This window comes from Falco biarmicus, chromosome 12 (assembly GCF_023638135.1).
Source record: "Falco biarmicus isolate bFalBia1 chromosome 12, bFalBia1.pri, whole genome shotgun sequence".
NCBI classification, from domain to species: domain Eukaryota; kingdom Metazoa; phylum Chordata; class Aves; order Falconiformes; family Falconidae; genus Falco; species Falco biarmicus.
The window spans coordinates 26,386,342-26,453,431 of NC_079299.1; the positions used below are offsets into that span (position 1 = coordinate 26,386,342).

At 44.2% G+C, this 67,090-nt stretch overlaps 1 protein-coding gene and 1 long non-coding RNA gene across 3 annotated transcripts; both read right to left on the bottom strand.

Moving 5' to 3' along the window:
* Positions 1-2,904: 2,904 nt before the first annotated feature.
* On the bottom strand, positions 2,905-46,123 carry ISM1 (isthmin 1). The gene is made up of 7 exons (XM_056357714.1): positions 45,201-46,123; positions 44,036-44,550; positions 22,735-22,968; positions 13,861-14,128; positions 10,650-10,793; positions 7,835-7,924; positions 2,905-6,145 (listed from the first exon to the last, which is right to left on the bottom strand). The coding sequence occupies exons 1-7, from the start codon at positions 45,208-45,210 to the stop codon at positions 5,628-5,630; spliced, it is 1,779 nt and encodes a 592-aa protein (XP_056213689.1). The 5' UTR covers positions 45,211-46,123; the 3' UTR covers positions 2,905-5,627.
* Positions 46,124-46,432: 309 nt separating this feature from the next.
* Positions 46,433-52,593, bottom strand: LOC130157808 (uncharacterized). 2 transcript variants are annotated; one of them, XR_008825048.1, is made up of 4 exons: positions 51,761-52,593; positions 50,442-50,679; positions 48,548-48,623; positions 46,433-48,225 (listed from the first exon to the last, which is right to left on the bottom strand). It is a non-coding gene; the product is annotated as an uncharacterized LOC130157808 (long non-coding RNA). The 2 variants fall into 2 exon arrangements; XR_008825047.1 differs by having other exon boundaries at positions 50,442-52,593.
* Between the last annotated feature and the right edge of the window lie 14,497 nt (positions 52,594-67,090).

The following is a 67,090-nucleotide window of genomic DNA, read 5'->3' on the forward strand; positions in this document are numbered from 1 at the left end:
GCAGGAGCCAGCCCGGAAGATGGTGCTTGGAGTGGGAGCTGGTTCCCAAGCCTCCTCTGCTCCCCAGAATTTCTGATGCACATCCTGCATCTACCACCATGGTGTGCAGGTGCTGACCCTTGCTTCAGGCATGTTTTGGAGTCATACCAGACCTCTCTTGAAATCCATAGAGTGAAGCACTGTTCCACTCTAAGCAAAGCATTGGTCAGGCCTGTAATAAACAGCAAATGCTGACATTTAACATATGTAATGATGTTTGCCTAGTTTTAAAAAGGAAATATTATCTAAGTGTGTCTTTGAAAACTAGAGCCACCCACACTTCGTTTTGTTAGGTTTGCCCAGTTTGACCTGTGTAATAGTACCAGCACTTCCAGAATATAACATTCTGAATCTCTTATAAATTGTGCATTTTAATGAATGAAAAGCTTCTATGTGTTTAGAAGTTACCCGCCCTCCCTGATCCTTCTTGTGATAGAGAATAAGGAAAAAAATTTATAACTCCCTAAACTGATAGAAAATTAGCACAGTCATAAAAGGCATGTGTGGCTTTAGCAATGCAGCTGAAAAGGAAAAATGAATAAACCTGCCACTCAGAAAGTAGAAGGCAGAGCCAAAGAATGACTGCTGCAGTTTCAGCTTCCCAGCCCTTTTCCTCCCCATGCAAGTGCAAAAATAGCTTCGTCCCCCTGTGGAGGCCAAAAGGAAGTGCTCTTCTGTAGCGCCGTTCCTGCAGACCCTACACTCGGCAATGTACTGCTATGAAGTGCACGACTAGAGGATATCCTAAATTAATTTACATAGATCTATAAATATATGCATGTGTGTGTATTTGGTATGAAATATGAAACCAGTCCTTTCTTAGCCAACCCCTTAATTTGTCTGAAGCAGTGCAGGCATAATGGAAACTGCCCACACATTTTTCCATTAAAAGTTACAAAGGCAAGGGTGGGGGGAACTGGTGACAGAAAAACACATGCGCTCTCAGCTGTCACATACGTGCCAGGCAGCAACACACACTCACACGAGTTTGCTAGAAGAAGTGTCATCTTTACGCTGATGCTTATTGCCGGTCAACTTCCTGCTCATGCCCTCCCTCCTAAGCAGTCTGGGCTCAGTGTGTATGGAGAGGAGGGACATGGCCGTGCCTGCGCCTGTTCAGGTGCATGCAGTGAGCAGCGTGAGCGATGAGCTTGTCCATCTCTGTTTTGCAGGCTTCCTCTTCTGGATTAACAAGTGAGAGCCTTGCCATGCCATTGCCCCTCGTGTGGTGTCAGATGATTGTACAGGTGACTGTATGGAGCCTGCGGAGTAACTTTGTCTGCATGGGTTACAAACAGGCTCCCCACCCTGCCAGCTTCTTGACCCTGCTAGGAATGGCGCTCGCCAGGTTCCTGTGTAGCCTGCCCAGCCTGAACATGAGTAATTTTCTCCAGGGATGGATGGATGTGTGATTGTGCTGCTGAGCATGAGCCAAGGCAGTGCTGCAGCAGCAGGCACCCAGTGTGGCGAGCCATGCTGGCTGCTGGGCGACTCCAGGGGCCCCTTGATGGAGAGAGCAGGCAGGGGAGCACCGGTGCGTCCTCAGCCTCAGGCAGCTCCCCAGGCCACCACCAGGAAGTGCAGGTGCTCCCTCGCTGCCTTCCTGCTGCCAGCCAGGGAGACGGCCACAGGTAGGGGACAGCGGCATTAGGGCTCAGTGTGGTCTGGCAGGCATCCCCTTGCTAAATGGCTCATGTATATACTGCAAGCCCCTGCCACCAAGCAGCAGATTCTTCATCTGGGAAAGGTTACTACTTCCCCCCCCCCCCATCTTCAACTCGCCTGACCCCACTGAATTGAAAGTGTCAGGTGCATCAGTTATTCATTGCAACCAACCCTACATCTCAGTGAAAATGCTATATATGGAAAAGGCAGTCCTATGAACTCACTAGCATTTTTTTAAAGAATGTGTTGTGTTGACAGTGCTAACCATTTTGCACAACGGGGGGTGGGGGTTGGGGGGGGTGGGGGGAATGCAGCTGGTAACTAATGCAGGACTGTGGGGATTCGTGAATATATGTATGTTTTTGTTTTTCACTATATTGTCCTATAACCCATATGCATCACTGCGGGTTATGTTAGTGGAATTTTGCTGCTCAGCAGCTGTCCCGGCAATGTGAAGCCAGGCCCACTCATCCTTTTAACCATCAAAGGTACGCATTCAATCCATTTATGGATGCCTCAGGGCACTCTAGCAGTGCCAGCTTAAGGCGTTCTTGCCAACTCAACTCTAAATCCGTGCGGTAACCGGTATCTGTCGATTGATTGGAGTTAAAAACAACTTGGATGACTTGACTGGTTCCTTTTGCTGCACAAACAGCTGTGCTTGCCTAAAAGAAGGGTAGTGCAGAGGAACCGGAGGCCAGGAGATGAAAACATGCACTCTGGCTTTGCTGATGAGAAATAGGTACACGGAACTGCTCAGATACGGAGAGGGTGCTGTGAAGTCTGTTTCAAGTTTCCTTCTGGGAGGCAGGATGGCTACCAGTGAGGGACTCGCTGAGGATTGCTCAGTGTTGAGACCATGAGCCCTGTTTAGTTCTGCTTGTTTCAATGCCCCTCGTATCTTTGCTTGGGTCTTCCAATCTGCACAGTCTGTGGTAACTTAAAAATGTAGCAACAGCTTCTTCCACCTACCAACCTGTGCCTAGGAACCCAAGACTACAAACACTTCCTCAGGTCTTATTCTAATATAGAGAGCTCTGTATTTAGGAGACTGAGCCCAATTTGGCTGTGGCAAACTCCAGGACCTTGCTAAGGACTACTACACACAGTCATTCCAGGTACAATTTTAGTTGTTGTAAAGGAGATAAGGAAAACAGAATAGAAAAAAAGCAGACTGGCCCTGAATGGATCATAATTTATTTTAAAATAGGACTGACTTTGTTTTTAATAAGGACCGTTGCTTAAGATTGCAGAAGTGTGAATGCTGTCTTCATCTGTGCTCCAGGACTTGTCCTATGAAAAACCTGGTAGGTCCTCACCAGTGGTTATTACGCTGCCTCAGTTTCTAGCCTTGGCAAATTATGAGTGGTAAGACTTGAAACTTTGTGCATTATTTCATTTATTAGAATATTTTTTCTTCTTCCCTGACACTTTATTTCTCATGTTCAGTATTAATGGTGTAGTAGCATTTCTCGATAGCACCGTAATTTACTAATCCATAAACTGCAGGGATGTGTTTTATATTTCGGGAATTGTGACCGCCCTCTCATTGCCTTCCCAGAGAAACCTGAGACGGTTGTTCCCCCCACATTGCTAAGTGAAGTAAAAAGCAGAGCTTTCTCCACCATGTTGCAGAAAATACCTGTCTTCCCTATTAAGTGACTGATCCTGAAGTTGCTTATGCCTTTCATCCATCTGCTGTCAATTTAACTGGCTCGGCTAGCTAGTGGTTCCTTCTTATGACCCTGCAAGGATTTACAAAACCTGGTTTCTATAAAAATTAAGGGGCGATCCCCATGTTTACCCTCTTGCTCAACTAACCATGTTTTGTTACTACCAGCTAGTGCTAGGGTATATCCACGTCTCCCCCAACCCCTGGCTCAAGCCAGCATCTGGGAAAATCCGATGACATGGCCAAGATTTCCAGCTGCTGAAGTTACCTCAGTAGATCAGTTGCGGTTGCATACGTGCCCGGACTGCTGTATTTCTGGAAGCCCAGAGCAGAAGTACAGTGCTGAGCACTGCAGCCTGTCAGGCTAGGGCTGGCAGAGCCTGGGAGAGCCTTTGCAGCCTATGCACCACATCTGGCCAGCGTGGGTGTCCAAGGCCCAGGCTGCTTATTAATCCCCTGATTTGCACCACCTGGGCAGACCAATGCAAGCCTGACACTTTGCAGATGCAGCGGACTTATTATGCATATGTTAATGCTGGGGACACCATGCACTCATCTGGCCAGTAAGTCGCAATCAACCAGCACCTGAAAGGCCAACAGAGCTAGAGAAGAAAAGATTTACAGTATATATGTGTGCCTGCGTACGGCAGAAGGAATTGTCTTTCATGGCTGTCTTGCATCTTTCAGCTAGGACTGACTGCAACACAAGATTGCTTTTACCACTGTGTGAGGTTCCACATGCAGTACACATATGTGTATCAGAAGACATCATCCAAAAATAGGCATTTCTCTAGTAACACTTAGCCTTGGTTTTCCAAATGAAGACATTGACTTGCAGCAAGACAGCCTTTTACAGGATGGAACTGTAAGTATTTATTTACCCATGGTGTAATTTTTATCTTTCATAGGAATGCAGGTATCAGCTGCTTAATTACAGGATTATGTATGTAAACTTGCACTTTATAAAAATTTGGAAGTAAAGCCTTTGCCTAACAACAGTCTTGTTCTTGGTAATCAAGTTCCATCTATAGGAGCCTTTCATGTTAGAGACACAGCCCACTTGTGAGTTATTGTTACAATTCAATAAATACTTTACAAAAATAATGCTAGCTTTTCAAAAAAATTAAGACAATTTTAACTCACCAATAGTTCCTCCCAGACAGCTTCCTTAAAGAATAGCTTCTTCTGTAGGACACTGTGTACTCAGCATATGATAAATGGGGGAAAAGGGCTGGTTGCATGCTTTATCTCAGGGAACTTGGAAATGTGTATTCCACTTTTCCTGTTCTTTCAAAAAAATAAACTTCTTTCTTTTCTTAAAAGAAAGAAACAAGCAGATCTAAACGCTCTTCATATTAAAAATTAGGGGGTACCTGATTTTTGGTTTTTGGTTTTTTTGCCTTTGACATGGTTTCCTGCTCTGGCCTCGCTCCTCCAAAGACTTATGGCATACTTAGTTTACAGGTAGCTGCTCTGCAGATCTACCCCCCAGCATACGATGTGAGTCCTGACAGCTGTAGCTCCGTATCTGAGATGTTTCCAGGAGTCGGCTGTTTGTAACTCTTGCAGAACCACTGCATCGAGACTTTTCCTGGTCCACAGGAAAACCACGGCTAGTCTCCCTGCAAGCCTACCCCAGATGGACTGCAGAGACCTGAGCTAGAAGGTAACAGGAAGAATTCCAAGAAAAAAATTGCTAGTAACTGTTGATACTCACTTTTGAGTGTTACCGTTAAAAAAAAATATCTTTTCTTAGACCTGACTAGTCATGAAATCAATTATAGAGAGAACTGGTGCTGTAGGTGCATTAATCTTGTAAACCATTCCCATATGGAAGAGTGCATTCTTCAATCCTATTGTTTATAACAACTTTTAAATATGTGCCCTCCTCAGCTGGGACCTTGGGCCTGATGGTGATGGCAGCTGCCCCCCCCCCCCCCCACCTCACACTTACGTTACAGTTGGGGAATAAAATTAAATGTGTATTATTAAACGATTGAAGTATAAAATCCTACCAGGACAAGTTTTATGTATGTCTGTATGTAGAAATAGGTGTGTGTGAGATAGAGAGATATGTGTTTATAAATTACACACACTATGAAAAATACTTATGTATTATATTACAACTATATACATTCATTAGAAAGGAACTGATCAACCCCTGTCAAGGAGACAATGCAGCAGCCATTACCAGTTCTTTGGCATCCAGGAAACAAATGCTATTTTGTGTCTGAAGAGGAGGAAAATCCTCTCAGTATTCCCTTGCTTCTTGAAATTGCTTGTAGTAGTCTTCGTCTGAAGGGTTTTCTGTACATTTCTGCCCATTGTTTGGAGGCCGTGCTTCATTGTATCGGCTCCAGTCACCTTTGCATATAATCCAAGGCAGAATGTCCACTTTGTAATGGAGTTCTGCTGAGAATTCAATGCTGATCAGGTTTGGTGTACCTGCCCCTTTCCCTCTGGTAATCAGCTGCATATTATCATCATAGCAGCAGTGCTGTGCTGCAAGTGTGGTGCTTTCCAAAGAGAGCATGGAGCGGATGCAGTATCGTGCGGTGGGCTTATAGATCTCCAGTTTCTCCTTTGGACCACTTGCATCTTTCCAGCGGAAGTTTTTCCTCTTAATTCGATCATAGATTTCAGCAGTGCTGTATGCGACTTCTCTGGGGTAGGAGCACGGGCAGCTGGGAAGATCATTGACCACTTTGTGCATGTATTTCTTCAAGAACTCACTTTTGCAGCTCATCCATCTTTCACAGCTATCGGTATCTGTTCAAGGGCAGGAAATGGAAGCTTAAGATACATTATGCAGCATCCCAGTTTGTATGATCAGTGATATCAAATGAGTAAAGCCTAACTGTTCAGCACCAGTGCTTTGCTTAAGAAAGAAAAAGCTTGCCTCCCTACCTGCAATGTGTTAATGTGCTGTCTTGTCAAATAATCACGTGTGACTGGCTTCAGGGCCTCAGGCAGTGCTAGTCTGAATTGTAGTGCAGCACCATGCCAGTAAGAATCATTTGGCATTTTCTTCTACCTGGCAGATTCCAGTTAAGCTGCCAGTATCCCCACGCAGCACAAGAGACACTGTCATGGGTTTACAGGTGACAGAACTGAACGGGGAAATCACAGTGATTTGATGACAGTCTCCAGTTAGTTTGAACCCCTTGTCTGCGCACTCACCTTGTAACAACAGCAGATTCAGATGTTGAAGGATTAAGTTTCTCATGATGCTAGAAATACAAAGATGGCAAGCAAGGCCTGGATTACTTTTCCTGAAGTTCATTATTAAGCCCTAATTCAGTCTTTCTTTCAACTAACAAATACCTTTTTCTGTTTGGTCTCCATCTTCCCAAAGGGGTATTTCAAGCAGCTGTAGTTCAAACAAGGAGACCGACATCTTAGCTGGCAAATGCAGCCAAAAGTGATTCAGATTCTAAAGGGGCATATGTGACATAATATCAGAGTGTCTGTACATTAGGAGGATTTAACGGCACCGGAGTCATGATTTATAGCTAGGATTAAAGAGATTTATAGACTAGTAGCGTATTTAATACTGGCACTTTATTATTTTGCGAGGGTCTTGGGAGAATCCAGTTAAACGTCTCCTTCCTAAAACATTATTTAAGGTGTCTGTATCATGCTACCAGCTTTCAAAAAAAACCCCCCAAAAACCCTGCACATCTTGCCCCACACTTACTTAACAGGACTCTGGAGTAAGGCAAAGACTGGGACCTAAAACTCTCACAGCAAACATTTGCGCAAAATATTTACTTAGTGATGTGTCCTGTTTTTCTATCTCCTTAAAGAGTCCTATCCCGGCTATCATTAACTGTTGTGCTCTACCACCATAGGCGGGGGATGCTGGATTACTTGATTTATCCAATTAGTTCAGCACCCAGTGTCTAAGATAGGCCACGCTATGGTTTCATTGGAGGATTGAAATCAGAACATTATAGAGGTTGGGCTGAGTTTTAGCTAGGGCAGTCTTGAGTCATGCCCTGTAAAATCTCACTGACTAGCCCCACTGCAGCACACATAGTTGTAAAAGCCATGCATGCTTGTAAAAGTCATTGTCTTTTTATTTTTAACGTTACAGCTGTACCTAAAATGCTTTTACAGTATCTTCCATTTGAGGCTGTTTTAGCAAAATGCTGAACAGCATTTGATTTTTCCCCACTCTGCATTAATGTGGAGCCTTACAGCTCTTTTCTGAGCTAGGACAGAGAATCATTTTATAATGAAAGCAGCACAGAAATTTGCTAAGACTTAAGAGGAGAAAGATTCAGTGAGAGAAGCAAGCTAAGGTTCAGATCATAAACTTAAGCAAAATAATAAATGGCCATTATTACTGACATTTTTAATGGTAAACTCAAGATCTTGGACCTGCAGCAAGAGTTCAACCAGGAAAATCTAAGTAAGTCTCTTACCTGTTGCTGAAAGATTGACTAGGCTACTTACCAACTTCAAACAGTTTGGTAGCGTTGAAGTCTTCACTTCCTGCAAGTAAGCTCACTTCTGTGGCAGCTGTCCGGAAGGTATCTTCGATCCCTAAGACAAACACGTGTTAGTGGTGGTGGTGCTTTCCCATTAAAACACTGTGCAATCAACTGCTTCCCTGCCATTCCTTCCTTCCCCAGTTCTGCAAGGTGCTTTTGTTTGGCAGGGAAGCCACCTGAAGTTGCTGCTGGAGGGAATGTTCATTTAAAAGTATAATGACCAAGGAATCTGTGGTGTTAGGAAGATAAAGCAGTAGTTTAGCCCAAAGGTCTAAAGTTTTCAAGTTTTAGAGCTTAAATATAAGCAACAAACTGGTCAGTTATGAACCCAGTGCAGGGACAGCAGTGAGGGAACAGATTTAATTCCTCCTCTTTCGGATGCAAGGCTTGCCAGCATCTCCCAGTAATTCAGGTAGGAGCTTTGCAAAAACTTCACCAACAGCCACTTGGTCAGCTTTATGTGACCAGCATCTTCTCCAGAGCATGTATCACAAGGGACCGACAAGATAAAAACAAACGTCCTAATGGAAACTCTAAAGCCCTGGGTAAAATATCATGTCTAAAGGAGACAGCCTTTGTGCCACTTTCTCAAAAAGAGCAACATGCCTGAAGACAGGTGAATAAGTTCACATCTGCCTATGGAAAACCATTTTTCAGGAATTACGAGGAAGAATGACGCTGTTGCAAGAAGACTGGTGCTTGCTGGTCTCTGCCTGTGCTAGGGAGTTAAAAGGTGTGAGTAGGTGAGAGATAAATAACCTCTCCCATCAATCCCATCCCCCTGCAGCTACGGCAATCAAATAAAAATATCTGGATCTTCCAACAACCTGCAATTTAAGTGTTTGCTATCAGTAGAGAGAAACACAGATTGTCAGAAAATGTATTAATTGATCTTGCCAAAGTAAACATCCTTTCATTGCTGCTTTAGTTTGGCCTACCTACCAGCCTCATGTTTCCCTTATGTTGCTGTGCCATGTGGCCTTAAAACAAACATCTCTTCAAAGAAGCATTTAAACAGGTTTGAGGGTTTTTTCCCTCGCCATTGAATTAAAGACCTTCAAGAAAGAGCAGAAAGCTCTTTAATATGTGATAACTATATGGTTAATAATGAAGTCTGTTCACCATCCATCTTCTTGCCAGTGAACTTTCTCCTGATCTCCTGAACTGGGGCATAATAGTGGCTTGCAAGCTTCAAAACAGCCTCAGGCTGCTTTTCAATAAAATTATCATAGTTTTGCCTTAACTCCAGCAGTAGATGCAGAATAATAGATACCCAAGAACCCATTACGGGGCAGTAATTCACTGCCAGAATTATACACAGCAGAAGCTGAGCTTTGCCCTTGTAATTTTAAAAATGTCAGCACAGCCTCAAAGAGTGAATATGTTTTGCCTGCTGATCGCTGGGGGTCTGTTATATGATATATTCTTTCAAGTTTGCCACTGTTTGATGCTAGCCGGTAATAAATACTGGAGAATGTAACTGGGGGCTACATACTTTCATCTGGAATTAACCCTTTATTATTGACCATCCAGAAACACCTTCCCCCTGAACAGCCTAGCAGCCATTACCTTGCAATGGATGCGCGCATCTATCTGTGAGTGAGTAATTTCTCTCCACCTCTCTCACTGAGACCCCAAAGTCTTCTCTGCAGTGCTGCTAACATTTCACTTCCCAACAAAAAAACCTGACCCCTAGTTTAAGCATTTCTGCCTTTCTGAGTCATTAAGTAGACTCAGTGAAATGCGTACCACCATGGCATGTGTTTCTACTTCTCTCCAATCTTGGGAAGTACTGAAATGGCACATATCCCATGCATTGTGGCAACTACTGCATCACTGCATTACAAACGTGGCTAAATCCAAACACACAGCAGCATTTAAAGAACATCACGGGAAAGTTTTCCATAGCAGCTTTAAATTTTTACAATGTAGGTCTGAGTGCTCAGCCCTGCTGTCACCAAAGCAAAAATTGCCTGATAGTAAGGACACCTCTGTTACTGGCATTTAGATGTCAATGCCTGTAGATGAGTCAGAGCTAAGGTAAGGCTTCTTGGCCATATTTTCTGAATACATTCAAGCCAAAACTAGACACTCCCTCATCCCACTCTGCACAATTGCTGCAGAACCAGACTTGTTGGTTTATAATTCTCCAATTATCAAGCAGGGTGTAAACGAAAGAGACGACATTTCCACCTTAACATTGACTTTCTAGGACAAGAAATATCCAATGAACCCAAAATCTCTGGAGTGAAATGCAAAGTAGGTATTTAAAGTATTTTTTTAATATTAGTACACATGGAGTCCTAAAGCAACTCTGTATACGTTAAGCACAAAACTTAAAAGCCATATAACTGGTATGGAGCCATTTGTTCACAGCACAGGCATGCCCATTCACTGCACAGCAAAATAGGAGCTCGCTGAGGTAAAAGTCAACACAGCTGTTTTGAAATTCTAAAATGAATACAGATTTGTTTCAAGAGAGTAGATTGCATCCTTTGGAATACAAAATGTACTGTCCACAAAAACGCCTGCTGTAACCTAAAAAACGCCCGTATTTGCCTTTTGAGTCCCTGGGAACAGTAGACTGCATCTATCAGCGTATTATTACGAGCAAAGAACCTGCTGTTTCATAAATGGCCTTGCAAACCAGCGTGCGCCTGCCCACCGGAGCCCTTCCCCAGTGAGGGGACAAACGGGCCCTGGGCTCTGTGCACAGGAGGGCTCTGCCCCCCATATCCCCCCCCCCCTGCCTGCAGTTCCCAGGAACATGCTCACACCTGGGCAGTTGGGCCTGTCGCAGGTCCGTGACTCGGTGGCAGTGCAGGCGTACCCACAGGACCTCGTCCGCTTCTGATTGCCACTCCCGCAGGTGACGCTACAAAGGGACCACGGGCTCCAATCTCCCTCACCGTCAATATAATCTGTGAAAGAACAAAGATGAGGAAGGAAATGAAGAAACAAAACTCCTACTACCCAAAACTACTGTGTAGTGTTTTTTATTAAGAAGGCAAAACAAGAATGGAATCCAGATGTCTCTACCTGAAGCTTGGGCTAAGTGCCAGGCATAAGCCTGCTGTTTAAATGGTATTCACACTTGATGCTCCTCAGGGAAACGCATGCAACATAATTTGAAAAAATATTTCCTTTCTCTTTTGACCTTTTGGCAGCTGAGAATCCTCAGCTGCAAAGCTGGGTCATGAACTAACAGTACACGTCTATCCACATAATTTCCCTGTATATAGGAATATGTTTTCTGACCACAGACTAATCAGGCACAGGATAAATTAAGTTTTCTTTTTCATCTTTTCAAAAGACACAGCAATTGCACAACAATACTCAACTAATTTTTAGGGCACAATGAATGTTGCACTATGGGAGGCTGAGGGTCATGCATGAAAATTGCGATTTTGTTTTTCGGTCCCTTGAACAGGAAACAGATATTACAGGAATACTGCCATGGATATAGGGAACCACATATGCATCTTGCACCCAGAACAACATGCAATTTGTAGCGTTTCATGTGAATTATTAAATAACATCAAACCTGACGGTTTACTAGCAGGAACTTCCTGAAAACAAAACACAACTTTATTCTCTTCTGGGACAAAGCCAAGGGCAAATGATGCCAAGTCTGCACCACCATGGCTCGGTACCACTCTAAGTATCTAATCCCTTTTAGAGCCAGTCTCCTTTGTTTGCTGTGTGAACATGGTGGCACATGCCACCTTCTGAAGGCCACCAAATGTCGTGCATGAACCAAACCCGTTTGCTCACCTTCCCAGCCGAGAGTTGGCTCTCGCTAGGGAACATCTGGCTTAATGGATTTCTCTGCAACCTACAGGAGATACTTAACTGACCCTGAGGTCACAGCTTGCAGCCTTTGCTCATTTGGGTTAAACCAGCACTGGCAGCAAAGCAAAATAGGGTTTAGCAACTCTGAGCCAGGCCTACTCTATAGCTATAGGCTGAATATGTATGTAATTGCAAGACACAGGGACAGATCCCTGCCTGCACTGGCCTCTGTGCTACATGCGATTCCCACTCCCCCGCCCACTGCCATGCTGTCTGTGGGCTTCCTGAGCTGGTTACTAGAACACGTAACTTGATTTGTACCATATGTAATGACTGACGACAACTCTGTGGGGTGCTATTAAACATTTATTGCCAGGAGTTATGGGAAGGTTATATATCTCACTCGTAGCAAGCTGCCTAGATGCGAGTTCCTCGTGGCAGGGACCTTATATGCTTTTCCTCCTTTTCATACACCGCTGCCAATGAGGAAGCCACCACACCCGAGTCAGGTGCCCATGGTGTGATGTGGGGGGCACATGGCTACCGCCTGTGTGCAAAGACCCACGATTCCAGGATTTGCCAACAGGTGGGCACTGCAGCAGTCTGAAGAGGCATAAGATGCCTTAAGAAAATGTGCTCTGCCCTTTCTGCCTGGCCCCGCTCTCCTTCCCGGCCCTTTTCCAACTCTGAATTTTTTTTTTCCACGTGGCTGGCAAGGAAGAGGGAGGGTGAGCAAGTGCAACGCTGTCAAAGGGCCCAGACTGGAAGGCCCAGGAAGGGCAGGCAAAGCCATGCGGTGCCTTTTGGCAGGGGCAGGAGGAGGGAGATAAGAGCCATGAGACATGAGAACAGGTCAGCGGGTGGAACTAGCACAAGAGCCCCATACAGGCAGGATCTGCAGCTACATCCCCCTGGCCAGGGGCACGGCATCCCAGGTTAGTCGTAAGGCCAGGAGCCTTTCCCAATCAGCAGGGTGCTCTGCTGCACAGCGGAGAGCTCTAGCATAATTTTCAGGCCTACCTACCTAGTGTTTATACCGCACTATGAAGCGCACAGTATCTACTATTAAATACACCATGTGTGTATTTTCAGCTGGAGCTTAACCTGTTCTTCCTATTTTTGCATTTGTAATTCTTCTTTTCTTTTTTTTTCTACCATGATTATTTGTGAACACGATTTTATTTTACCTAAATGAATAGCTACCTAATACGTGAATTCTTGGCAATAGTGCGTGTCCACAAATAAAGGCAGGTGCAAAAAGAAGGGATAGACTTCAATCTTCTGGCCACAAAATTTAATACATATGTATGTATTTAAATATTTAAATTCCACGAAAAGTCTCCCTCAATTGTTAAGGCTTTAGGACTCAAAGTTAACCAAAACGGGGAAAATAAGACTGAATCAGCGCATGACAGGCACTCTGCAGTATCTAGGGAATGCAATGGAAGTGCCAGGGTAAAAGCACTGTGGCTTTGAGACCCTGCTGTAACCAAAAAATCTTCTGTATTTACACACAACTTAAATCCGAGAGGCTCTGAGCTATACCCATGAGCACATACTAGTTCACCTCCCTTGAGTCATGCCCATGTGGATAGTCACAGCCCGCTGGGGCAGTGAATAACTAGCTCCTCTGTTTCTGGTTTCTGCAACTGTTTCATACAAGCTGAAAACAATTGTTTTCGCCGTGACACATCTGGAAGAGAATTACACACGCAAATACACAATGTTCCTGCTGCACATGCCACTCCCCACACATGCACCAACATAATTCATCATATTTGTGTATCCACCAAATACTACCACGTTTTAGATCTTGCTTATTTATCCAATAATCATATTTTGGTTCCCAAACCACTGCACGTTTCTAAATTTGTACTTATCCTTACTCTAAAAATAAATATGAAACCTTGTTTCCTTTGTTTTTAAAAAAAGTACACTTAGGGCTAAAAAAAGGTCCTCTTATGGGCTAACTGGTATGATTTTCAAGATTATAGACTTACTAGTGGAATGCAGCTACCACAGTACAGCTTGTGCATCTGCACAGATTTGTATTTAAAAGCTGATGAACAAAAGCCACATGTTGAAAAATTCTATTTTGTTTGGCCTACTTTCAGCGATGCCTCACCATTCTCATTTCCCCCAAACTCATTTTTACAATCCCAAGATGCCCGTAAGAGGCCTGGAACGCAAGCTTACCATACTCTGGCTGCTCCTTGGATTCAAATCTCCGGTGACTGGGTGCATGGCTATCCCACCCACCGAGAGGGTTGAGGAAGTTGCTGTCCTCAGTGGTGCTGTCATACTTGTAGTCCTGGTCACCGCTGCTCATGCGAGTCAAGGTGGAGGACCTCTGCCACCAGTTTCTCCAGTCTGGTGACGGGACTGGCCAGCTAGGCTTGCCGCTCTCCTTCTGCAGATCCTTGTCTGTCTCGGTGTCGGGGCCATCCACCACTTCAATGGTAACCTATGGGAGGCAGAACAGAGCGGGCTGGCTGTCAGTGCCTCCTCCTCGTCCGTGGGAAACTTCCTACGCAGCGAAGACAAATGACTGGTGTTCCCTTGCGGAGGGGCTGTGTAATACTGTAGGGTTCGCATGGTGCAAGCCACATGCAGGTTACTGAGCCCAGAGATACGCAGCAGCTGAGTGATTCCTTCTGCTACCTTTGCTGAATCAGACCTTGGAACAAAGGCTAGGAAAAATCCCCCACAAAATAACAACCCATGCTGTGCCTAAAAGCTTTGCAGCAGAATTTTCTGCCTTGTGGGGAAAGATGTTTAAACCTGAACATACATGACCAGGAAAAAGAAAACCAGATCTGTTACTCTAATTACACTGAGGCTGAATTTGAGGCAAGCATGGAGCACACCAACGCGCAGAGCCCGTTGCAAGGACTTGGACTGACTTGAGCCAGGGCCAAGTGAGTCTGTGAGTGGGAAGATGGAAGATGCAGAGGCCAGGGTCTCTGCCAGGTCTGCACCTGCCTTGCCCTCTGGCAACAGCTCAGCCCAGCCCCCGGCACAGCCCTCCCTGCAGCACCAGCACCTCCATCACACAGCGGCGTGGGCTGTCACCGCTATGTGAAACCGCACTCTGCTGTGGTGAGAGCCAGCAGTTCTTTCAACTGTTGCCGAGTAAGTCACTTGCTGCTAAGCCCTCTGAAGTAAGTCCTCTTTCTGTGCTGGAGAGTGGAATGATACACAACCCGTTCACGGTTTCTGCAGAAGCCCAGAGCCAAGATTCAAAGTTCGCTGCGGACATCATGAATGTAAATACAATTCTGCATAGGAACAGCCCTTGATTACTCCTTTTCTATGCTGAACAATGTGTAATTATGAAAACTTTGGACAAATACTGTGCGTGCATGTTGGAGGCTATTTAGAAATAGGAACTGGACATCAGAAACCCTGGCGCTATGAGTCATGCAAGCACAGCGTGGCCACAGGTAAAACATAAAATGCTCTGATGTTTCATGCTAATGTGGTTCAGTGATTACACTGGACTGGCTAAACAACTATGATACAGAAGGGACTATCAGATATATCTGAAAGGTTTAATAGGTACGGAGGTTTTCTTCATGTTTTATAGATTTACAAAGCTGTCTTTCAAGACAGCACCCCATGAAAATCGAGTTATGCAAACCCAGGAAAAACAGAATAATGTACTATTATGCTAAAAGGCTTTTACATGGCTCCATGGATTTGTACTTTGGATAAAAGGTTCAGTTTTATACGATGATCTTAATGGTCTTTTCTGTCCTAAATGATTCTATGATTCTACGATAATTGTTATGAGGAAAATCACAAGAGAAAGAAAGGAAAGAGTGTCCGTGTTTCTTCAGTTACCTGTGATCCAGAGAGTAGTGTGACATAGGAAGTGAAACAGAACTGCTGCCATAGCTTCGTAGCTGCGGACACAGCTGCACAGACAATGCCTACACATCGTTTTTTTGGAGAAAGGAGATTTTGCACCTATTGCATGCTTTGCATTTGACCAGAGACCAAACCATTGAAGTGAAACAACTTTGAGGCTACTAAGAAGTTCCACTGGGAGAAAGAACAAGAGTGAAAGAAAGTGCAGTTGTCAGCCTAATAGCATCTTTACACAAGAGATATTTTACTCCCAGGCTAAATATGGAATTGGAATGATTACTTCATTAAACCTCAGTTTCTACAGACCAAGAATTACAATGGATTTCATAAGTTTTAAAACATCAGGGTTAGTTCAGGGATTCAAAATTGTTACATCTATCCAAGCAAAACAGAGTTTTCACAATAAGTGAAAGGAAATAGTGTTACCGAGTGGCTAACACTGTGCACTGTTGGCCAGTTGCAGGCCTTTAGTACTGCCCATGTGAAAATTAGTATGACTTTAGTACTTCAGTAGCAAGTCTTTTTAAGACCACATTAACTCTATAAGCAATGACTCAGCAAAGTGAAAAAAAACCAAAACCTAAACCAAAACAAGCAAAGCAAACCAAACCCTCTCATAAAAAAAGGCAGGGGGCACTTGATAATGATTCTATCTGCTTTGGTAATGGTTGTTATATGACAGTCAATCAGCATGAACTCATTATTTCAGCCAGGTACAGTCTGAAGAACCATAGGGATTTGCTTTAAATTACTTTTTCAGGATGCCAAGTCACTTTATGCAAAAGCGGGTTTGTAGGGACAGAAATTTCTGTTGAGCTATGTGCTGTGCTGGGGAAGACAGGCAGGTGTAATGCACAAGCTTCCAGCATCATAAGACCTCACCAGACTTCCAACGTGCCACTGACTTCCGTGACATGTCTGTGCAATAAGATATCCCTCTGCAGTCTGTTTTTACTATCAAGTAGGCTTATTAGAAAAGGTCTTTAAAATTAATTTTCCAACACACAGCCTATTTTAAAAAATGAACATACCAAAAGCAAAATCCAGTGTGGTACTGTGACACACAGCTATATTCCTCTCTCTGCTGCTTAAAGCTTTGATTACCATGTTGTTTGTTTAACGTGGCAAAAAACCCCACATAGAGTGAAAGAAATTCTATAAAGAATCCTGTGACTGTCTGAACTGCCACTCTTGGAAATTAAAAAAAAGAAGATAGCTTCAGTCGGCTCCAGTACTGTTTGTTTTCAGGGGCTCTGCTGTGCTCTACCCAGCCCCATTTAAATCTAATGGACCTTCCAGAGGCAGGGAGGAAATCAGTGAGTAAACCTAATAATTCCTCCATGGTATGACCCAAAAGTTAGGGCAGAGGTGTGAGAACAGGCTGCTGCTTCAGGCGACCGATTGCTTCCTTATCCCAGTGTAAAAATTTTGAAAAATCAGCATTCGCTGAGTTCTTCCCAGTACTTACAGATAGACTTAACATTAGCCCATGACTATGCATATACATGATACACAAAGACGTATCTTGTTTCATCAGTTTCTATACAGGAGGTTGTTTATAAAAGAAAAAAGAAATCAGATCTAGAATGAGAGTCATTAGAAATGGGCATTTAAAGTGGCTCTGAAAAAGCTTTCATGCTGTATAACTACTCCAACAAAAACATGTTCTCTCAAAAATTAAAAAAATAGACCCGGTTTAGTATTTCTGTCTTGGAGACTGTTTTAAAGACTTCATTTTCTCAGATTTCTTCTTCCAGAGATTATGAAAACTGTAAAGATTATTTATTTTTTTCTCAAGCTTTCTAAAATGTCTGTGGTAACATGGTTCTTATATAAATCCACAATCATGTCCAGAAGTATTCAAACCTAAAATGAAGCCACTTCTTTTATGGTTGTGTGAGCTACAAATAAGGATGTTCCTCTTAAACTTGTTAAAAACACTTGGCATAGGTACACTAAAACAACAGATTTGCAGTCGATTTCTAATGAAACAAAGGTATCAGGCACAGATGTTTCCAGACACCAACATCCAATTTTCTCCTGGCTAAAAATATACAGAAGATAAATATTATCCCCGCCTGTTGGAGTGCACAAAAAGTTCTGTGTACTTCATCCTGTTTACTGAAACAATGTTTCTGAATTCGCTTTAATCGCGTAAACAATGCCCTAAGCAAGGAGAAGATGGTTTCAGGAAGAGCTACATTTGCAACATTGTGCAAGCAGTGGATTCTAGCCATAGCTATCCTCTGTTCCCTTCCTGCAACTGATGCAAATTTCCAATGCAGAACTTGCCGCTCCCTGAAGTGGAGGATGAGCGCAAATCAGTGAGGTAACTAACAGCAGAACAGAAATGAGCTCATTGTAAGATACTGAAATGGGAAATTTTACCCCACGTAACAACTCCAGTTAAATGATACCAGCAGTGACACCGATTTACTTCTGGTTATGTCACGACAGCTCCTCAGAACAGTTTTCTGAACTTGATAAAAAGTGAAGGACCCTCAAAATTTGCTGGGAGCAAAGAAGACAGTGTGACTTGAAACCCGAAATTTGCATTTAATGTTGTCAATCCTATCTGCACTCTCTGACGGGCCCAACTGAGCCCCACAATTAGCAATCCACTCTAAAGCCCAAGTCCAATTTTTTCTCTCTGCAGTGAGCTCTTGTTACACCGTGACGTTAGGAAACCTGCACAGAGGCAGTAACAGCTCTGGTACTGGAAGTGGTTTAACCATGGCCCTCGGGCACCCGGCTCTGCCTAGACTAGTCACTCCAGCTTTGCTAAGAGGACTAGCTAGTTCCTGGGAAGGCTGCACCATGCTCCCAGTGCTGCAGCTAGGGACAACTGCTTTGCTGCTGCCTTAAACTATGAAGCCTTACAGTAATTACAAGAAACAAGCACTACTGGAGCCCTCCAGTTCTTACTGTGCTAGATCAGAGATGGGCCGTACTGGTCAGAGCTCAGTATTACAGATACCGCTGAGTCTTCTGTAACAACATCAAGGTGGTGTTGCTTTCCAACGCAGTGAAACCAGCAGCTTCAGATGACAAATGTAAGTGATACCTAAAAAATCCATCTAATAAAATGTGTTAAAAGGGACATGTGATACAGACGGAGGTGAGGGAAATGGCCAGGGATGAACCCAGAGAAAAGCTGGTTGGAAGTCTGCAGTTCTTTTTAAAAAGATCATACAGCCTTGGTTTTCTGTAGCTGGGTATGTTCTTAGAGTGGGTGGTTCTTTGTAGATTTTTTTTAAATTGAAGGTAGAAACTGAATAGATATCAAAGAGAATAAATAAAAGTAACACAGAAGCACTGGAGTGGTGTGACTGGTGGATATGGCCTCACACAAAACGATAAAGACAATTGCCAAGCAGGCAGCATTACCTTCTCCTGGTTTAAAATCACTCCTATCAATTACTACCAATCCTGCAACTCAAAATGAGCATAATAATCACAACAGATTTGATCATACACTGATTTACTTCAGTTTTCCAGGGCAAATCAACATGTTTTTAGGACGGGAATCCTACCTAACTCTGCACAGTTTCTACTTGGAATCTGTCACCTGTTAATGCATCCATTGCAACTGGAACTCACCCACCTGTGTTTCAGGTATACTGGTTGTGAAGCCTGATCAAGATTCAAGCTCTCTGAAGAGCATTAGCATCAACAAAATGCCCTTGCCTGACAAACAGTAAGGAGTCTTCCCTTGTCTGCCGTGGTGTTGAGCACTGCTAGGAAAGCAGCAAAGCAGTGGGACAACAGAGAGCAGTGCACTGCCTGTTATGGTACCCAAGCCTGGGAAACCAGGAGTAAAATGAAAAGGGGAGAGACAAGAGCAAGAGTTCAATTGCAAGTTGAAGCACCCGGCTGCAAACAGAGGATCAGCTGCAGAGGAGAGTGGAGAGGTTGTAGAAGGCTGGTTGGGACAGACAAGAAAAACCCTTTGGAAATGGAAAATAAGCAGGTTCCTCTGAAGTCATACCTCCTGTGTGACTTCATTCTGTTACTCGGGTAAGAACAATTCTGTCATACTGTCAATAATAACGCTGCCCAATTACAGCCCGCATTGGCATCCCTCGGCTAGCTCATCAAACGAGTGCAAACCTACACAAAAGGGATTTTCCACTTGTGAAAGGAAAACCAAAGATCAGGTTTTGTGATCAGTTTTTGCAATCATCCGGAAGTCTTCCAGGCATTGACAGAATTGTTAAAATAAAAAAAAAAAAAAAAAAAGAAAACAAAACGCCCCAAACCAAACAGCCAGCCTTTGCTCCACAGCAGCTACTGCAGTTACTCTTAAACAACCAGCACGGAAGCAATGCTAAAGCATCAAAGGCCACTTGAAATGATGGGAGATTTTACAAGGCTAGAATGCCACAGAAAGAACAGTAAGCGTCACCCTGGTCTTGCATGCAAAGAGGCAAATTGCATTTGGATTACTGCAGCTCCAACTGTTGTTTCTGAGGTTTTTCTAGAAGACAGTCCAGTATAGTTATATTTGATTATCGCCTGATAAATACAGTTGTACCTGGGGACATGTTAATTTTCTGAACTCCTGTGATGGTGTCCTGACATCTACCACTTCCTCCCTGAAAGAGCACACAACCAGGGCATGATACAGCAACTGCCATCTCACAGGAAACCAGAGAAGGAATGGCTGTAAAGAGAACTCACTGGAGTATCTTTTCGACCTGCTTTTTCAGGCTGAGTTTTATGTCTGCTTATCAAGTTTTTAAAATTTCCAGGTATAATTTCCCTTTAAAATGTTATTTTTGCTCTGCAGCTTTGTACTAGTAGAAGGGAAAAGAAGTTGTGGGTCTCTGAGAAGTAAATGTGGCCATTGTGCTAGATTAATACACACAGGCTTTTTTTTCCCCTTTCCAACCTTGCTGTCCCAGGAGGATTTTTAAATTAACACCCCCAGGATTGTAACTTACAGAGCCCGAAGCCACGGTGTGAAAAGAAAAATGAGCATCGATTCTGCCAAACAGCCGATGAGAAATTTCCAAGTCAATTATTGCCATTCAGGTCAGTACAGTACTGCTTAATGAGCCAGAATTCACTATAATCCTGTTTTCCCCAAAAGAGTAGGCCACCTTTCACAACTTTGAACAAAGAAATAAACTTTCATTGACTCTGTAATGAATTAATGGGAGCTTTATCTCCAAGAGGCCTGACCTGCTGCAGGACTGTCAACCAGGAACTTAAAGCAGCTTTGTATATCCCTATTTACATGCCTAAGTAAGCAGAGTAAAGACAATGCAGAACTTAGGGAACCTGTTTCTGGAAGAGCTGATCCTTGTGCACAAGAGCACTGGGATTAATGTTGCCCAATGTTTTCTAGTTTACAGGACTAGGCTTCCCGGTTCTCAGAGTCCAGCAAAACTGCTGACATAGTTGGCCAACACGTTTCCAAGATCAGGTGGTGGAGAAACAGGTCAGAGCAGAAACAGTTACTATAAAGACAAGCCAGGAAAATGTTTCCATCTCATTTATCTAGTCCCTGAGTCTAAACATTAAATGCTGTTACCAATCAGAGAAGGTTTTTGTTGCCTCCTGTCCTCCTCTGCAGTTTACATACCGTTCAAACAATGACGTTACACGCTTTACCTCATGCCACAATCTGGGGCCCCTATAGCTTCCCTACCTTCCCTTCCTAAGGCTTTCTGGAAGGCTTCTCCTAGCATGAGGGATGTGTACAGTCACCACATGTTGAACATGTTTGCTGCCTTGGACTGTCAAATACTGGACCTGCACTTACTACAAATCTGTTAGGCTTCTTAACGTTGCGAGCCATCTAAGCTGTAATGGAGCGTCAACTTGGAGAAGGCTTGTTCTCGCCCGATCACAGACTCATAGAATGGTTTGCGTTGGAAGGGACCTTAAAGACCAACTGGTTCCAGCCCCCCTGCCACGGGCAGGGACACCCCCCACCAGCCCAGGCTGCTCCCAGCCCCATCCAGCCTGGCCTTGAACGCTGCCAGGGATGGGGCAGCCACAGCTTCTCTGGGCAGCCTGTGCCGGTGCCTCGCCACCCTCACAGTACAGAATTTCTTCCTAACATCTAATATAACCCTACCCTCTTTCAGCTTAAAGCCGTTCCCCCTTGTCCTATCGCTTACAGGCCCTTATAAAAAGTCCCTCTCCGCTTTCCTGCAGGCCCCTTCAGGTACTGGAAGCTGCTCTAAGGTCTGCGCGGAGCCTTCTCCAGGCTGAACCACCCCAGCTCTCCCAGCCTGTCTTCAGAGGAGAGGTGCTCCAGCCTGCTGATCATGTTGGTCTCTCACTATCAGAGCTATTTTACCTTTACATACATACTTCTTAGACATATCAAAAGGATGGTAATTTTGTGGGCTGGAGGACTGTAAGAAGCCAGGAATTGATTTAACCAGAAAACCAGTTCTATTAGTGCATTGTTTTTATAAGCACATCTTAGGCAGAACGACATTTCACGTTATTGTTTTGGTTAAAAAAGACTGCTTATTAATGCCAATTTTGCTTTAAGGCTCTGAATTAAAAACAAATCACTCATTTTTTCCTCTTTCTAATTCATGAAGTTTCAAGATGCAAGCGGCTTGTAAGTGGCCATTCCAAACCCAAGAATAGTTTGAGGAATAATGTATAGAAAAGTTTCTTGCAGACAACATTTTTCACTCCAGGCAGCTGCTACAGAAATTAACTTTATGTCTTGTTTCCATACAGAGGACCACATTTTGAGCTGAAACTTAAAGACTCGTTCTCTTATAAGCTTTGGGGATGATTGCATTTTACAACAGCATACCGAAAGAGAACCGGTTCACAAACAAATTTTGCAACAGAGAATCGAAAAGAGAATTTTAAATACCCATTTAATATTCAGTGGATATATTATGTTCCAAAATGGCAATAGCAAAGATGGCTTTAGTATCATAAATAGGTCTGTACTGATACCCACATTTATGAAACTAACGCTATCCAAAGAGAAATGTAGAAAAAAGTTGAAATAGTGCATTCGCTTAAGACAAAAAGTATATTTTGTATTATATATGTATTTATATATATATAATATTACATTATATACATCCTCTTTTGGTGCTATTGGTAGAGACACTGTGTTCTAACTGCATGTCGTGGAAGCCAGGCTGAAAGTTGTCTTGGTTCAGTAAAATAATTTTGTGCAGCTCATAAAAAACTCACGTTAACATAAATTTGTACCTGAATGTTGGGATTCTGCCCATTGATATCTGCTTTTGACAGGTCAGGGAAGTTTGGAAGATCCAGGAGGAAAGATCTGGGTCCATCTCTTTGCAAGGACGTATGCCCGTTTTCCTGCCTGAATCGCTGCTTAGGGAACGGCCGGTGGGCAGCCTGGAGATCAGGGTATTCTCTTCTGTCCTCAGGGTTCAGGGTGAAGCCGTCTTCAGAACGGTCATCTGCAGTGAATGTGCTCTGGGGAAAAAAGCAACGCACTGTAACACCAACTGAGAGAGCGTGGAGTCCTGCCAGTGCGGGCCCGCAGAGCACGTACCCAAAGCCTTGCAGCACCCCCCCGCAGCTCGCTGCTGAAACACACAGCACCGATGAGGGGTATCTTCTAGGGTGCTCATGCGTTTGGCACCTGACTCTCGCTGAAATACACTTAGTTACAGTGGTGCAAATCTGTAACTATCTGACACAAGATAAAAGCGGGTCAGACTTAAGTGCTTAGCTCTTTCGGGTTCCTGTAACGTTCCAGCTTTGCAGTGGGCACCTACACATTGACACAAGCATCTAACTTAAAGCAGTTCTGGAATCATGAAGCTCTGAAGCAGCCCCTGGGAAATCAAATTCTATCACGTGAAATGTGTCCCTAAAATGGTAAAAGGTATCTTTATTATAAATAATTTTGGTTTGCTTTGCTCCAAAGCGGAGCAAAAACACTAACTGCTGAGTGCATGTTGAAATGTACGGTATTAAAAGATCCTACTGCTGAACTGGCAGCCTCTCTCCCCCCAGTCTGCAACAACTTCCATCTTGTTTCCTGTGCTCCTCACCCAATTTCTCTGGTCTTGAACATCTGAACCTTCCTTCCTCCGGGATCTCATTTTCATGTTTGCCTAATGGTGGGATTGAATTTCACCGAGCTGTGGGTCAGCAGTTAATGCTTTTGTTATTGTTGAGCGTACTTTCGGGTTTTGTAGTATATTACAGCAAGCTGCCTTCGAACCAGTAGCACTGCTGCCACTGCCTTTGACCTCACCAAGGAGATACATTTAGTATCAAAACACTGGCTGCCTGGGTTAGCACTGGCCTGGGGACTTGGGGAAAAAAAAACCAGCAGAGAAGTCCAGTCTTCTTATGGCTACAAAAAATGCATGGGGCAGATTCAGCACAGGTTTTGCTTTTGACTCAGCTGAAAAATTTTAGGCTTGAGGTCTTAGTATGACTGCCTGGGGAGCTTTTATTTTCAGTTCATAAAGAGACAGCAAGCATGGAGAGGGTAAACGTTAAAGACCTATCTTTTAAAACAAGCACAATTAAAGTGGAATGGCCACATGTGGTTCTGGCTCTACTGAAGCATATTTTTGCCAGCATTTCTGGTTAAATGCAATCTCCATCCAGCTCCCCTGGCTCAAATTAAGCTAACATACCTTTTGTTGAGCGCTCAGACAGATAACAGTTCCAATGCCTTTTCTTTTATTTCGTGTTTATTTGCTTAGAAGGTTCTAAATTGACCCTTGAAGAGATTTTACAATATAATCTGTCCACTTTACAGGAAAATACTCAGTGAGTTAAATAAACCAAGATTTAAGAGTTAATCTGGGACTAAGTGAAATTGTCTCAAGCAAAAAGTAACATGGTTCTCCTCTCCCCTTCTCGCTGCACTGTACTTGCAAAGAGCAAAATCAGATTTAGCAGAATTAATGTTGTCTTGGTATTTTCATGATCAGAATGGGTACATGTCGGTAGTGCCAAAAGGGCACTGTCAGACGTCTAACTAGAGCACAGACACAAGAAGTTCATTCTGAATTAGTGCACGTGCGTGTGCGCTCCTGACAGCCTGTATCGCTGGAAGGCTAAACCAAGAATGCTCCTCTTTGCTGAAGGCCAGGTAGGCCGTTCGGTTGCCTTCGGCAGGCCACCCATTAACACAGCCCTTATTTGATATAAAGCAGAAAGCAAATCACACAGCGGCAGGCTCTGGGAAACAAAACCGAGGGCCACTTAGCTAACTTTTAGGTTCCTTACCCATATGCTAATGCTTAAACGTCACACTTATCAAACAGAATTTAGCTGCAAACTTCTCGGGGCATGAGGATTAAATGGCTTCTCAGTTAGGTCTGAGTAACAACAAGGTGTAATTGTGCTGTTATTAAATTACTTCAGACAGGAACCAAAAAAAAAAATGTGGTACTTAACTACTTTTTTCTGGGGTCTCATGCCTATAATCTTACCTTTATTAAAAGTAAAGTGAGATTTTATTAAAAAATAATAAAATTCTCACATACAATTTCATACCTTCCCTATCTGCTTGCCACTTCAGGAGCATCCTGATTCTCCACATTAACATACCATATAGCTAGAGCTGGCCAAGGACTTTAGAGACCTACATTTAATTCTCTGATAAGACTCCCTGTGTGATCTTGGCAGGTCATGGTCTGTCTGTGCCTTGGTGGGGATAACAGCACTTCCCTTCCTCACTGTGATGTTTGTGGGGAGCTCAGCAACTACAATAATAAGGGCTATATAAAAAGTTTTTAATAGTGTCAGACAGATGGAATATCACATGGAGTTAGTTAGAAAATTGTCATGGTGAAGTAATGACATCAGGCTGATCAGGCCCACTACCAAGCTGCTTGGGGCAGGGACTGTCATTAATTACAGGCTGAATGAGTTGGGGTTGTTTAACGTTAAAAACGAAAATGGAGAGGAGACATGACAACTGCCCTACGCCAAAGGCTGCTGCAGCGAGGAAGGGGATGGACCACTCTGCTTGCGCAGGGCGGACATGATCCGGAGAGCTGGGTTTAGCGGTTTAACGCTAGGTACGCGTTTCTAATGGCAGCGACAGCCAAGCTCGAGAGCAGACTTTGGAGGGGGTAACGTGGAGTTTGTCTTTAAGAGCAGGGTTGACTAATGCCTGGCAGGAACGACACAGGTTAAAGCGTGTGTCCTCTGCCTAAAAGCGGTGTTAACTCTGGCAGTCCCTTTCACCCTAGGAAAAGCCCATGCTGTGCCTCCTTGGGGCTGCCATGCCATACTGCCACACAAGCAAACAGAAATGCTCAACGGGCATGATCATTTAGTTACCTGCTACATAGTACCATGAGTATTATTAGAAATGTGTATTTCTGGTAAAAAGGTAAAAGAGGCTGCCATCAGAAAAAGTGAGCTCAAACTGCATGTGAAAAGAATATGGGCTCGCTCTGTTCTACTGCATTAACTCAGGCAAAGCCTCTTCCCAGGCCAATCTAGCAGGAAGAAGGGTCTGTACTGCAATGGCAGCACCCTTTCCAAAGAAAACAGGGTTTGTGTTCCAAAGCTAACAGATGAAATTGAATTTCTTTTTTTTTTTGCAGGGGGGAAATATTCTTCTTTTCTTATTTTTATGTTATTTCATATGTTTACACTTCGCACTGTCTAGCTTTAGGTGTACAAAATTTGTATTCCCAATTGCTTCTGGGAAAGCAGTGTTGCTTGTCTTCCTTTAAAAGCTGTGTCACTTCATTCTGAACTACTGACTCAGTTTCTTTGAAGTTACAACATTTCTACTTCAGGCACATTGGTTTCTTACTCAAATGATGCATCTGCTCTAAATATTTTAAGGTAAAACATTTTTCTTCCTTCATTTAACAACATTATTCACAACTTTTCAACTACCCATCACGATGATTTTAAGGGGTTACTCACGCCTGCTGTCAGCTACACTTCTGCTGCCCCATGGGATCAGATATTTATAGAAGTTCCCAATACAAAACCAGCTTAGGATTTCTGGGTCTTCTAAGCGTGGACAGTCTATCAGGGCAGGAACACATTGTTCATAGCTGTGAGTGCCTTGTCAGGCAACAAAATAAACCCTAGAGACTCTGCCATTCCGTTTGCATTACAGAGCAACACACCTCGCCACACCCAACACCGAAACAGGGAGAGCAACAGTTCTGTACATACCAATGGCTTTGCGTCCATCTATAAACCAGGGAAGAAGAGCAATCCACAGCGATTTGGTGAGGCTAACTTTAACTGTTGGTGATCCGGGCGGGACCTGCACCACCGCAGGGTTTAAGGCACCAAGAGACAGCCCTGCATGCAGGAAAAAATTCCTACCTCATACTGCAGCTTAACTTTTCAATACTCAAATGGGTATTTTAACTCCATCCATTTCCTTCCTATTTTGTTTCTCCCTCTGTCACGTTAGACATCAGCTCCAGGGACGCGTAGAGTTTCTCTTCCCCACAAAGAGGTCAAACAGAAATGGGAACTTGTAAAAATACCAAACTATGGAAAAAGGGAATTTCTTTGCATTTTTTTAGCAAGTGAGGAATCCATCTCCCTCCTCTCTTCCTTATTTTAATCCCATTTCCAGTTCTGGAAAAACAACCAAGACAGAGAATAAGTGAGGAATGACTGGAGCTACAGAAAACATTCTGGAGCAGCTGCTCTTTCTCTGTCTTTCGTATTTCTTACCTTCCTTCATTCCCTCTCCACTTGCCAAACTAAGGCCACATTTGCAAGCACTGCTAATTATGGAGTTGAAAGAATTGGGGAAAACTGATGCAACTTATATCCCTAACAGCTCCCAGACAGCAAGGGCATCTATTACTAAATACCTGCCACAGCTACATTGCTTTTTTATTTCTTGTATATTCCTTTGAAATATCTTGTAAAATGATCTTGACAAGAGGTCTTGAATTGAAAACCGACAGTCTGTCAATGCACTTTCATGATGCACCTGTACAGCATCTTCAACCACCAGGAACAAGGAACATTTATTTATTAGGAAACTTCACAGACGCTATAAAAGATTATATTGCTATCAGAGACAAAATGAGGCCTGGGGCCTTCACAGAAAACCATTATAGCCATTAGGACTGTTTTCATTTCCCACCTGCCTAAACAGATTGTTTTGATTTCGAAGGCTGTCATGTGTTTCCAGGTTAGTGCTAAATGATCACTTTAAAATTAACCGGTCTGGGGAGGCTGAGTAACACACCGGGATACTACATGAGACTTTCACCTCTGCAGATCCAAGATCTGTAATGAACTTGGGTGATCTAATTCCCAGGCTTTGTCATGAGTATAAGCAGCACAGGACCTAGCAGGAAGAGGTATGAGGACAGCGTTAGATAAGCAGACGGTGAGGTTGGCAGCTGAAAAGCATTATCAGAGATACAAGGAGAAAAATGTCTTTTATGATTAATGCCACACACAGTCCAGGCAGTCAGAAGACCTTTGTTCTGTTCTTAGCTCTGTCTTGGCTTTCTCATTTAACAGGCAAATCACTTGTGCTCATGCTTAATTTCTGTGTGAGTAGCTGAAAGCATGTGGTGGTACCGAGCCCCACAGCTCTGGTTCACTCTAAGGAGTCACTGACGGTTCCTGTCGCCACAAGAAATCAGACCAGAGGGGTGTCCTGTCAACCACTCAGCTACTGAGACACTCCATTTTTTCTTGAAATGTGCTTGTCCCTCACGTTCACATGTATCAATGAAGTGAAAGGCCTTACTTATCTTTAGAAAGCTGCACAAATTAATTGTTGCAATATCTAATAGCACGTTTTAGATAATCACTGTTTGTAAATCCTTTAAAATAGACTACATTGGCTCACATGTACACAATTGCTTTCACAAAGAGCTCCAAAATATAGCATCTCCCTTAAACACCGTGTAAATAGAAGCTGAATCGCTAATTACAGTGGGTAATAAAAAAAATAAAAAATTTCTGTTTATCAGGGTCTATTTTTTAATAATTCTCTATTTAGTCCAGCAAAATTAGTAAAATGACATTGTATTCAGCTCCTTCTAACTTGCAGTACATCTGCATATGTGACTAAGTGGCTATGCAAAGCCAGCCCAGCCACCCCACAGGGTACTGCTGCGGGACACGTTAGCTTCAGGGGCCATACAGCTCTCAAAGTGATTTTGTTTCTGTGGAGAATAGGATGGAGTTGCAAATACTGTCGCAATTGGGACAGCAGAAGTTCAGAGTAGCCACATCGATCCGCAGTCACTGCTGGAGCAGAGGGTCTCCCGTACGTCAGGTGCCAGTGGCAGCACAGTTAGGCGGTGAGGTGCTTCGGATGCCCAAGTATATACCCAGCCCCCCAGCTCAGTTTCTGCTGAATGCTGAAATAGCTCACAGAAGCTGCACACAGCAGAAGCAGAATCTCAAAGCATTTGGGCACATTTGTCTCAGAACCACAGCTTTTGAGTTTGAGGAATTAGATCACCCAAGTTCATTACAGATGTTGGATCTTTTTTTACGCTAAAATTTTCCAGCCCTGTTAGTTACACAGAACATCTTGAGAACTGAACACATAACCAGGACTTAAGTTACAACTGCAGAGATCCTAGGGCAGTAGTGCTGAGGTCCCCTTCATACCTAAGGCTAGTAATTCCCAAACTACCCTTTCAAGGCACATGGCCAGCACTACGACAGGACCCTCCACAGTGGAGGAAAAGGCTGTGGCCTTGTTGAACCGTCTGAACGTCCCCGAGTGCCAGAGCAGCGCTACCGCCATTCCTCCCCTATTGAGCCTGTTTATTTGCCTGCAGTCATCACGCTTTGGGTCCATCCTTCTTTCAGTCTCTGCCTGGGAGTTGCCCTCCCCAAGCTCCCCGTCTCTTCCGTGCTGTTAGTAAACAGCGGGTCCACATCTGAACTGCTCTGGCAGACAGAACTTAAGGAGAAAACCGACCATATCATACTCGGACCTGGCCACCTTTTGCTACATGTTGTGGACGCACATTTCACAGCACAGCTATGTTTTATGCTCTGTTGTTTGCTTGTATTTCATGTTTTTCTTCAGCTGGAAAACACAAACAGTATGGTTCAGCTTGGAGGTGAAGAACTGCCAGTTTGCATAAACACTTTGATAATAAAAAGGACTTGGCGGTGATTAAAGCTCAATGTCTGCTGGAAAAACAGAGGCCCTTAGCAAATTTTCTAGCATAGTATACACTGGTGCTTTGTTCTTCTGCAGATACTCAGCCACCCATGGGTCAGTCAAGCACACAGAATTAAAACTGGGCAGGGCTTTGACAGATGTTCACTGCCAAGTTTTGCTCGCAGTGCACAGATATTTTCAGTTGCCCAAGCTGGTGGTAAGCATTCAGTTGTTCTTCATGACTCAGAAGGCCTTCCCTGTAATCACTGCCCAGCTGGAGCTCTCCGCACAGGACACGTTGATCCAGTGGCTGAACAGGCAGAGGTACAACCGACAAGTAGCCCAGCCCAACTATTCCACTCCAATAACTTGTGGTGCCAAAATGCAAATTCTTGGAAAGTTCCAATTCTTCTTAGGCTTTATTAAATACCTGCATAAAATCAGTAGTATAATAAAGCTTTAAATAGAATCCATTTATACCATGGCTAAATTTAACTGAATGAGTCTAATCTCACCCATCATTTGAAATCTGCATCACAATTTACACCTCAAGTTCCAAGAGAATGGGAAAACCTGCCTTAAACTGCAATCAAAACCCCAAAAGTAAAGGAAATCCAGAATAGTAATACTTTTTGTACACACAAATTTTTGGTCAGGCTTTGCAGGCCAGCACACACAAAGTCAGTGTAAATGAAAGAGAACAAACTTACATCTGAAATTATTTTCATGGGTTTTAAACTAGGTCCTTTTGCAAGTTTATTCCACTAAATCACTACGGCTAGGATTTCACTAGGTGAGCCGACTTTAATAAACGAAGTTTTCGTCTCTCCTCAGCCAGAAGAGTAACCTTACTTGAAACCTTTTCAATTTCCAAAGTTGCCTTCAGCTGTCAGTTTCCAAGAAACAGCTATTCCCAGCCTCTGTGTCTCCCTCTCATATGCCACTGCATATCCACCCTATGCTTTCAAAAGCATCTAGGGCTCTGGCTGCGTTAGCTGGCAGATGTTTTTAGAGACTAGAAAGTGTTTAGTCCCTGTGGACTAAAAGTTACATGATGACTTCATCACATAAGCAAAAGCTAATAACGGGAAAGCAAGAAAGCAGACAAGTGTTATATTCCAAAAACATGATGTTTCCTGTGCTTCTGGCAATACTACTTCTGCGCCTGAAAAAAGGCAAATCACTTGAGTCTTGATACTCAAAACATACACACCATCGAATTACTGCAAGTTAATTTACTCCACCCTCCCTTAGCTGCTTTCCCCACCAACACTGGTTTTTCTTTTGATGGAGGTTTGAGGGTGAAGGCAGAGGAAAGGCAGTGATTGTTTACATTCAGTATCTACGCACCAACTCCATCCCTCACAACACTCTCTGGTAAGGGGTTGTTACTACACCCAGGAGTTTACAGTAAAACAGCAGCGGAAAGCTGAGCGGCTGCCTCAGGACACGCACCTCTGCTCCTGCAGTGCGGTATTCTTTCAAGCCCGAGTGTATGGTTTTACCCTCGACATTTAGAAAACTTTGGAGACTGACACACGAGCAACTGGAAGTCATTAGCATAAATGGCATCTGTACACAGAGTGCAACAGCAGCCTTAGCTGTGTATGAAGACATCGGCAGTGGACATTATGCCCTCTCTCTACATCTCCGTGAAGTGCCCTAATGACAGAACAAGAGGAAGCAGATACACAAGAGAAAGGCCTCCCTCCAGTGACATTACCGGCAAGAAGAGGAAGCGAGTAGATGGCGCAGTACACCGTGACAAGACAGCGTGAAGACCCTTCTCTGTTTAAGAGGGGAGAGAGAGAAAGGATTTGCCCTGGAGAGCAGTGTGGGCTTTTTGTATTATGAATTCTATGCATGTATATATAAATTTTCTCAGAACAGTAAGGGAGGGGGGCTATTTCCTAGAGCTGATTAAAGAAGCATGACTCGATTTTCAATTTCAAACGACTCGGGGGGCATTCCAATCGACTGCAGACAGGAAATGAATACCATACAGGCACTGAACAAGGCAGATGCTTTTCAATCTGACACTTACGTGAAAAGAAAATATCTTCATTTCTGTCTCCCCTCCACCCCATGATCACTAGTTAGTTCTGAGCTATTTTTAGGATAAACGGTTTTATTTTTCAAACTTGTTATAATCTTAGCATGTGCCTGAAGCCACCCAGACGCCACTGACAATAAACTGTATGGAGCAGGCCAAATGCATCTTTAGATTAGCCCCAGCTGCCAGACGCAGCAGCAAGGTAGAAGAGGAAAGACAAGCAGTTCAGGTTTGAGATACCCTGATGTCCTCTGTTGAGGAACAGAGACGGGACCCTAGCTGATACACCAGATCCCATGGAGGGAGAGCTGCTTCCGTACAGAGAGATTCCAAAGCGTACACAGCAGGCACACTGCAGAGCAGGTTGGAAGAGCATTTCCTGGTAGGCTGTGGCACAGAACTCACTTCCAGCTACTTAACAGTGCTAAAGAGATAAATATACCTCTTTTCTCCTCATACACCTCTTACAAGTAAACTGCAACAACTGTCATGGGAGTATTATGGGGTTTATAACTGGACTGCAATGTAATTGTGGCTCCTTTTATCAATGGCAGCAGTGCGTATTGGGTAACTGGCATATACAGCTCTTAGTCCATATGTGTGCAAACACACGATTTCAGCTGCAAGCTCCTCTTGTGCTTTATTGTGGGAAGACTTAAATGGGATAAAGAAAAATAAATAATCAGAGAGGTGGTATTAATCTTGCTCTTACTTGACGTTATGCAAATAATCAGCTCATTTTATTTTAATGTTAAGACTGCCATAGTGATATTCTTAAGAACACAAGAAAATGATCCTCTTAGGAGAGAGACAGGAGAAGAAGAAAGAGGGATGGGTAGGTGAGAAAGGCACCTCTGATTTACATTACTCGAAAAGCTGTGAATGCTAGATCAAAGAAGAGCAGGAATCAAATTCAGTACCACTAAGGATTTCAGCAGCTTTTTCAGAGCTATTGCTGCCTCAAGGGCAAACTCTTTCAAACACTAGGTGATGCCTCTAACCAGCCACAACTCCCACCTTATACCGCTAAGCCTCACATAGTTTCCTTTCATCAGCTGGCATACTGGGGAAAGCACAGACAGCTAAGACATTGCTGTATCTGGGCCCGATGAAGGAGACATACAGCAGAGCGCAGAAATAGCATGTGTGCATTTTCTGCACCAGATGTTGCCTTGTTAAAGGCCATCGTGGTAGATGTTAAATAATAGAACAGATTCTTCACTGAAGAGCTGTGTGTTTGGCGACTGCTGATACCGTGGAGCGCTCTGTCCAAGGACAGAATGCAGTCACCCTGGTGAGAGCCTTGGGCAGGGTTTGTTTGCTCAGCACTGACTTACTGATAAATATAAAACCACCTCATATTTTATTGTGGAATGAAGGCAGGATAAGACATTTAAGGAGCTACTGCAGCTCAGCTGGCAAGTGGTAACTTGTCCGTGAGTTTGGACTCACAGGTCTAATTCGAACACCTAGAAGGCACAGGATCCAACCCTAAATCAAATCCTGAACTGTCAAATGCACTTACAGATTGGCATCTTTCTGCCCCCTCCTGCCCTTCTTTGGGTCAGGTGTCCTTGGAGTCTGGTAGAGAAGCTTCCAGGTGTTCTGCTTTGTCAGGACACTTCAGGATCATGCCTCAAGCAAAAGCCACCGGAATTGGCTGCAGTAAAGCAATTCCACCTGGTGCATCCCCAGATGGTTTCCTAAGAACTGCCTTTGGGCTTCTGATACTGATCCACTTGCAGCAGGCTCATTGCTGCTGCCATCTTCATGTCCCTGGGAATGCTCCATTCATCCCGCCTTTCACATCTGCTATGTTACACACATGGCTACACCAGTGCATTACAGATTATTCAGCTCCTTCCAAGCTCTTTTTCAACATTTTAACAAGCATAATTCAACATTTACCTAGTTCCACCAGCACTTAGTGCAAACTGGTACCTTACACATTTTCATGAAACAGGCAACCCTTTTTCTTCTGTGTGTTTTGATCAAGAGCTAGCGCTACTACCATTTAAATGCATATCAAAAGCTCCAGGACTCTATCCAGCTAAGCAGTTCATTTGAAACCTTTGGCACTATTGTTCCAGTACGCCTGAAGACACAGGCATAGTGTGGCTGCCCTAGGTTCCCTTTTGATATATATTTTCACAAATGTTAGACATATACATATCAACCCCTCTATTCTTTCCTAATAAAAGCTTGGACTCTAAAGCACAAGATGAGGAATAGATACTCTACTGGCCAGCTGCAGCAAGCCTTTCATAAATAACACGACAGTCAACCTCTGTAAAGGAAAATGATACTCCAGAAGCTTGATCCTGACATACATCTGTTTTCCTATTGTAGGAAGGAATAAGAAGATAGAAAAAGTTAAATGCTGAACACCTAAACAAACTCTTGATTAAGAAGAGATGGTAGTAGTTATGACAGATGAATTGTAAACCACCTGCAAATGTTAAGATTGCTGCAGTCTTCTGCAGACCATTGAGTCTATACCGCAAACGCCCAATAGACAGGGACTGCGCTCTATAAAAATCACGATGAATGCAGGCTTGTTTTTATATTATGGAGGTCCTAATCCTCCTCCTCCTCTGCCTTTGCTCTATTGTTACAACATCAAAGACCAACTGCTGGCCGAGATACAGTCAATATGAAAAGGGCGACCAGCAAATTTACTGCTTGACTTCATTCCCTTTAAATGGAATAGGCACCATGGCCCTTTTTCAAAGTCCAGTCACAGACATATATCTTTTTTATTGGACATCATGTACAATAAAGTGAAGCTGTAAGTTGGAAAAAAAAATAGAACACCTTAAAAAATCCCATGAGGTGAACATTCCTTTATAAAAATATCACTGTGGTTACGTGTTTTGAAAAACTCTGGGCACTCTGCAGGGCAAAAGGCATGGGCTGGCTAGGTTATAGTTTAGCTAAGATGCATACCCATGCCTAATACCTAGTTGGTTTTAAAAAAAACACCACCACCACAAAACCAAAAAACCACCCCACTAATAAAAAGCCATATATTTAAGACAGAATGCCAGTGTCATTCAAATAAACTGAAATGGCAGCATTCATGTCACAAGAATCATTAACTGCTTTGTTATAGCCTGCTCTGTGCAGTGAACCTTTACAGACTTCTTGAGTCCAGAGAGCCTTAAAATCAGTCGCACGAAATGCCAATATATACACTGCATCTGAAACAACTCCCATCTGATTACTGAGGTAATTTCAAGAGACACTTTCAGAGGGAGTCGTGTCTGTAGACATTAAAGACAGGGACAGTTTTATTGTTGTTGTGTTGCTAAATAGAGGCTAAATAATTTCCTGCTATGAAATTATATAGCATATGAGCAACTTATATGATGTAAGTCAATATACCAGGGTGTTACAGAATCCACACTAGTTAGCTACCATTTTTACTTTTTAATACATGATATGCCAATATTGTGAGGAGTTTTTGTTTTCAACTATTTAAGCTATTAAACCTTTTTGTTTGTTTGGGTAACTGGTGCAAACAGACACTAAGTAGTACATATCTGATTACTAGTGTTCTATCTGGCTCAAGTCCATATTGATTTTAAAACCCTGTACTGACAAATGTGGCAGATAAAACCAAGCAAATTCTCGTTTTGTTACACCTATAGTAATCTTCGGCAGCTGCTTCCAGCAGAGTAATTATGGCCTCCTCACGGTAAAATCTGCTGCTGCTGCATTACTTCTACGGCAAGAAAGTACCAAAGCTACGCAACTAATGCATTTGAAGCACTAGCTTCAAAAAACAGCTGTCTCATTGCTAGGTCCTTTTCACCACTCTTTGAGTTACATTATGTTCTGCTGTCAGTCGCCTCCTCTCTCCATTGCATCCCACAGCACAGTTCTTCCCGCGCAAGGACCTCATCTCCTACTCAGACTTCCTGGGCATGTACAAGACAAGCGGTTCCAATGACAGTGTTCTATCGTTCAATACCCGAATGCCCAACTCAATGGGAATGCAAAGGCAAGACACCTGAAGGAAGCTTTCTGGAAGTCAAAACCTGGCCCACGGACAACACTGACTCAGTAAACTGTTCCTTAGAAGGGGAGGAATCCACTTTTTTTTAGAGCAGTCCTGTAAACAGTGGCAGAAAAAGATGGGGCACATTATTTGGGTGGTTTTTACAGATACTTCCACTATACTCACAACGGTATTGTCACAAGTACTGATCTCAACAGCCATGCAGGCAAAGAGGAAATTTTGATCTTCCCGAGGAAGAAGAGCTACCGTGGAACAAAACAGTCCAGGATTTTTCAGCATGTACGAAACTAACAATGAAACACAACGGATGGAAATGATTGTCATGCAACCTGCAGAAAGCCACATGCCAGAGTCCAGTTTGTCTTCATAGACGGAAGCTCAGATTATGTATTTATATGCATATCAGTTCAAATCAGTAGAAAAACTGGGCTGTGAAAGATTCAAATCCAAGATGAGCTTCAGTGGGGTCTGCAGTTGACATAAGTCATTGGCTCGTCTTGCTTTGTGAAAGTCAGTAGAGCAAGGTCAATTTAAACACACTGAGAATGCAGGTCTAGCATGGGGGCGTAAAAGCCAAGGTATAGTTTGAACATCTGCCTTTCAACATGGACTGACTCCACCAAGAGTAGTGAGAGAAAGATTTCACCTCAGATTTTCCTCTCTCACATTTGTGAGCACCTCCGTAACATTAAAAGCACCCAGATAGCCATCAGTCTACAAGAGCTTAGAGGTGAACAACTCCAGGCCTGCTTTCACCCTGCTGACTGCTAAAAGGGAGGAATAAAAAAAATATGACCCACTGCCATGAGTTCTCGAAGCACTGAAAAACAAGGGCAAAAGGATAAAGGAACTGCTTACCAGTACCGCCCACACCAGCTCCTCTGACCAAGTATTATACTGCCACACAACTGACCGCTGTGGCAAGCCATTACTTATTACAATAATAAGTTACATTTTACTTTGTTTTCTTTCTTTTTCTGGTATTTCAAATCAAAAGTACATGGAAATACCAACACTGGAAACATTCTGCTCTTACTGATGTATCAATGAGCTCACTATTTCTTGGAAATGTTATTTGTCTCTGTGCTTTGGACTATGAATTTAGCCTGGCATTTTCTGCCTTCAAAACTTGTAAAATCGGTATCCTGCAGGCACAATGGCATTAAAGTGCAACAGTAACCACTGTATCATTTAATGCTTCCTTTTGCAACTTACTAAAGCACTTTGTATTTTTCTGCTCTAAGTTACCACCTCATTATTCATTTGTGCCACTGCTTACAGCCTCCATTCAGGCCGGGAGACCTATTACGCTACACACTGTACACAAGCAACACTACAACAATGGAATCTCAACCTCAAGGAGCTTGGGTTGAGATGTAAAAAATAACAATATGCATCAGTGACCTAGCTCTGCTACCACTGAAAAATAATGCTTTAAACAAGTCATCTTTTATGGAGAACATTATTCAGTCAATTCAAAGAGCTTCTCGGTAACATAGTCTTAAAGCAGACAACAAGATAAGAATCGTAACAAAAAGGCCAAACAAGCACTAAAATACCACCGCGAACAGAACAAGTGAGGCACAACTGGGTGCTACCACATCTGTTTTCTGTGTGCCTGCCAGTCTTCCTTGCAGAGCATAAAGCAACAGACTCCCACAGTTAAACCTGCCAGAGCTGCTCTATCTTGTCTATTGCTACACTTTCAGGATATAAGCACAAAGAAAAATTACATTGCTTCCATTTTTTAGTCAATGTTTGTGTAAGGAAACATCTAAACTATCTGCATGTATATTTGAAGTTGAGTGCATTGCAAGATATTTTAAAAATTATCACTTGGAAGAATGTTAAGTGTAAAAAAAGTATGGCAAAATAATTTCCTATGATTACTTGCATTCTGCACACTTACGTAGTGAAGGAAAAAAAAAAAAGATACATTCTCAAGCATGAATATCTACAAATCTGTGCATCAGTCATTATTGTTCTGGAACAATAAGCATTGATTATCAATATACAGATGTATGAGATACGAGTAGAGACAAAAGGACAACTGCTGAATTCAAAACATGGTTCCAGGTCGACATTTAACATAACCTGGATTGGTTAAACAGGTGTCTCCCCAGCAAACGAATGCCACAGCAGAGCAAGGTGTCGAAAAGCTTAGTACGCTGAAGCTTTAGGCACTAGGGCTTGGTTACCTATTACCAGGTCATAACATGTATGTTAAAAATCACAAGGGAGTACACAGTGACCAGCTCCAGACAGTAAAATGATGATGAAATTGTTGGGGTCACAAAGATCAACAGCAGAGCTTCAGCTCTAGGCCTCCTATTTTTGTGGACAGCTAGCAGTAAGAAGGACAGGGCAGGGCAACGGGACAAAACCTAAGGGCTGACAAGTGAAGGTGGAGGGGCGAAGGAGAGGTTTTGGTGCTGGGTAACAGCGAAAGGTGAGTAGCAGCACAGTTGTGCCGTGATGGACCAGCTGTGTTCTTCCTGTGAGAAAAAAACTTCTCTACACAATCAGCGAAGGCTACAAAATAAAAGCTACTCCAGAACTAGTGCTGATTGTCCAAGTCAGATGAACCAACATGAAAAATACCAAGCCAGCCCCTTCCAAAACCTCTGTGCACACCCATGCCTTTTCTCTCTACTCTCATTGTCACCAAGGGTGACCATTACAGCTTCCCAGGAACCAGACTCAAACCTACCGCTCCTTTCAGTGCCACGGGTCAGCCAGCATACCACCACGGGGCTCAGAACCCCATGTTAGCAGGCTTCCCTTTAACCACTCTCCCCCAACACACAGCCCCAGAGCACAGGTAAGGATGGACTGGCAGAAGAGAAAGCCAAAACCAGGAATATCTGTGGGACCCCTGTCCCGTCATAGTCACTGTGGTTTGTGTCCATTCTGTATGGGAATGGACATAAAGACACCATGATGGCCCAGAATAAATGTAGAACTACATACACTCTGTTTTTTTCATACAAATACCCCAATGCTATAAAGAGCTGGGAAATGATCCTAAATCTTGCTCAAAACAGAAATAAAAGAACTCCAACAGACTCTTCTGTATAAAGCACTAGGAAAATGATATTCCAAGCAATAGCTACAGAGACAAAATTGAGAGGAAGCCTGGGATTTAACGCCAAGTATTTATCAGTGGTGATTCAAGATGAGCAGTACTGTAATTGTTAGCTGTTGGGCTGCAAAGAAGTTCAACAAAATATGTGGCATCCAAACATCTTGGTCAGATCTAATGCAGGAAGTTACATTCGTACCTGCCATGCAGTACATACCGTACCTCCTTGCAGCCGTAACCAAATACAGCACTCCTGGATTCCTGTTCTAAATTACTGCAGTAGTCCTAGATACGAAAAAGCTTGCCGCATCCTACCCTGAAGGTGTGGTTGTTCTTTTCCACTGGGGATGCTTCAGTTTGCTAGGAAATTAAGTGATAGGTAAAAGAAAAGCTTAACTAATGCTTTCTGGAGTTTTCCTGGAGCCAGGTTTGGAAGGTGGAAGAATGCCTCCTGGGAGCTGCGGACAACAGCAAACGGTCCTCCACCCAGAGCAATAGTCTCAGTCCTTCACCCTCGTTTCCCATTTATCCCTTGCTTCCATGCACACAGCGGCAGCACACGTAAAGCTAATCACCCTTCCTTCCCTCTAGATCCTGGAACAAGCCACAGCCCACTAGCAAAACCACTAAAGAGCATACATAATTCTCTCCCCTGGGAGATGAGAGAATGAACTGCACATGGTCTAAGTCATTCATAAAGCTCAGTGCATAACTGGAAGAACATATGCTAATGGTAAGGGTGAGCTTTAGCTAAGAATCTATACAGCAAAGCCTGCTAAGAACAGGAAGGTTTTACTATCACTGTCAAAAAGCACGAAACAACATCCTCTGTGATGAGTAACAAGTGCACCAAAAGAGATTTTGGTTTTCAGAGAATCAGCCTGCTTCAGTCAGAAGCCACCTGCTCTGAAAGTTATTTGTATAATGTATAAACTGCTCTTAAGGCAGAGAAGGATTTAGTGCTCGTATTAAACATAAGATGTACATCTACTTAGTGGTGTCTTACACAGGCTAAGGACAGTCTGGAAAACATGAACACAAAACATTGAACCAACAGTTTTTCAAAGATTATTTATACGATCGGTTCCTATTAGAACTAACCAAATGTAGAGCTCCAGAGCTCAAGTAAGCTCTAAAAAAACTCAGTCTAAAACTCTCCCACAAAGTAAACAGCTTGCGTCCTACTTAAACTGAGAAAGCCAGAAAGCCGATACATGCCACTGTTATCAGCCTGGAGATCATTTTGCAACTTGCTTGAATCCAGTATAAGGGGCAGCAGGAAAACACAAACCTTAAAAATGCTGAAAAGCACCCCAGCAAAGGTAACAGACAGCACACTGTTTCCAAACTGCTCCTCGTGTTGAGCTGTGGGCCTCAGGAGAAAGTTCAGAGCTGAGCCCTGTAAAGGACTCCTCACGCGGCTTGGAGAGCAACTCTTGTGCAACTGTTTATAAGCAGAATGTGTTTCTTCTGCTAGGGCTCAGAGAACATTTCTGACACACTCTAATTGCTTGCATGCTTATTGAGGAGGGGGGCAAGGACAGGAGCAAGGAGATTAAAAGTAAAAAGCTGTTTACAGCATTGTGCTTCTTTTCGAATTACGTTCTCTTATATGGCTCCAGCTCTACGCACAACTACTGAGTTTCATGCTAATGTAATACTGCTGCAAGTACCGCAGTGGAGAATCTGACTTCATGTGCTATGGCATATATTGTTGGTGGCTCTGTTACTACATTTTACAAGGTCATTTTTCTTGGTGTCGGAGCACTGTTTTTCTTGGTGTGCAAGGCCTGCTATGGAAAAATTAGAAGTGATGGGAATAAACTTCTTGATGAAATATTTTCTCTCGGAATCAAAACACAGATTTTAGAGCATCGTAAAGTATTATAAACATCTTTCAAAATTTATGTTCAAGCCTTCCCTTCATTTTAGAACTATGTAAAATGACAAAAACGTACCCAAGGAGCACTTTTCCATCTCTGAGTATAGCTTCATTGGCTTTTATTCAGAAGCAAACGTTTTTTTCCTAAGTATACTCCACAATAGTTTCTGGATGTTAATTAAATTATACCTAATAAAGTTCTCACCAGAACAAAACAAAATCTTCCCCCTCCTCAAGTCTCCTTTTTTTTTTTTTTTTTTTTTTTTTTTAAGGGATGGAAAAAGGGAATAAAATCCGATTGAGAAACAAACGACCAATTCCCTCCTATAACTCAAAACTGCAAGGTATTTTACAACTCCAATCTGGACTTCCCACTTTGCGTTAAGTTTACACTACTGCAAACCAGTCGTAACAGCAGCATGAAGCTGCAGCAATGCAGCGCTCCAGTGCCTATTTCTGCAGCAGTGAACCAAGGAAGTTGTGCCTGTATTTCACCCATCCCGAAGAGGACCAGCCAAGTACCTCAGGATTTTCCCCTCACTGCTGCTCCACTACTGCCAGTCACAGCGGCACAACACAATCACAGACATCTGGGAACTCTAGCGACGTGCACAGTACGGGGAAGCGCACCAAAAGTAAACTTAAGAGGGAGGAAGAAATAACTTGTTTGAGGACTGAAGCTTTTTCTGGATTTTTCTCCATCTATCAGCCTTACTAATTGCAGGGTTAACATACTGAAAGACCAAAAGAAATCAAAACCTATCATCCCAAATCCTTCCTCCATTTGAAGGACCAAGGGGTGGGAGAAAGAGAAGCTCTTCCTCCCTTAATCGGACTTCAAATAAAATACAAGTCACTATTTTAGACTGTTTAAGTCTCCAACAATATTTTAAGATCCCTAAGGATTCCTCCTGGATCGTTTTATGTAAAAAGGCTCAAGGATGTGCTAAGTTTTTGGGGTTTGGATTTTGTTTTAACTAAGACTAACACTTCAGATTTTCTTTCAGTCACACAAGACCAAATTCTGATTACTTTATTTGTGCAAACAGACCACCTAAGTCCTAAAATACCACACCCTACATTTCATAGTAGGCAGTTTGTTTTTATACAAATTTGCCTTGTCAAAATACATCTACAAACAGATGCTGCAAAGATTACTCTGTCCTGGATTTGCCACAATGATAGACTTTGTCAAATGAAATTTCATCAGATGAAACGCTGACCTAATCACTTCTCAATCTTTTCTCTCCATAGCCCTATGAAGACGGGGGGGGGGGGGGGGGGGGGGGGGGGAAGTTTGGTTTTTTTTCAGCATAAGTGATAGCAACACGAGAGATTTCTATTTACTTATACCAGCAAATCTCAGTTTGTGCAGTTTTGCTTTCCACATTGATTCTTTACCTGGGAATGCAATGCACTAGGATTTTGCATTTCACTTCAGTATGCGACACGACAACAGCCCAAGAAATGCCAAAATCTGGAGTGCAAACTTGCCATCATGATCTATATTGTGATGCTCTGAATGGAAGCATCTGCCTGCCAGAGTACAATTTTCTAAAGCAGGTTACAGTATTTTCCAGCTAGCAATAGAATCCATGAAAGTTATAAAACCAAAAAACTGATAGACTTCCATCTGTTTAACTGATTGCTCTAATCAATATACTTTCCTCCCATAATGTCTTGTACAGACACGCTCTGTCAAATACATAACTGCAGAATCAATTCAGTTGGGAAGTATATAAAAACTTCAATTCTACAAATGGCAAAACACGATGAAAACACGAACTGCAAAAGCTATCATGATGCTTAAAGGCACAAAGTTTTATTAAGTTATCTGCAAAAAAAAACACCGGACAGAAAAAAATTCTTGAAGTCAACAATCAACAGATTTTCACCAGACAGCCAAGTACAATGATAATGCTCTGAGATAATTATCTGAAGATGATTTTCCTCTTGTTTCACCCTAACCTTACAACAGTCCTCTAAAAAGAGTGCCTCTGGGAAATGGCATCACCCAGAGTTCCCACTTACCCAGATGTTTCCCTCATTATGTTATAAGCCTGTCAGGAAAAGGCAAATTCAGGGTTATTCTAATGATAGCAAACACCTCATAAAAAACCTCTCCAAATTTACTTTTCCAAGGAACATCATTTTTAAAGGCATTTCAAGTGCCCATGAGGAAAGAAAGCATCATTTATAAAACATTATTACCAGAAATCTTGAAGATATTAAAGAAAACATCCTGGAATGTCAAGCCAGTGATAAAACTGCAGCTCAAAGACAGACAGCATCACGGGGCCTTACCCAAAGCACGCGGCCGAGCACTGCCAAGCAGGACTCCCACCAAGTTCAACAGGAGGTTTTCCGAGTTAAGAGGACCCGATTCCAGTCTGTGCCCGGGCTGTGGAGCCTGCGGATCCGGGACCCCTCCTGCAGCCAGTGGTTTCGCTTTGTGGGCCACCGGCTGGGGATCCCGGGCCGACAGCGATCCTCACAGCCTGCGCTCTCCTTATTTTTCCTCACGCTTTATAGAAGGGTGCTCTGCAGGTGCTACGGGGTCTTTCTGAGACGGTAAAGGGGTTTACATAAATTTACGGCGATAATAATTATACACTTTCTGTCAGTTCTTTGTAAGATCTGGTGGTTGATTTTTCTTTAATACTTGGCTACGGGGAAACAGGTTGGTCAGGGCACATGCGGCTGCCCTGAGATTCACAACCCTTGCCTGGGGATTCTGATGATCCTGCAGCTTTTACCACTGTCTCCAGCCATTTTACACTAATGGCGAGATGTGATACTGAACGAAAAAGAAACACCTGCGAAAATAAGGCAGCGGAACAAGAAAGTCCTTTACCTCTGCCGGAGCGAATTCACTGATGGTTTCATGGCACTGGAACGGCCTGGCCGGGCCACAAGCACCTGCCACCCCACGGTTCCGGGCTGTTTCGGGAGCGCGCGTCCCCACCTCCCGGCCCTTTCCCAGGCAAGCCAGGCGTTCGGCTCCCCCGCGCCCCGACACCGCTCCGCCCGCCGGTGCCCGGGCCGCGCCGCCAGGTGCGAGCGGGACCAGGGGCGATGGCGGCCGCCACCTGCGCGCGGCGCCTCCCAGCGCGGCCCCTCAGCGGGGGGCAGGGCCGCCCCCGCGCGCAGGGAACCCCGCCAGCGGGGGAACCCCGGCGGCGGCGCCCGATGGTGCCTCGGGGCCGGCGGCAGGTGCGGGGCGCCGGCTCCCGGCAGCGCGGCCAGCCCCGTCCCCCCGGTGCCGGTGCCGGGCCGCCCCCGCCCGCCGCGCCGGCCCGGGGAGGGGGGGGAACGCGGGCGGAGAGCGCCCGTCGGCCGCGCGCGAGGGAGCGGCCGTTGGTCGCGCGCGGGCGGGGGGGCGGGGCGGCACTCACCTGCCGCTGGCTGTGGTTGCCGGCGCCCGTGGGGGCGTGGGGCTCGCCGCCGCCGCGCAGCACGGTGATGTGCAAGGTGAGCAGGAGCAGCCCCAGCAGCAGCAGCAGCTCGGCCGCCAGCCGCACCATCCTCTTGAGCCGGGCGGCTTTAGGGCCCCGCGGCGGCGGCGGCCGTGGAGGAGGCGGAGGAGGAGGAGGAGCCGCGGCGGCCGCCGCCGCCGGGGCCGCCGCCGCCGCCGCCGCCGCCGGGGCGGCCCCGGCCCCAGGGCCGGCTGCGGCAGCCGCGGGACGGGCGGCGGGGACCGCGCCGCTCTCGGCGTCGGCGGGGCGGGCGGCGGGCGCGGGGCAGCGGCGGCAGCAGCAGCAGCAGCAGCGGGGGCCGCCACACCACGGCGGAGCCACGTCGGGGCGGGACGCCGCGGCGGCGGCGAGAGTCCCGGCGCTGCCCGGCTGCGGCGGGGGGCGGCAGGTAGCCGCGACGGGGCCGCGGGCCGGCGGCGTCTCTGCGGGCAGCCCTGCAACCCAGAGGCACCGTGGGCCGTCGGAGGGAGGGAGGGAGGGAGCGGGCGGGCCGAGCCCCCGCCGCCTCGGGGAGCCGCGGGCCGGCGGAGAGCAGCGGGGCTCGGCTGCCGACGGGGAGACGCTGCGAGGACGGGGATAGCCGGGAGCGTGTGTGCGAGCGAGAGGGAGCAGGGCGGGAGAGGCGCGGGGGAGGCTGGGGACGACTCTCACATGGCGGGGAAGCCGGGACGCTCCGAGGGGAGGAGAGAGCTTGGGGCTATCGCCTCCCTCCTCGCGAGGGGATGGGGGTGGCCCCTGGACCAGCTCCCCCCCGTCCCCCCCCCGCCGTGTCCTCGCCCGCCCCGCGGCTCCCCCCTCCCCTCAGGACGCCCGTCGAAGCGTCGCCCCGGCCGGCCTGCCCGACCCCTCGCGGCGGGGACGTGCGGCAGCGGGGCCGCACCGCGACCCCCGCCGGCTCCCAGCCCTCGACGGGGCGGCTGCGAGTGCCCTTTGGGGGAAGAGGGGCAGATCGCTGCTTCCTCCCAACCCCCCTTCCTCCTCCTCCTCCTCCTCTCTATCCCCCGGCCCAGCCGTGGGAAATGGGGCGGGGGCGCGAGGGGCAGCAGAAAGCTTCAGCTGCCTGCCCTCCCTCGGGGCTGGATACCTGGCTCCATCTCTCCTCTCTCTTCCCTCCAGCGGCCCTAGGGCTGGCAGGGGCAGCGCCGCACTCTCTCCTGCCACCGTGCGTGCGTGTTTGCAAGCGGCGGGCTCTCCTCCCGGCTCCCGCTGCTGCTCCCACACTGACTTTCTCGCCCCCTCGCTCTGTGTCGGGAGAGGTGCGTGCCGGATGCTTTTATACCGCCCTGCCTCCCTCCTCTGCTGTCCTCCCCCCCCCTCCTTTCCCTTCTCCCTCTTCGCAGCTCCTGCCGCAGCCTAGCGTTGCCCCCCTACCCCCGCTCCCCCCCTCCCTGTGCCGACCTGCCCCCCCGCTAGCCCCGGTTTGCCCGGGACCCTCCCGCGGCACCGCGCCCCGGCGCGCTCCCGGCTGCACCTTGCGTGAGGTTTGCGCCGCCGCTGCGCCGGGACGCGCTGAGCTGCCGTGGCCGTGTCCCCTGCGGCGGGGCTGTGCGGCACCGGCGGCTCGGGCCGCTGGGGTCTTACACTCCTCACCGCTGTTTCCCATCCTCCTGGTTGCTGGCTGCGTAAGTACGATGGAAAAAAACTTTCTCTCTCAGATGGAAGGCCTCCAAATTTCAAATTAACGTGATTTTGAAAATAATGAAAATGGGGGCTGGATTCTCGCTTGCTGTAAATCGGTATCGTTGCATCCAGTCTGGTGGAGCCAAATGCTGAAGATGCAGCTCAGTGTAACAGCTCAAATAAACATAAATAAAATCACCTAACAAGAAACAGGAGTTTTGAAATCTTTGTCGTCGTTCTTCCACAATTGGGAACGTTATATGTAAAAATGAGGATACAAGCGATCCCGGCCTGTGCCGGTGTGTGCCAGCCAGGAGACTGAATTGGTATCAGAACGCCTAAATGGACAAACAGGGGGGGAAAAGTGTTCGCCAGCCAAAATGGTTTCAGTCTGAGGCCGACGTCCTCAGATGGGAAGGTGAGCTGGGGTGCCTTGTGGGAGCCTCTGCCCGTGGAAGCTGGCAGATACGGGGTGCGAGGAGAGTTGGAGCTTGTGGGAGGTTTCTCAGAGGGCTTGGTGTGCCTGAAGGCTGTGGTTACAAAGGAGTCAAAATGATGCCTCGTACCCTTTCAGTCACATAGGCTTCCCTTCCAGCAATAACCACTGTACATTATTAACCATCAGGCAGGAATATGGGTAAAATAATTGCACTGGAGTATTGTCAAGATGTGACCAAAAGCCCCAAAACCAAAACCTTCAGATTTCAGGATTTTTAATCTGCAGACATGTTCCACGTTAGCACTGCAGTAGGAGCGATCGGTGCTGATGACCGGGCAGGACAGGGACTCTCATGGGCTGCCCCGAGCATGTTACAGCGAGGTACGACCCCTCTGCCTCGTGAAACCACTCATTGATAAATACACGGTATCACACCGATGCTCTCGGTTACGCGGCAAACCATACAGAGCTGTTCAATATTACATAAAACCGTAACTGCCTGTGAGACCATCACGTGGTTTTTAAAAAAATGTGTTGGTTTTTTTTTTAACCCAAACATCCCTTGGGCTAATCAAAATACTGAGAAGATAAAAACACTGATGTACTTCAGATGTCACTGCTCGGCCTGGGCTCTCCTCCTGCCGCCATTGCTGTGATCGGGGCGGCCGGCAGCTGCACCCCTGCGCAGGCACGCCAGCGGCAGAGGGCATGGCATGGAGCGGTTAGGGTGGCAGGCTTGTGGAGGTGGGCAGTGAAGAGGCAGGAGAACTGTCCTCCAGGTTTGCCAAAGTCTGACCCTACCTAGTGGCTGTCGGTGGATGCCGGCTGTTGAAGAAAAATGGAAACCTGGCACGTGAGTTCTGTATTTCAGAGCTTAATAGCACAAATCGACAGCCAGAGCGAGACTGAAGGCTTGTAATGCGAAACAGTCCAAGTGACAGCCTGGTGAAAAACACACACATGGATCTGCCGCCGAGCTCTGGGTAATGTAAGTTCTCCCTCGCCTTATGAAAGAGACTGAACCAAAAGACATCTTTAATCCAGATGAGATGGGCCCGTGCTGGTGCGTGTTTCCTTGTGGGACGTTAAGTTTTATGCGTTAAGCTGTTGTACGAAGATAGCGAGGGACAGAGCAATGCTACTATTAGCAGTGAGCGGATGGCGACAAGAAACCAAAGCCTCTTCCCACTTGAAAAAGTCAGCGTAAAAGCGGCACTTGGGTATGGTGATACTGCCTGCGTGGCTGCGCTGAGGGCGACTGGAGAGAAAAGTGTGCGCACGCGTGCGCTGTAGATGCCAATTTAAATTCACAAACACTGTTAAATCAGCAGATGACTTCATCGATGAATCCAGGCGGCTGAATCACAACTAGGGGAGATGGACTTAAAAGCAAAGGGAAAAGCTCTCTTTTCCTGGCTGGGTGAACACTTGCTCCAGCAGCTACCATCTGGTCCCTAGAAAATGAAGTCAGGGTTTGCCTGGGGCAGGAGACCCATCGGTAGCCTGGGGGGGGATGCTGCTCCTGGGCTGTGGTTATGGGCACCCAGCAGGGAGGTGAATCAGCAGCTGGGTCTGACGGTGGTGCTGGGGTAAGGGAGGTGTGTGTTCCTTTGATAGCTCCTTCCCTGTGAAGGTTCACAGCTCACACCTCACCCTTCTACCCCCAGCTTTCACCTTCCATTTCTCTTCCCTCCAGACTCGGCTCATGTGCACTCCCAGCCTCTTGCCAGTGCCAGGGGAAATGCGCCGCTCTTCAAAACAGGGTTAAATTCACACATTTGATGTGGCATTTGTGACACGACAAGTGCAGTACGTGATCAGGTAGCGTAGCTCAGCTGCTATGTGAGGAGTCAGTAAGCCATGGTAGCTCATCTCCTCATGTCCTGCCTCTTTCGAGCCCTGCAGATCCTATGTTCGTCATTGCAGTTTCAAAAGAGGGTTGTGGTATCCATGTTGCAGCCCCTACCACATGGTGAGGTGTTTCAGGGGTCTGTTGGTTCCAGTCATGGTGCTTCTAGATGAAGGGCTCCATGGTCTCCCTTACACTAGCCTGTCAACAAAACCACACATTTGTCCATGGCCACCGTGCCACCTTCAGTGCTCAAGGCCAAGAAACTGTGTCCAGGGCTGAATTTGCAATATCCTGGCTGGCAGGTCCTGCTGGTGGTGTTCCTGTCTCCTGCTGTGGCCATCATGGCTGAGCACACCACGTGCTGTCCATTGCACTGTCTAGGGCCAACCCCACTACATCAATGTGCAGGTACGTACACTTGGTATTATGAGACCTGAAAAACAAAATATTGCCTGAGACACAGCACTTTACAGATTCTGGGTGGTCCTAGTGACCGAAATGAATAGCACATCAATCGTACCTGGTCAAGGGTGAAAAATCCTCATTTTGGATGAGGGCCACCAGGTGACATTCTTCAATGCCAGTGTGAAGAATTACTGGATAAGGAGAGGAGAGAGAAGAAAATAAAGAATGATATAACATAACGTAACGTAACGTAACATAACACGAGTCACTTTATATGCGTTATCTCAGAAATGAGGAGGATGTAGAGGTAGGAGGACCACTGGGTTTTATGTCAGAACATCATGGTTCACTTGGGTCCTGCACCCCAGTTGTCCCAGCAGTTAAAAGACGTGGTGCTTACCCCTTTATTGTCAGTCCTGGTATTGCTCCAGGACTGTGGAGACACCCCATCTGTAAGACCAGTAGCTTTTCAGAGGACCATAGCTGGCAGAGTCCCATCTGCCCTCAGCTCGCTCCTGCCTGCGCCCGCTCCCAGGATGCTGCTGTTTTATCTTTAAGCCTAGGGGTTGCTTTAAAATTATCTGAGATGAAAACCTGGCTCCACTGAAGTCGTTGGCAAAGCTCCCATTGACTTCAGAGGAGCCAGGATTTCACCCTAAGACGCTTTGTAGATTATTGGTGAATGGAAAGCATACGTCTGGCTTCTTGAGGGTTATTATTGTTGGTGGTGACCTCTGCTCTGACAAGCATTGAGCAAGACTGGGTTGAGACAGATGGCTAAAGCTTTCCCTGTCTCTTCCCCTGCTTCCTCACAGGGGCTTTGCTTTACGGCTCATCATCTTGGATGCTGCTTATCAAGGAATACCTTCCCGTCGCCTGCCGGTGGAATTTAATGCCTGTTTGCCCACATTCCCCTTCCCCCAACGCCAGCAGATCAGCAGATAGGAGACAGAATGGCTGATTAGCTTCTAGCTCCAACCTCTTAGCTATAAGCTGCAAATGCACACACAAGGGTCTTCTCTTAAAAAAAAAAAAGAAAAAAAAAAGAATAACTTTCCCCTGCAGGCAACCTAAGTCTTTCTGTGATGCACGGTTCCTTTATCCCAATGAATTACAACTTGAATAGTAGCCACCCTCTTTTAAAAAGAACTGATTAGCTTAAAGTTCTCCATTTTCCTGCTTCTCCTAGACTGGTGCCTTCCTTCCCATCTACATGTTTTGCCACCAACTGGGCCTAAAGACTGGGTCAAGATTTCTGAATTCTGCAGCACCTTGTGTGACAGACTGGAAATGTAGCGGCCACTTTATTAAAACTTGAAGCAAAAGTGGAAACGTATAGTGAGTAGTCTATATTATGGAACATGGAAACAGAGAAAACAGTCCAGCCCAGTTTCCCGCCTGTTATTTGTTTCTTTTTAATACCGAATTCTGTTTATTTTACACTCCACCACATTTTCACTTGTCAATACACAGCACATTTTTGTACTGATGATGTGCATGCAACTGCACTGTAGCATTTGCCAAGATGTGGCAGTACGGGACTGTGGGCATCAGCACGCCGGGAAACATTTTTCAGAAGTGCCCAAAGAGCCTAAATTCTGCTGACTTTCATAAGAGCTTGCCACAAGGCAATTTTTGCCTCTTTAGAGAAATACAGTGAAACCAGCAACCCCCTTTCCTTGGAACACAGTTTTATCTCCGCAGAAGTGCCTGGGTTGGTTTAGCTGAGACAAGTACTACAAATGGAGTCAAGGCTCAGACACCTGATTGAGTTACCTTGGTTCAGTGTGTTGCAGCACATCAGCTGAGGCGAGTGCTTTCTTGGTGGTTTTTCTGGCTGCGGTGCCAGCCATGTGGCCGAGCTGGCCCCCTTGGCCTGGAGCAGGGAGGCAGCCCCACGTTTTGGCAGCAGTGAGCCATTAAATTGGCTCATCCCTAAAACTGGCTCAGCCAAATATATCATTAAATTTAAATTATTACATACAGTAATGAAAAATGTGGCAGCTCACCCTGTGTGTACCTACACAAGCCGTCTGTGCGGCGGTGGGTACTGCAGAGAAGGAGCTTTACACGAACATGTCTGGTAGGAGCTAGGAGCAGAATGAGGAGGTGGCCCTGGTCCAGCTGATGGGTCAAAAAGTTGTAAATCACCGTAAAGGGTTGTGTGACCTGAGGGTTGAGCTGGCTGATCATTCTAACAAATCTTATCCTATGTTCAGCAGCTCAGCAGATAAGCAGCCTTTCTGACTGTGAAAAAAATAAAGAAATAAACAGAGCAATTCACACCTTTCACACCTATGGTTTTCAACCCTTCACTTCTGCAGAGAAAATATCACATTACCAGCTTGCATTTGGCTTTTTTTTCTAAGAATCTTACACACACACACCCACACACACCCCTCCCCCGACTCTGGAGATCATGAACTTAATTAAACAAAAAGAATCGGAAAGCCAGCTGAGTAGCTGAAGGACAGCTCTGCAGCATGGAAAGGAAAGGAGGATTTCACAGCAAATGCTGTGATGGCGAGTGAGATGATGGGCTGACTGTCTTCTAAAAAAAGAGCTTAGCTGTCTCTGTTGCAGGGAGGCTTTTGTTCCCACAGAGAAGGTAAAGAAAATATAGCTCATTTCTCGATGGCCTCAGATGATAAGTGTCACCTGGCTTCACTTAGGTGATTTAACGCTGGAGCACTGCCTGTGCAAGGTGACTCAGACTCCTGCTAGTGCGTGCTACCCTGGCACAGGTAAGGAACTCCGTAGTCTAGTTATGCCTTCTGGATAGGGGCTTTATTTTATTGTTCTTACTAAATCGGTTCCTCTATTTGATAGCCAATGCTCTGGATTTCCTAGCATCTTTGTGCAGTGCTTTGTCAAGTCAAAACAGTGCCGCATGAATAAACCATTTGTTTTGAAACCTGCATAAATGCCTGTAATACTAGAGTGCTGAATTTACACTGAGGTTTCTCAGCTCAGTTTTGAGCCAGTGCTTTAGGAGCTAGGTAGTATTAGTGATAAATGTCCTTTTATCTTGCATAACAGAATCTCCAGCGAATGCTTCCAGATAAATACGCCGCACCATGTACTGAAGCAAGTGGAAAAATGCCACAGTCCTGTCATTACAGAGGGGCTTTATTCCACAAAGGTGCAGAAACGTGGACAGCAAGGGCAGGTTTTTCCCTGCCATTCACCTCTTTCTCCGAAGCCCAGTGGTAACCCAAATCTGAGCACGATGACAAATGCTGTATTCCCTGCAGAGATGTCTGAAGGATCTCCAACAGTCTTTTAAAACATGTACATTTGCTGAGATGTAGGGAAAAAAAGCTCTTACAGGAAGTAAATCTTGCTTCTGTAGGGACTGTGACAACACGCTCAGTGAAGGCACCTCTGTTGCCCAGCCATTTGGCATGCTCTAAGGAAACGGCGAGAATAGGCTCATAGTTATTACTGCAGGTGAAGGAAATAACTTAAACTAGCACGTGTCCCTTTGCTCGCTTTTTTTTTATTAAGTTGCTGAGGTCCCAGATTAATTTCTGCTGCACTAAGGGTGGGCAGTTGGATTAGATGCTCCTTCCACCAGTGCTGAAGTGTAGGCTGGTTTTTTGTGTCCTCCCTCGGTGCAGCTTTTAACATACCGGTGCCCACTTTTGCCATACCCTAGCACCTACAATGGTAATCATAACACTCAATAGTGATAGACTCCCTGGGGAATGTCCCAGCTAGTAAAGGACAGGAATAATTTGAAATGTGCCTTTAAAGAGGATGATATTATGTCAAAGAAAGCATCAGAGAAAGAAAACAGAGTATCCGGGGCCTCTCATCTAAAGTATTTAATTCCAAGAAAAATGTTCTCTGCTACCCAAATTCAAGCACACTGTCTGGCAAACAAATGTGCACATTGCTGGTTCTCTCAAGCCCAGTTTGGACAGCAACAGCTTCACCTACTGTCCATGGTGGGATGGTAAAGTCCCAGTGGATCTGGATGGGATGGTCAGAGCACAGAGAGAAGCTGCAGAAAGGTGCCCAGAGAGCCTTTGCAGCAGACCTGATGCCTGGAGCATGCCAGCGAGTTCTGAGGAGAAAGCACAGCCACCAGGTTCTGGGGAAACCACACAAACATCTCTCCTGGTCCTGCCAGAGACAGAGGTTTTGGAGAAAGTGCTGTGACTGGGCTGGATGCTCCTCTTCACCCGGCTGTGGTGGGTTTACAGCAGTGCTCAGCACTTGTGAGAAAGGGAGGGAGGGAGAAGAGTTTGAATGTGCAACACTTGGGTACACATGACAGAAAATCGCTAAAGATCAAAGCACGTGTTTATTCAAGGCAGCTGACCTGTCTGTAGAAGATTTTCACTCTTCTGGTACCCTGAAGACAACAGCAAATTTGAAACAAAACAGCATGGAAAAAGCACTACCTGGAGCTCCACATTGCTGCCTGAGGCAGTTATTTTCTGCTAATCAACAACTGGGATTTTTCTTCTCTATTTATTGATGACATCTTCATACAGTCAGAATTGGCTTCAGGAGGTGGTGCAACCTGACACAAATCCTATGGGAAGCTTTAGAAACACTGAAACAAAAGAGGGGCAAGTGCCACTGAGTAACAACACAGCCCCATCTGATCAAGCTCAGCCTTTATCTTTCCATCACACCGGCTATAATAATTAATTTTATGCACCTATATCACATAATCATTTATACCTTTCCTGTGCATCTTCTTATAGATAATATCATTCTTTTAAAACGTGGGGTGTGGGAGCTTGTTGTTGCTATTGAAGCTACTAGTGGTGTCTTTTTTTCTGGACAGTCCACCAGTCTGGTCAAATGGCAGGGTGTTTGGGCCAGCCTCTTGCCAGTTTAGTTCCAGAGTTGCCTCTTCACAAGGTTAAAAACAGCTGAGGTTGTCCCTAGCACTCATCAGCCTTAAAGCAGGTGGTTGATAAGATTATTGGCTCAAGAAAATAGGAAAATTGTGGCTGGGCCTACTGTAAAAAGAAATACTTTTCAATGATTTACAAATAAATGGACTTCAGTGCAAGCAGGATCAGACCCTTGCGTGTGAAGAGTGTTTTTACTGTATACGGAGACAATAGAGAGATCTTTTTTAAACAAGAAACAACTTGAAACAGAATGAGAAATGAAGGGGGGGTGGGGGGGCAAATTAACCCTTTTTTGACTTCTGGTACTTAACCTCAAGAACCTCAAGTAGCTTTTTAGTAGATCCCTGGGGGAGTTAGTCTGTAAAATGCTACAATTTACAAGTGGGTTTAACTACAACACGGTGCTTTTCAACCACAGACAGACAGGAAAAGATCCAATTGACACCTGCTTCAGACAACAAATGGGACACAAAAGATGAAACTCATTTCAAAGGGTCTATTTGTTTGTCCCTTGTCATGGATTAAACCAGGGGGCCACTATCTCAGAATGGATTTTGCTCCCATTTCAGTAAATGGAAAAAAAGCTTATTTGTGTGAGTAAAGCAGAAATGGTCCTTGGCGAGGAAAGGAGTTGGTTGTTGCTGAAGTTTTACTGACAATTCTGTAGTAAGTGAGGATATAGTACTTCTGAAATGCTCGATTTGCAAGCCAGATGTTTGAAATATGAATATTCACACTTGCAGAACTTTAAACAGACCGATGAAAGTTTACTGAAAAACAATTGGGAATACAAGAATTTTTTTAAGAATGCAAAGTACCACAGTGCTTTTTAAAAATAGGTTTTTCATTTACTTGATTCAAGTCTAACTCGATTTAGAAAATTCTTCCTGTCTAAAGCAATTTCTTCCTGTCTAAAGCAATTTCTGTGTGTGCGTGTAAGAACAGAGAAAAATTGCTGAAATTATGCTTTTTAGAAATTCAAACCAAACTGGGGGAAAAAAAAAAAGAAAAAAGAAGACTACCTCATTGCCAGTAGTTTCATTAAAGAACATAATGACACACTGAAGCGAAAACTCCAAATCGTTGATATGCTTAAAGAAACCCCCTGCACAAACTGTTAGAGGGCTCCCCTAAACATGTGCACGCCTTTGCACTTTCTGTTTTGGGCCCAGCAAGTTGCGTTCCCTGGGTGCGGGTGAGGCTGTGAGCAGCTCGGCTGCAACCCAGCTCTGCCTGCCCAAAGGAAAAGAAAAGAAAAAAAAAAAAAAAAAAGCCTGACATGAACATTTTGGCAGCTCTTTGTTTCAAAAAGAACAGAACTTTGTCTCCTGCTTGCTGTCCTTTGATTTTTCGTGGATGTGGTGGTGGATGGGGTTTCCAAATCCCTGTCCCAGCCAAACAGCAAGCCAGGTTTTGTCCTCAGATACCTGCCTTTAATCCCCTGGAGTTGCACTGAGTTTGCTCCACACATAAGCTTTTGCCTGTGTATTTAATCACTGGGCGGGGGGTGTGGTGGTTAAAGCCCGGACTGTTATCCGCTGTTCTGCTCTTATGATTAATCTCACAATCACTTCCTTTTTCTTGAAGCCTTCGAATTTCAAGCTCCATGAGAGCATTAAGTTAGCGGGATATTTTTTATACTTGCATTTCTGATGTTGACGTATATGGAGGAAATAACGATGGCAAAGAGGCTCCGAAGCAGAAGACCCTGGTAGCTGCAGATGTCAGCTGCCAGCTCCTTGGCTCTGAGCGCTTGCAGCCAGCAGTGCTGGCGAGCCTGTCTCAGAGAGGCCTAGAAGCTGCGTTTGGGAGTCTTGCCCACGGTGGTGTTTGCCACTGCAGAGTACCCATACTTTGGAGGCCACTACCATCAGATGGAAGTGTCAGAAGCTAGACTGCGTAGACAACTTATGAGCAGCCAAACCCACAACACGTTGTGTGTAACAGAGCACCAGTTCCAAGGCACACATGCAAAGGAGGTGATGGTGCACAGGGGAGTGCTAACTCCAAATTTCCTGCCTTTTGTAGCGAGTACCACGTCCCCTCCAACAATGCTAAAATTCCATTAACAAATAAATTTGTGTTAAATGCTAGTTTTTAGCATGCATTTACTGAAATGCTTTAAATTTGCTTTCTGCTCTTTTAGCTCCAGGTGGTTCCCTGAAGCTAAAGGATGCAGGGTTTTTGTATAAGTTTGACCCTTCTGATATACTTAAATACTGTGGTGCAACTGCCCCCCTCTCTGCAGGTAGACATGATGCAAACGTAGTGTGTTCCAATCTGCAGGAATAATATATATCAGAATAAAGCACCTTCTGCTATTAACCTCACCTTCATTAGGGCTTTCAGTAATTTGACAATTTCAATTAAAAAATCATAGCCCTTAAATGAAATAGATAAAAAAAATCTATGCGTAAACCAGATATAGGATACAAAAGGCATGGAAGGCATGACCGTTCCTGGCTAATAATACAATTTGAGATATTAGATCTGAAGAGATCAATTGGATGTGTGTGTAAAATAAAAGCTGCTCATTGTTGGTACATTAGATGACAAAAATGTTAGCAATGGTTAAGGGTGCTGAGCCTGAACTGTGCACCCCAGGAACCCCAAAAACACTCAGCTATGTTATACCATTGCCAGATAAACTAATTTAAACCAGACAGCATTTAGCATCTTGGGGAAAAACGAATGTGTAAACGTTTAAATTGCTCTGGTTTGTCTCCTTCTTGTGATCATAAAGGCTGCAATATCTTTTCAATTGAGGTAAGTATGGCAGTTTTAATTCTGTCTGTAGAAAACACGTAGAAATCCTTTTGGAAGGAGTTAGACTACAAACAGTTCTGGTTCATGTAGTGCAGTGGTTGTATCTATAATGGCATCTACTTATTGTAGAAATCAGTACCAAGCAAAATAGTTGATATGATTGTTAAAGAATTAGAGGACTTGCAAGCACAACATGAAAAGAGATATGATACCTCTCAAGTTCACTAGCATTCTTCGACTCTTTCAGCAAAATAACAGACAAAGCTTATGTGACCTTGCAGAAGGATTCTTACTAGAGATTATTAAATGAGCTGAACAATCATGGTTGAAAGGGCAAAATTCTACCACTGACTGAAAATTATTTAAACAGTAAAATTAAAAAATAGTAGAATAACACACACACACGTTTGTGTGTGTCTATACATACACATACAAAAAATGAGAAGTGAATTTCTCAATTTGGCAGATAAGACAAAACTGATAAAGCTAAACAAAGCTAAAGGAAAATAGGAACAAACTTCATTCCAAATAGACAATGCAACAATGAAGAAAGTCAGTAGAAAACTGTAGAGAAATGATGTTGCAGAAATGTTCCCATGCATTGCTTGATGATAAGGGAACCTTACTAACCTGGGTGCCTGTGTGGACGATCGATGGTTGCTTGGGCAGAAGTGTTCAGAAAAAAAGTCTGTGAAGGATAGGGAGAAAATAATGATGAAAATATCTTGCTGTCATTTCAGTTAGTGTTATAAGTGATAAAACTATACCAAAACTAGAAACCAATAGATGAAAAATTTCACAAAATTTGACAACCAGGGTCAAGGGAACTTTCCCATGTGAGAAGAGACCTAGAAGGACCAAAAGGAAGGAAAGGAGCAGGCGTACAAGTGGACAGAATAATGTCTAGTTAAAATAGCAACTAGTTTCCACAAAGGGAAATGTCCTGTTCTGTACTATTGGACAGAGATAATGCAGCATTATTAAATGACACGTCTTGAAAGCAAAAAGAAGTATGCTTTTTAATAAATTATGCCTAGCACCATAGAAATGAGAAGTGGGTTTCAGACAGAAAAGTGCTGAAACCAGAAGAGCAAAGAATTCCTCCACAAATCTAAGTATTTTTCTGAGACCAAAATCTTTCCCACAGATAGCCTAACATTAGCAATATCAGTGCCCTTCCATCTAGGTTTTGATGTGGACTGCTGCATTTTTTTCAGCAGACATATGTATCCCCGTGCAGTTCCTGAGCCTACTGACAATACATTTGCTTCCTGTTGCTGCCCCGCAGACTCATAAGCTACAGGCTGAAAATCTCCTTTTTAAAGGTTTTCAACCCTCAGAGCTCAGGACACAGTCATCTCAAGACCAATTAAAAAAAAACAACTAGTGATGGGAATGCAAAGATTGTCCATTGGACTTAATTATCTAGGGCAAGGAGAAAACATCCCTTTCATCCAGGGATTGCGTAATTATCTATTATGTGCTACAGTCTTGGCTTTAAAATGAGTGACAAAACTCATATTTAATTAAACGAAAAAAGGATTTGACCCATGAGAGTTCAGACATTTTGAAGCATCTTATTTGCTGATCACTGACAAAAAGAACCTGGGAGAAACAGTTCAGTCCTTAGACAACATAATTGAAATGTCTGATAAGATGGTCTCTCAAAAAACCACCAACCAAACCAAACAACAAACCCGGGCTGATGCTGCCTGTCTCCACAGTGTACACATGCATGTATGAGAGAAAGTAAGTTTACCTGGTGCCCAAAAGGCAGTCCAGGCCACACAGAGAAAATAAATTTTGTGTGTAATTTGGGGGTTTCCTTAGGCTCAGGAATACATATGCATGTGTGTGCATGTGTGATGTGTACGTATATATTTTAAGTAGAGTATAGGAAATACAGAAATAATCAACGCTAAAAGGACTGGTCATGGTTATTGTTACAAATAAAGAAACCAGGCTCAGAGATCAGTTATAGTCTGTGTTAGGCTGGCAAACTGGATTTTAAATTAAGTATTAGCTCGAATTAGTTTCTAAAGTTATTTTTAGCCTCAACCTTGTGAAAAGAGCATGGCTCCACAAATGCATTCCCCTCAAGAATAAGTTAATGAGGGTGGGGTGTGTGGGAGGGAACAACCTAACCAATTCATTTAATGTGTGGAAGGAAACAAACTAAACAATTAACTTGAAGTTAATAACTGAGGTAAATAATTTATAGCTTTGTTTTTGAAACATTTGTCATTAAAGTGTGATTTGCTTTTGCAATAACATGCATGCATACACCAACAGTGCATGGGATAGTAGCCTGACGGAAGGGTTCAAATGCCCGCAGCATTCCTGGGTCCAGCCTGGAGCTGAGCGAGAGAGGAATTATTCATGAGAGCATTTTGGTGCAGCTGTGGTAGGCTCTGGCTCTCAAATGCCCCACAAAGGAACCTGCCTTTTCCCCTGCTCATTCAGAGAGGGCTTTGGGAGAGTCAGCCTCTGTGAGACCCCCCTGGAATCATTTTGGAAAGCTGTGCACCAGAAAAAAAGTAAAGAAAAGAATAATGCTATATTATATCTCTCTATATAAGTAATAATTCAATAATGCTCATACATTTTCACCAAATATAAGGGGAGGGAACCACTGAATGTACTAAACTTATTTGGCCTTCTGGTAGAAAATGGACCTGAGAAAGCACTTGTGTGACAGAGCTCTAGTCTGTTTTCCCAGCTACATCAGCAGATCTTACAAAAAGGCAATAGTTCCTCTACAAACCTCCTGTCTCCTCTCTGTAGAGATAAAGATGACAAAAGGTTTGTGCAATTAAACATTATCACAATGTCCTTAGTCTGCAGTCGTTTCAGTTAGGAGATGCTCCTTAGCTTTAGGGAAAAAAAAAAAAAAAAGGAAAAAAAGGGAGGGGAAAAAAAAAACACCAGAAAAAAAGAGATAAGAAAAAAAAGAAGGGAAAAAAAGGAGGAGGGGAAGAGAGTGATAAATGGGCCTACAGGGCTTTTTTGTTCTGGTTCATTCCCTGGCTCAAGAGGTCGCAGGCCAGTCACCTGGGTGCTGCAGCTCCCTAGGTCTACAGGTTGACGAACAAATTCCATCCTGGTAGGAGAGCAGACACACAGCACTTTGCTGCTTCTGCAAGACAGAGGCATTTTGGTCATTTTGTTAAGCTGACATAGGCAACAAATTGCTGCTGTGATGGTGAATTTGGCTCCCAGTTTGGAGGGGGCCCTTTGAGGGGTCTCCAGGACCATCTGTGGCCAACAGGGCCATGGAGCAAGGGCAGCTGGATCTCCGTGCTGATAAAGGGCCTGGAGGACTTAGCTGGCCCTTCCAGTTTGGGAGCTTCATTATTTATTTTTGTCACGCTAGATGGGAGGTGTAAACATTTTTCCCTCGTTTTACATGATTTCTTTGTTACATTGGATTTCCTCTACAATCCACTTAAAGGTTAAAATAAATGCACTCACTATGAAATCCAGAAAAGGGACTTCGTTAGCTGAAATGCAATGAATTGTATTTTTTGGCATGCTGAAGTCTGGGTTTCACCTCCCCACTCTATTTGTCCATGTGTGTATCTCTGACTATGGACTTGATTTTCTTAAACTCGACAGAGAAGTTTATCTTTGGTTACTTCTACTGTGGACTACTGGCTTTGCCTCTTTTCAACCTACAGATCAAAGACGCTATGTAAAAACAGTGCAATTATGACTAAAATAAACATTTTAAACTCTTGTTACTGTGATTTCGTCCAGATTTTTTTCTAGGTTTGTATTAACACTCATGTGACTCAATCAGCGTTGGTAGCAATAAAATACACATGATAATCCCCTGCTGATCCATCATTTGTACCCAGAAGACTTAAGCAGTGCAGCTTGTATTTTATTTCCTTTTTCTACTCTCTGTCAAAAGTACATGCCCTTACGAAATGTACATGTGATACTCAGAAATCAAAAGAACAGCTAATTAATTGCATCCCACCTCCTCATATGGAAAATGGATCTAAACTAGCATCTAAAACACAATGTGTTTGCTTTAAATAGCCAAATGCGGAGGGACTGGAGAGATCTGTGGGGAATTTTTGGCACCATATGAAGATTCTTTCAGCCCTCGAATCCCCCACCCTTGAATTCTGTGGTGGGTTAGTAGGGAAAGGATATAAAATTGTGGAATTTTTTTTAAAGGCTTTTCTCTTTGTTTTCTATTCTCTTTGGCTGAGCTCTTATATTTTAATACTGTATAATAGTAAGGAACAAGGAGGGTCATTCAAAAATATTTTTTAATCTTTATTAAAAACAGAACTGCTTTTTGCTGCCGCTGGACCACATTTACCTACAAAGTTCTGAAATGGCTGAAAGAACTGCAACCATAGCTTCTACTTAGGGGTTTTGAGGGGTGCCCACACAAGTCTGAACGACTGCTGGCAGTGGAGAATCCCAGTAACTCACTAAGTTTTTACATGGTGCTGACCACTTCAGTGTCAAGGCATTTCCCAGGGGTCCAAAATTAGATAGCAGCATTGCTCTTTTGCTTCTGAACAAAAAAGATGCTTTGCTTAGGCCTGACTTTTTCCACTTAGCCCTCCTTTCATTAAGGCATATTTAACTTTAATTCACCATGGTGGGACAGTAGGATGAATTTAAGGGTTTTGGTGAATGAGGGGGATTGCTCATGTATTAATAGCTATGAAGTGCCACAACAGCAAGAGACGGGATGAATGCTCGGTCTCAGCTGCGATGTGAGTCAGTTCTCTTGCTTTCAAGAGTACATGTACATTTGGGGCCTTTTATGGCTATATACATACTTGTACTTTCAGACTTAATTTTGCTGTCTGCACTAGAAAAAGGAACTCTAAAGGCCTGAATGAGGTTTCTGGAAGGAATGAGAGGGGCACAGGGAGTCTAAGTGTTTAGAACAGAAAGTTTAATAAATCAGAAGTATTAGGGCTGGCCCTGCCTGTTCCAGTATGGGGGATGGAATGCCTGTATTTACTTTTCCCTTCCTCCTGCATGCTGGACGATCCCAGCACCTATTGCCATTTGCACAAATCAACAATAATGTCCCAAATCACTGGAATTAGTGGATTTCTTCTACCTGTGGGAATTTCTATTTCTTGCCCAGTTTGTAAAGAACAATGTACCCCCTCAACTTCCATGCCATGGGCAAGATCTCAAATTTCTATATGAAAGAAGTCAAACTTACTGCTAATACTTACTGAGACTAATCAGGTGATCCAAGTGCCTTGCTTACTCACACAGGCACAGCTACTGAGAAATTGAATTGCTGACATAATCTCAGGTACTATGTGGAACATAACATGGAACCATTAGGAACACTAATGTCAATTAGCAGTCATATTTAAAACCAAGTAAACAACAACTGAATAAACATAAAAGTTAGAAATAGCTCATTTTCAAAGGAGAAGAATTAAAATGTTTACCTACAAAAAGAGAGCAATGTAAAAAGAATGACAGTTTGGCTTGTATAATGCAGGAAGATGTCTGGGCTTCTCCATTACTGTCTTTGATCTTGAAAAAAAAAACCACCTGTGAAGATTAGAGGAAAAAAAAATCATTAAAGAGGGTAAAACTCCATGTTAAAATCACACGAAACATTCTCATTAGAATATACACATCCTGCCTCACTCTCTATGATTGAGTTACAATGGAATATTTTCTTTTCTCATAAAGAAAGGAGAAAAGACAACTTCTGTGTACCTACCAAAAGAAATGGATCAACAACATGTCATCCTGAATTATCTTGGGAAAAAAATCCAGCAGAAATTACAGCAACATCACAGATATGCAGTCAAAGTATCTATTATTGCTTGTTTTTATCTTTCTCTAAAGGGAAGCTATGTTTGACCTCTAAGGAAGGTCAACAACTTAATTATTGTACTCAAGACAAAGCTACTCTGTGCACAGGAAATGAAAGCTAAAGAGAAGCACTTTGAAAAGAAAGATGTTTTACTCTCCTAAATAAATGAGACCTGCAAAATTCAATATTGTTTTCATCCTGACCAAGCCTTCTGGCTGGATGCTAAGTGATGTTCATTGGGGAAAGACAGGAAATTCAGGAGCCTTCCTGCCTTTGCAACACAAGAGTTGTAGCAGGGCAAAGCAGCTTGGAAGACAGTAAAAGAAAAAAGTCTGTACAGGGAGGGCTCTCGCAGCCATACTTTGTTAGAAAGTCAAATCCACTTGCTTGAGAAAATGAGCACCGTGAAGCACTGTGATTAAAAAAACCCCATACACTTCTTAGGCTAGGACACTACTTAGAAGAGGATGGCTCAGATCTTCTAGAAAGTTGCAGTTTGAAGAACAAGGAAAAGGCAAGAGCAGTTAGGCTCTGTAACATGCCATCTTCTGAGAGAACACTTAACATTACAGTTCATCCAAAAAGTCCAAAACAGAAAAAAAAAAGAAAAAAGAATGCGTCACCATCATAAAATACAAGCGCTGTGCTCTCATGCTGAGCTTTTACACTAATACTGCTCTGCTAGTTTGTACCTCAGTTTTTACTTTACTGCCATACGCAGGAGCTATGAGAGGTTTGATCTGTCTTTGAGATCCTTTCAGTAAAAACGCTGTGCTGTTATTCCGGTTTGAGCTAACTGGTGCTAATCAGGCCAGCAGGAAGGACAGGCTGTAGCTCTGGCAGAGCAAGGAAGGACACAGCTGGAATGTGGAGCATTAGGGTTACAGAGGGAATCCAGCTTCACAAAAAGCACAGAGAAGGGATGCTGTTCACCAGTGTTGGAAAGGCATAAATATTTAACTGGGGTCGTCTGGCAAAGGGTGTAAATCACCAGCCATAAGCCTTTTCCAGAGAGGAAAATATGCAGCTTCCAGGGAATAATGCAAAAACTGCAGCACTGCTCTGGGCAAGGGGGTGAGTGACCACTTTACCTTCGATCAGACAAATGTCCAGATTACATGATCTTGGAGCATTCCTAGTCAGATGAACAAGGGCAAGCGTGTATGTGTGCCCTACCTCTTTCTAGAGCTTAACAATACATTTTTCAAATATTTGTACCAAAGTTTGTGCCCACAGGCCCCAAGTAAACACCTCCATGGAAACAGTCCCGATTGTAACCAGTGCAGAGCATGGTTAATGGGAACTGTTAGCAAAGTGCACTGGAACAGCCAGACTGCTTCTGCTGAGCCCTCTGCTTATGGACTGGAGACCAAACCTCCCACTGCCCATGATCGTGGTGGCCTGTCCCCACCCTGCAGCACAGCCGAGAAGCTCTGCTCATTATCACTCCTAGTCCTCTGTCTCCCCACTCCATCCTACTTCAGCTTTGAAATACCACCCTGATGGTACGTGGAGGGGGTGGGAAGTCCAAGAGAGTAAGGAAATCCATTCTGGTTCCCTGCCTGTGGTATTTGCCACCCTGTGGGGCTGGCTGGTACTCATTTTTGTCAGCTTACCTGGTCAGTGATGACTCAAAGGTTTGATGTTTTCCAAGAGCACCCCAGGGATTTACAGCTCATGTTGCATTTTCAGAAGTCACATAGAACTTAGGAGCCTGTATTAAAAATAATGCAAACGACAAATCAACAAGGTAAGGGACCTGTGGAAAAATCAACAGCAGTCTTGCAATGAGAAACTATACTAACCCGCGCTCACAAGGAAAATTACTTTAGTTTGCACAGATAACCTTAATCCTGGCTTTTCTTACCATTTGGATACCTGAGACATTCTTTCTTATGTGAAAGGGAGAACAATCTGAACGGCTCAATCTTGAAAAGTTTATGGGCTTCAAGAATGCACGAGTGATCTTTCCAATCCAACATCACCATCTATCCAATAGATCTTAAGCGATGTTTTGAACTGCCCGATTCCCACAGGGCCTTGTTTCTTCACTTACAAGTGGCAGAACTGCCCTAAAATGAGATCCCTAGTTAGGTAACTGGTGTGGTAACTGACAGTGTTCACAAATGCAGGAGATTCACTGCAAGATGATAAGGCATTTCAGAGGGAGAAGAACCAACTAAGTTTCAAGTTCAAACTCAGGTACTTTCTGACTTTTTACAGCTAGTGGGAATATAGGGAAAAACTGTCCCAAGCAGGCAAGCTTTCGCTGAAAGTCTGCACAGTGACTGAGAACTGAATGCTCTGGCTAATGAGAACGACTGATTATATGGATTTAACACAAACAGATTTTAGAATGGCTGGGATTGGATTTAATCTGTCTGCATGTATGTATTGACAAAGCCCACCACCCGTATCTGGGCCAAGGCTTTTACAGTTGCTGCTTGCAGGATGTAAACTGTCATCTGTAGTCTTTGTTCTCAAATGTATGACCTTGCATTTTGCTGTTTTAAAACACATGTTCAGAGGAGTCTAGTTTACCAAGTGTTGCAGTTTGCCTCACAGACTTGACCCGTCTTGTTTATTTACCACTATGGCATATCTGCAACTTTTCCAGCAGCTCATTTATTTATTTTTTCTTTCAAATCCTTGATAACAATAAGGAATAGCCTGGGGACAAGAACAAATCATCGCAGAGTCTTGATAAAAGTACCCTCCTGATACCTTTCTGCTATATCAGTTTACTCATTTAATGTGCTACATTTTGGGTAGTGACAATTTAAAACTATTTTGTACTGTTATTTTTATTATCAAAAATAATGGCAATGACTGGTCACATTCTCTTTAACTAGATGTTGATTATTTTGTGCATCTGTTTCTTGCAGTTGCCTCAGAACTGACAAGTTAACTGGCCTATATTTACATGGGGAAGATGGGAAAACATTCTAAAATAGATGGCTCTTTTCTTCTGGCTCTCAGGGATTTCCCTAGTACCTTATGCAGGAAGTGGGTTTACAAGAATTGTTAATATAAAGTACAGGCTGTTATAAGCAAGAGAAAAAAAAAATCATCCTTGAGGCTTGGAAACAGCATTGTTAACACTTGGTTTCAACCACATCAGTATAGAAATGGATAATACTTGTTTCTGTGGATGAGTAACTTGTCCTGGTTTTGATTCTGATGCGTTCCACTCCCTTAGAACTACATTCAATTTCTGTAATTTACGTCCATCTGAAATCTCCAATGTCAAATGACTGAGTTGTGCTGACTCCAGCAGCAGCACGACGTGGCATTACCAAGCACTGCCTGGTTTCCACCTGTTACAGTAAATTTCCTGCGTTTGCACTGAACTGCGCCCCAGCTTGCAAATAGCAGCACAATTGGCCTGAATTGCAGGATTTTATTAGACCTCCTGAAGAAGGCCGTTTTACCTGGTTTCAAAGTTTCATTAGGAAAGCTTTGCTCCAGCTTCAACTATTAAGGGTAACAGGGCACCGCCACACTTATTAAAACTTAGACAACTGTTAGTCCTTCAGGAGAACATCACTGCATGGAGCATCACTAGGAGATGGTCTATAACAGCAGACATGTTTTTCTAATTTTTTTCTTAACCTAATTTTAAAGGCTCAAAGAGACTTGGCCTTTAGCTTTTCCCTACCGCAATAAATTAATTGTCTCCTCCTTCACACTTCTGTATTTAAGGCTGCGCATACATGGAGCCATTTTAATAGGACAGGAGAGTTGCACTGAAGTCACAGAGTACTCTCTGAAGGCCTGACAGATAAACAGATGGCAAAGAAAGGGAGTTCCTAGACACCAAGGTGCAGTAGTCAGTAGATACAGCTCTGAGGAACAGCATGAAATATGCCCTGAAGTACATGCAACTATGTCCAGTTGATGTTTCTCCTATACACACTGGAGAGAAGTTTATTCTGGTGAAAATTCTGACTTTGATGCTAAACGCACCTGAAATCAGATCCTTAACTCTGGAGGAAAAGGGTACTTAAACATTGATATCAAATTAAGAGAATTCCAGCAAGAGAGACCTCTTTGGTTAATGATCTGTCTTAAAGAGACTGACCATAGATTTCCAGAAAATATACAGTAAATTCAGCTGCTTTCCCTTATTCATGTGAAAAAAGATGTTGCTAGAGATCCCTCTTGCCTTTTTTGTTAGGGGTACATCATATCTGTTTTCTTAGGACATTATTTTCTTTTCATCAAGAAGTATGGTTTTCACAGATACACTGTTTACATGGGCACAGAGTCAATCTCTGTGTTTTCTTCCACCCCTACTCACAACAGAAAGAAAAGAAAATTGCATATTAACAGAACAGCTTTCACCACTACTTTTAGGGCTGATCCAATGTCAGCATTTCTCTTTCAAGAATAACTCCTATTCTCAACACCACAGAGGTAGAACTAGCCTTTATTCTTCACTAAACATCCAGAGGGCCAGATACCCTGCTGGAGTGCATTAGGGCAGCAGCCACTGAGGTCAGATAGAAAGAACTCATTCTGCACCATGGTTTCTTTCAGTTCTTGTGGACTGTGAAGGTTTCCCCAAGATGAAGCCTCAAATGCACCTGCAGAGACAGATTCCTAAGCTTGAGAGGCAGTGTCAGCTCCACATCCTCAATTTTCACACCTATTTCTTTTTTAAACTCTTACTCAGGAGGTCAAATTCCTAAACTATTTGATGTCTTTTTGTAAACCAGAACACTTCTGTTTGGTGACTATTCCGTGACAATATAAAATTGACTAAAAGATTTGGTCAACAAGAACATGTGAGGAGTCCCAATGGTTTAGAGTGGGATGGAGAACTCCAGCTGTAGACTTTGTGCCTTAAGTTTTGCTATAAATACATTCACGCCCTGTAAAGTTCCTTCTACTCCTTATATGGCATTTCAGGCCATGTCCTGTATCAACTTAAGCTTTTTTTATTGATGTTCCTCAATTTTGTAATGGAAAAATTATGCTGAACAGTGTCACAATAGCTCAAGCAGACCCTTCTGGTTCTTCATGTTTCTGCAAAGACTTCACTCGACACAAATCTGGGAAAACTAGCTGTGATAGACAGCAGGCGCAGTCCACCAGAGGCCAGGCAGAGATAGCCATCCCCTCTCTCCCAAATGACAGCCGTGGAGGCCCAACTGCAATTTCCCAGGGGTGTTATTGGGATCGGGAGTAGGAACCACCT

Coding starts and splice junctions, on each gene's coding strand:
- ISM1 (XM_056357714.1), bottom strand. Junction 10,794..13,860: donor CAAGGAGCAGCCAGAGTATG/GTAAGCTTGCGT, acceptor GTTCTTTCACAG/ATTATATTGACGGTGAGGGA. Junction 6,146..7,834: donor TACCAAACTGTTTGAAGTTG/GTAAGTAGCCTA, acceptor GCCCTTGAACAG/ATACCGATAGCTGTGAAAGA.